The sequence below is a fragment of the Carex rostrata genome, chromosome 3 (assembly GCF_964058835.1).
Source record: "Carex rostrata chromosome 3, lpCarRost1.2, whole genome shotgun sequence".
Lineage (NCBI taxonomy): Eukaryota > Viridiplantae > Streptophyta > Magnoliopsida > Poales > Cyperaceae > Carex > Carex rostrata.
This window is the reverse complement of record NC_135920.1, coordinates 1268678-1339417: the sequence shown is the minus strand read 5'-3', so window position 1 is coordinate 1339417 and position 70740 is coordinate 1268678. Positions and strand designations below refer to the sequence as shown.

The 70740-nt window shown below is 36.1% G+C and overlaps 6 protein-coding genes, 2 long non-coding RNA genes and 1 pseudogene across 11 annotated transcripts in view; 6 read left to right on the top strand and 3 right to left on the bottom strand.

Annotated features, from left to right (window-relative positions):
• The window catches only part of KING1 (SNF1-related protein kinase regulatory subunit gamma 1), a 3082-nt gene extending 896 nt beyond the window's left edge, over positions 1-2186 (top strand). Inside the window, exons 3-6 of the mRNA XM_078300267.1 lie at positions 173-370; positions 631-906; positions 1473-1636; positions 1714-2186. Of these exons, the coding sequence (XP_078156393.1) occupies positions 173-370; positions 631-906; positions 1473-1636; positions 1714-2011 (936 nt within the window). The 3' untranslated portion in view covers positions 2012-2186. The remainder of the gene's footprint in view (positions 1-172; positions 371-630; positions 907-1472; positions 1637-1713) is intronic.
• Positions 2187-14151: 11965 nt separating this feature from the next.
• LOC144552148 (protein TRIGALACTOSYLDIACYLGLYCEROL 1, chloroplastic-like) lies at positions 14152-15658 on the top strand (annotated as a pseudogene). The gene is made up of 2 exons (XR_013510958.1): positions 14152-14722; positions 15054-15658. The product of XR_013510958.1 is annotated as a protein TRIGALACTOSYLDIACYLGLYCEROL 1, chloroplastic-like (transcript).
• Positions 15659-19498: 3840 nt separating this feature from the next.
• Positions 19499-21654, top strand: LOC144552149 (uncharacterized). The gene is made up of 4 exons (XR_013510959.1): positions 19499-19543; positions 19799-20396; positions 20935-21077; positions 21306-21654. It is a non-coding gene; the product is annotated as an uncharacterized LOC144552149 (long non-coding RNA).
• Positions 21655-21933: 279 nt separating this feature from the next.
• LOC144552157 (uncharacterized) lies at positions 21934-23212 on the bottom strand. Its single transcript, XR_013510960.1, has 2 exons — positions 23070-23212; positions 21934-22172 (listed from the first exon to the last, which is right to left on the bottom strand). It is a non-coding gene; the product is annotated as an uncharacterized LOC144552157 (long non-coding RNA).
• Positions 23213-23576: 364 nt separating this feature from the next.
• On the top strand, positions 23577-26683 carry LOC144552147 (SWI/SNF complex component SNF12 homolog). Its single transcript, XM_078300265.1, has 3 exons — positions 23577-25291; positions 26184-26269; positions 26381-26683. Exons 1-2 carry the CDS (start codon positions 23817-23819, stop codon positions 26257-26259), a joined length of 1551 nt encoding a protein of 516 aa, XP_078156391.1. The 5' UTR covers positions 23577-23816; the 3' UTR covers positions 26260-26269; positions 26381-26683.
• Positions 26684-30225: 3542 nt separating this feature from the next.
• On the top strand, positions 30226-31651 carry LOC144551992 (transcription factor BHLH156-like). Its single transcript, XM_078300104.1, has 3 exons — positions 30226-30673; positions 31023-31397; positions 31490-31651. The coding sequence occupies exons 1-3, from the start codon at positions 30344-30346 to the stop codon at positions 31592-31594; spliced, it is 810 nt and encodes a 269-aa protein (XP_078156230.1). The 5' UTR covers positions 30226-30343; the 3' UTR covers positions 31595-31651.
• A 5532-nt stretch (positions 31652-37183) lies between these two features.
• On the bottom strand, positions 37184-41131 carry LOC144552155 (exocyst complex component EXO70B1-like). The gene is made up of 2 exons (XM_078300273.1): positions 40571-41131; positions 37184-39189 (listed from the first exon to the last, which is right to left on the bottom strand). The coding sequence occupies exons 1-2, from the start codon at positions 40947-40949 to the stop codon at positions 37553-37555; spliced, it is 2016 nt and encodes a 671-aa protein (XP_078156399.1). The 5' UTR covers positions 40950-41131; the 3' UTR covers positions 37184-37552.
• A 6808-nt stretch (positions 41132-47939) lies between these two features.
• Positions 47940-51723, bottom strand: EMB1688 (Minichromosome maintenance (MCM2/3/5) family protein). Its single transcript, XM_078300264.1, has 6 exons — positions 51186-51723; positions 50565-50801; positions 50132-50353; positions 49623-49811; positions 48863-49056; positions 47940-48293 (listed from the first exon to the last, which is right to left on the bottom strand). The coding sequence occupies exons 1-6, from the start codon at positions 51609-51611 to the stop codon at positions 48161-48163; spliced, it is 1401 nt and encodes a 466-aa protein (XP_078156390.1). The 5' UTR covers positions 51612-51723; the 3' UTR covers positions 47940-48160.
• Positions 51724-54248: 2525 nt separating this feature from the next.
• LOC144552144 (dynamin-related protein 3A-like) lies at positions 54249-65423 on the top strand. 3 transcript variants are annotated; one of them, XM_078300263.1, is made up of 19 exons: positions 54249-54707; positions 55303-55585; positions 56112-56140; positions 56527-56628; positions 57063-57131; positions 57373-57432; positions 58130-58292; positions 58852-58958; positions 59346-59438; positions 59771-59863; positions 61179-61316; positions 62016-62129; positions 62654-62734; positions 62922-62964; positions 63432-63538; positions 63990-64136; positions 64536-64588; positions 64692-64791; positions 65010-65423. In XM_078300263.1, exons 1-19 carry the CDS (start codon positions 54360-54362, stop codon positions 65208-65210), a joined length of 2331 nt encoding a protein of 776 aa, XP_078156389.1. In that variant the 5' UTR covers positions 54249-54359; the 3' UTR covers positions 65211-65423. The 3 variants fall into 3 exon arrangements, with proteins under 3 accessions (XP_078156389.1, XP_078156387.1, XP_078156388.1); XM_078300261.1 differs by having other exon boundaries at positions 54250-54707; positions 63435-63538; XM_078300262.1 differs by lacking the exon at positions 56527-56628 and having other exon boundaries at positions 54283-54707.
• Positions 65424-70740: the final 5317 nt, after the last annotated feature.

Genomic DNA, 70740 nt, shown 5'->3' with positions numbered 1-70740 from the left:
CAAACTACGAAAAGTTGAGAATTATACAATTGTTTGTTGCACATGACTGACAAAAATAAAAGATATAGAGTTGAGGGTTGAATAAGAGCTACAATGCACGGACTAAAATTCCAATGTGCCATATTAGATGTGTTGTAATCACAATTATTAACATAATAATCATTTATTTCAGTTGCATGTTTCGGCCAATGGAAATGCTGGTTCAACTTTAGCTCGGATGAATTCCTTTACCTATAAAAAGCAAGCAAGTGGAGTTGCTGAAAATGGACATACTTCAGTGACTTCTCAGAACAATGATGATGGGTCCACCTCTGTGACGGGGAGCTTTTTCGAAAACCTTACCTCCTCCGAGTTCTACAAGAATACAAAGGTTCATTTTCTTTTCATTCAATTTTGACTCTGTGCAGTCTTACTCTTACAAGAAGAGGGTAGAACAATGCTGATTGTACTAACCCGTATTAACACAAGATCAAATATTAATTTTCTGTCCATTTATGTCAATCTACAAGGGCAAAGTGTATCAAAAGAAAAAAGGGAAACAAATTGTGATACCAAAATGTTACATTAATAAACAAATGCTTCAGCACTGTTTAATTTGGCTGAAATTGTCTCCCTTTTTCTTTTAAATAGGTGAAGGATATATCAGGCTCATTCAGGTGGGCCCCATTTCTGGCATTGCAGACATCTGATTCATTCTTGACGATGCTGCTGCTACTGTCCAAGTACCGTGTGAAGAGTCTACCAGTGGTCGATTTTGATGATGGCAAATTGGTAAATATAATCACACAGTCATCCGTGGTGCACATGCTTGGTGAGTGTGCTGGCCTCGTCTGGTTTGAGAATTGGGGCACCAAAACACTGGATGAACTCGGTCTGCCCAACACCAAGCCCTTCTATCTTCTCAAGGTGCCTTTTCAGTGTTAATTTATAGTAAATAAACCAGTACTTGAAGCACAGACTTCAATTTGTCACGGTACAGTTTTCAGAAAATGTCTTCGGGGACCAAACTAATACAATCAGAAATTCTAGGGGGGGGCAAACTAGGAAGCAGGAACTATGAAGATTTTAGGGGAAGAAAAGGGAACTAGATAATGGTACTAGGGTGATGCTCTATGGGCTATCCATGCAAGTTACTGTTATTTATACCATCAATCAAGTTTTGTGGTCTGCTTAATGGTAACTGACTAACCGAGATATGCAATTTAGCTGCAAAAGTAACCAATTTTTCCATCAATGCCCAATTATACAATGTGCTTTGAGTTTTAATCAATTATTGCCTCAATTAGCAGATCACAAGTAGGCTAAATTTTGTCTCAAATTAGCTGACCAATTTGGCCTATTGAATACCGAATAATTGGAAGAAAAACAACAAATAGATGTAAATATTATGACGTAAGGTGCTGAAATCTGGCATTGTACTTCGTTTCCTATAGAATATCAGCTCAATTAGTGGTTTAATTTGATTTTACAAGGTGAAAGAAGATGAACCTGTATTGAAAGCATTTCTGCTGATGCGACAAAAAGGGATAGGTGGACTTCCAGTAATAGATGCAAGTGGAAAGTATGCAGTTGGAAATATAAGCATAAGAGACATTCAGTATCTCCTCACAGCCCCTGAAATCTACAAAGATTACAGGTACTAAGATTTATTTTGCTATTAGAAAAATCGTTGAGTATGAACGGGCCGTGATAATGGTTTGTTTTCGTGTGCAGAACTATTACGGTAAGTGACTTCCTCACGGCAGTACGGAAGTATTTAACCAAGCAGGAAGCAGACTCACCATTGCTACATGGGGTGGTCACATGCAAGAGAGGTGACACAATGAAGGAGGTTATTCTAAAGCTCGACTCAAAGAAGATACACCGAATATATGTAATTGACGAAGACGGCCTTCTGGAGGGGGTCATCACGCTCCGGGACATCATCTCCAAGTTAGTGCATGAGCCGAGCAACTATTTCGGTGATTTCTTCGATGGAGTATTGCCCTTGCCGGAAGATAGCCGTGTCTGACATGAGATGTATTTAGAAATGGTAGTTGTAAATACTGTCTTTTTGTTGAGTTATTTTTGTATGTCTTTAGATGGGTGTGCAAAATGTGCTTCTGTGTGTCGCATCTGATGACAAATAAGACATAATAAATATCAATGACACCTCTATCTAGACTCTAATGTGCTTCTATGCGTTGCATTTGATAAGAACCAAATAAATTAAATAATAAATGTTTATGCGTAAAATTATCCACTTATTCTGTTAACTTTGTAAAGAATTATCGTATGTTTTCTCAGATTGTGATGATGCATGTGTAAGATATGTTAGAATATTTTATTGGGTTTAAGATGACCTCAGATTTTTAGATTAGAGTAGCCAGTTATTTATGTGTGGCGATTTGGTCATAAATTCAGCTAGTGCCATAGTGTTAAAGCATCTCCATTTGTGAAATTATAAATTGAACTTATATTTTTGTATCAGCATTTTAATTGTAAGCTGACATTGTATTTAATAATTATAATTTTCTTTTTTGTTGTTGAAAACTTGAAATACATTGTTAGAAAATATTTTTGGAAGCTGTTTCGGTATAAGGTGCCTCCTTGGGCGGCCATTTTTATTAATATCCCTAAAAAAAATTGAAATTTTAAAAATGCCCCGCTCACAATTTTTTTTTAAAAATGCCCTGACCGCCTGGGCCCAGGGCGGCCCAAAATACCCAGTGAAGCGCCCTACACCCTGGCGGCCCATACCACAAGTGAGGCGCCTCATGTGTATTTTTTTTTTTTGAAGAAATCTTAGTATTTTGATTCGAATAATTTTGTGAAAAAAAGTTTAGGGTTTATGTATATGTGTATGTGTATGTCAAAAAATAAAATATTATGTATATGTCTATGTGTATGCCAAAAAATAAAATATTTGATATATTTACGAAGTGATGTCGTAAATTTTTATAACTTTGATTTTTTTTTTTTTTTTTTGGTGAACTATATGTATAATATACACATATACATATATAGTTCTAAAAATAGTTTAACATAGTTCAACAAAAAAAAGTTCAACAGTACAATCAAAAGCGCAATTAAAGTTCATAACATAGTTCAAACCAAATAAATCAATTCGCATAAGCAAAATACTACAACGGCATACAATTTGGGTCTAAGCCTTACGAGCAAACTATTTTAGAACTGCACTTATTTCTAGCATATTAAAAAATAATGCAGCCCATGTTCAACCTAAATACCAGGAATTTAAAATTCATAAAATCCAGATACATTACTAAATAATACAGTACCGTCGAGACCATAGAATAAGGTAACATAAAATTCATACAGCAACAACCAGTTCAAATAGCAATTATACAAACCGTTACAGTTAAAACATAAAATACTACAACAACATACAATTGGGGTCTAAGCCTTACGAGATGAGGAGCTTGCTCCCTTTTTTTCCTCAGCCACGGACGCACGCAGGACACTCCCACGTAGTGAGACGAGCGTCATTCAACAGATTTGCATGCGGGTCCATGCAATTGGGATGAACAGCTTTGCCACATTTATAACAGAAGAACATATCCACCATATCTCCCTTCAACTCACATAAGCAGCACTGTCCCCATCCAGGTGGAGGGACCCTGTCCACCCAGCCTTCCATCAGCATTTTTCTAATTGATGGATTAAGAGTGCTAAGAAATTCTTCATTATTTTTGGGTGAAAACAATCTTTCCAAATTCCTCATCGCGTAGGCTTCAGCCGTCCAAAAATTATTAATGAGTGCTCTTTTTGCTTCGCGTTCGGTTTCAGTTCTTCCTCTATTTTTTCTAACTTTGGGTGCCATTATAACTAGGGTTTCAAGTGACAGCAATTGATTAGGAAGGCTAATTATGTGCGTAATTAAATACTAAATGTACAGTAATCAACGACTAATTAGAAAATAATTAGAAAATATTTAAAAAATAATTGAAATAAATATTTTAAAAATAATTAAAAGAAATATTTAAAAAATAATTACAAAAAATATTTAAAAAATAATTAAAAAAATATTTAAATTACCTGCAGCTGTAGTCGCTCAGAAAATCGCCCGAGTATAATTAGACTGATGTTGGAGTGAGAAGAGAGAGAGAAAAAATGAATAAATAGGCATCCCTAGTGGACCGCCCGTGGCCCAGGCGGTCAAGACCCTAGCAAACCGCCCCTGTCACAGGCGGTCTGCTGGGAGTGTGGGTCGTAAATAATAAAGAAATTGTAATTACTTGAATATAATTTCTTAGTTTGAATGTAATTACTTGAAGTGTACTGTTAAGCTTTTAATTATATTGTTGAACTTTAATTGTATTATTAAACTGTGTTATAATAAAGAAATGAAAAGTGCAAACAACATAATACCAACATGAACATAAAATAAAAAAACACAATGTCAACATAATGCGCGCCAATATAATACAGCAGTCCCATAGTCAAAATACTACAATCAGAAATATATCACAATAAATAAAAACTCTACAATCATCATCTTCGTCTCCTTCCGGATAGAGACAACCTAGGAGCCGCTATGCCCTTGCCATGCCTGTGCGGCTGCACGCGCCTCTGCAGACTCACATCTCGTAACGCCTCCTCTCCCAAATCCTCCTCATCGTCTCCCATATCCTCATCCTCGTCCCCCGTATACATGTGCTGCATACCTGTCCTGGCTGCCCATGGATCAAATCCAGCAGCTGACTCTGCATTGGCGGGCTGTGTATGCAGCTCCCATGGATCTTGCTCCCAGCTTGGAGGATACGTGGAAGGAGGCGGTGCGCCAAATAATGCAGAGACAAAGCCATCTGCAGTCTGAGATGAACTCCCACCAGCCTCAAAGTCATGCTCCATCTCCACTCCATATCGTGGTCTATGGGAGCCATACGCCTCTGCATCTGTATTTGCCGGGTCCAGCTCATTTATGCTAAATATGGGATCGGCATTCCAACGAGGTGCTCCATCCTAGATTAAAATAATGTTAGTTTTGCTACATACAAAGAACTCTGCAACAAATAATGGTATAATTGGCGACTGACCGTGCCAAGCTCTACTGCAACTCCGTATTTATTTTTATAAGCATCCCATCCTTGGGTATTCAACACCCAGTCGTGAAACGCCCAACCTGAGTCATCAACTGCATAATTGGAAGTTAACTGAGTTAGAACGAACAATTCAACGAGGCGGCCTTTTAATATTAACTTGTAATTACCTGCAGGAGCTTGCGGCATATCGTGACCGTAGATGGCCTCTGGTTAGTAGTCCGGATTTCGCGATGCAGACTTTATCTCCCGCTAATTGATGTTCTCCCCAGCATCACGCAGCATGCCAACGAGGCGGCCTTCAAAACCGCCTGTCTCCACGATTGGTGCAGTGTGCTGGAGCATCTGGCATCTATATATCACCAAGCATCCCCCGCCATGCACGCCAAGCTGTGTCCAACTCCTCTCATAGCAGTCAACAACTGCACACAACATGATTATGCCAAATAATGAGTAATTAAAATTTGTAATTTTAAATTAAAGTATGTTTCGGTTGTACTTACCGCGCGAGCATTGATCGGACCCCAAGGCATGTAATTGCTGGATGAATCCATCAGTCTACGTCGAAGGGTCTCGCCATAATGGCCCGTCAGGTAGACTGACGGCATGCCCCATCTCTGGTACCATACGGCATATCTCAGATCCCCGGGACCAGCACCCAACGATGTAGTAGATGGGGGGCTCCATAAGTGCTGCTCCGGATGTCGAGCCCAGTTGTACTACATGACGAAATGCTGGCTCCAGTCGACTTTAGACTTAGTGTGCGCCGTTCTGCAAGTGCAATTAATTAGAAAGTAGAGAAACAGTGGATATATTAAAGTGATAATGAAATTAAGTAGATGGTACTTACTTGTGGAACTTGTCGGTAGCATCCTTGCCCATCAACGGGTGCTCCGGGATGAAAGCATCCAAGCCAAATTGTCGGGATACCCGATCGGGGTAGTGGTACTCCACTATCCAGAAACAGACGATCGGTCCCCGATAATACCATAGATGTGTCTGCTCTAATGTCATCGGGCTCAGCCATCTACGCTGATACCATGCACGATACGAAAACCAATCGATATTCCCATCTCGGAGCATCTGGAGCTGACCCCGGACATAAGAAATCCCTCTGCCCCTCTCTTCATGATCGTGATGACTTCCCCATATGGCGGCGTATGTGGGGCATCTGGCTGGGTCAGGGCCTCCCCAATCGGGATGCAGCAATGGTATGACTGGCTGATTTATGGGCAGATGTGACCACGACCAATGCTGAAGCAGAAGAAGTGGTCCAAAAAGCTGTTTATTCTTGACCTGAAAATTTAACTTAAAATAAAAACTGGGTGCTTCTTATCCAACCTTCAATAACAACGTATATTAATACAGACTTACCAGACAAGCATGACAGATGCCTCTGTATAAGTGGGCGAGGACAGCTCCACCCCAGTTCCATCTCGATTATTTCTCCAGGTCCCTCAGCAGGGAGAGATACATCATCGGAACCGCGTCACCGCTGGAATCCTCGAACATGACAGCACCGCACAAATCCAGCACATATGCTCTAGTATTGTCACACCCCGCGGCCACGGGATGCGACAGTCTCCCGCCGTAAGCATACAACGCCATGTATGCTTACAAGGCTATTCAATTTATACTTAACAATTCAAAATGAAATAATATCAACCAAGTTTATATATACACCAATCAGAGTACACAGTCTGGTCAGAATATAATACAACAAAAAGTATCTCATCCGGATACCAACCACGAGGCCTACCCTAAGACTATACAACAAAATGTACTAAGGTCATGAGATGGTAAGCTACTATGGCCTACTATTCGCGTGCCTCTCCAGAATCAGTCGCACCCGTACCTGTAAAAATAACCGGGAGGGTGGGGGTGAGAATAAATTCTCAGTGCGAATTTGCCACAGTTTGAATTATTGGACTTGCAATCAAACTCCATATTCAAAAATGAAACCCAAACAATAACAAAGCAAACAGATATATATAATAATAAATAACAGAATGCCAATTGTTCGCTTCTCAGAGTGTGCTTACAAAGTTCCAAATACAACTAATTGTACTTGTTTTAAACCTTGAATCCACTCACGTCTAGGATTGCAAGTGTACAATCCTATCCGTGTAGTAAAATAAGGTATCGATCCTCAGGGACGGTTAAACTCAATTCTAGACTTTCACAAATCCAAGTTAGGTACTAGAAGTTTGAAGAATTGGGTTTGATTTGTTTCAATTTCTAAATTTCAAAAGACAATTCAATTAAAGGTAAATGAAAGCGATTAAAAGATTTGGTTTTGAATCAATTATAAAATGTGTTCTTAGGGTTTCAGACTTCATCTCCAAACTTTTCCTTCTCTGGACCTATCATACAACTCGCATCATCTCTGATGCGACCTGTGTGATGCGACTCGCATCATCTCTGATGCGGGTCGCATGGCCCTCGAGCAGAGCTGACATGAGTTCGTATCTAAGTTGATTTCTTGTGCGAGGCTTCGACCTGTGGCTCTCGCCTACTGGTATCTAACCTAAATTGATTGTCTGGTTAACTAGAGGTATCTACAACCTCTCGATAATAGAAATTTCACCTCTCGGCTACTATTGATCTTAGATCTACCTCAAATGCTCAATCACAATTACAAGATACATCAAGGCCAAATTACTAGAAGAGATGCTATAGACATCTAACAGTAGACAATCAAGAATCAATCAAGAAATCACAATCAAGCAAACAATGAATACTCAAACAACAATCACACAAGTTCAACATTAGATCAAAACATCATTCAACTCAAAGAAAAGGTTTGGAGATTACATCTTAACCCTAAGAAACAGGGATCTACTCAAGCATAACAAAAGTAAACATGAAAGAGAGAGAGAATAGGCAGATCATAATGGAGCTCGAAGATCCAAGGTGGATTGGAGAGGATCTTGCAATCTTCTCTTCTTCTCCTCTTCTTCAAGCAAGCTCCAATCTCCTTCTTCTCTCTTGATCTTCGCTCTTTTTGTGTTCTGGAATGTAGAGGGGGAAAAAGCCTCCCGAATTCTGGCATAGGACCTCCTTATATAGGCAACAGAGTTGACTTTGGGCTTGTCAGATTTAATTTGAACTGGGCGGCAACAGTTGATGCGACTCGCATCAGGTGGATGCGACTCGCATCAGATGGTCTTCAGGAGAGAGCAGTGAGGGTCGCATCGCAGGTCGCTTTGGGCTTGGATGCGACTCGCACCAGGTGAATGCGAGTCGCATCAGAGCTTCCTGAAGTCTACCAATTGCCTGATTTTGCCCAATTTCGCCTGATTCCTGCAAAGTAAGAACCAAAACTTAGCAGTACCACATTCTATGGATATTCAATGTAAAAGGTACCCTTTGTTGGTTCAAAATATAGATTTTTCGTATGGAAACAAGTCGAAATGATAGGTCTAATAATGTGATAACACCAATGCTCGACAACAATTAATCAACCTGAAACACAGTTCACGGAACTTCCAAGATGAATTTCAAAACACAACATATATTTGGCTTAACTTAATTCATTAGGGCTTGTAGCAACTACAGATGTTCTTTCGAGCTGGACCGTTATCAAACCCACATCTGTAGGGTTACAGGCGCCTACAGATGGCCAACCAAGCTAGACCCTTTATCTGACACCCATCTGTAGCTGTTTGGCTTAACCATTTCCTAAGGTCTGGTTACAAGTCACCTATACAGGTCAACTTGACACAAATGCAAACACACGGAATCAAAGTCAGCCATACCGCTCAACTTTGCAATTTCATTCAAATAGATTCACAACCAACTATCAGCCTTGCACAATTCATTAAACAGGTCAACGGATAGGTCACCATCACCTTATCCAGCCACCTAAACAGGTCGGTCTGGCAAATTCATAACAGGTCAACGCATAAATCAGCAGCGTCACCTTATCCAGCCACCTAAACAGGTCGGTCTGGCAAATTCGAACAGGTCAATGCATAAGTCAGCAGCGTCACCTTATCCAGCCACCTAAACAGGTCGGTCTGGCAAATTCGAACAGTTCAACGCATAAGTCAGCAGCGTCACCTTATCCAGCCACCTAAACAGGTCGACCTGGCAAATTCATAAACACAGGTCAACGGATAGGTCACCGTTACCTTATCCAGCCACCTAAACAGGTCGGCCTGGCAGATTCATTCACATCAAGAATAATTAATAGAACTAATCAAATAATAACCATACCAACATGCCAAATAATTTTAACCGAACAATTCAAATCATTCTCAGTAATGCAAGAATCAATCTACAGCATGAATTCCAAAATATACAACAATTAATCATTCAACATGACAAACGAATAAACAGTTTAATTCCTGAAAATAAAGTATCAAATAAGTCCAAGAATCCCGCACCTGTTTAAGACGAGCGTACCGCTTAGTTACGGATCGGGCGTCTCGAATTGCCTTGCGATATCTTGCTCGACCGAGCCTACACCTATATTACACGTTTACTTGGTTTAATTCGGGTTCAGTGGTCTATACGTTTACTTAGGGTTTGTATAGTCCTAAATCAATTCTTTTCGGTTCCTTCTTTCTTATTAAAAATCTCATATAACGGTGCACAATTGCATCTAGGCCCTCTAGCCATATATCATTTCACTTTGGTAACAATCAATCACCGTTTCACTACTTTGGTTCTCGGATCAATTCAATTTACCGATTGGTTAAACCCTAATTTGGTCAAAACCTCAAATTAACCGTTAAACGTTCTAAAAATTCACGATCAGGAAGCAACCCTACCGATTACAAGTCTAATTGGTTGGGTTAAACAAATCAAATCACGATTATGCCAACTTTCAGTTTTGGCACGAAACCCTAGAAATCAGAATTCACAAATCGGAAGGAAATCGGGAAAAGATTGGCAAGTAAACAAGCAAGGAGTGTAGAGGAACTAGTCCTCGAGCAATTCGAACACAAATCTCGAGTTTAAAACGAAAATCTGAGAAATCGAGAAAAATCAAGGTTTAGAAAGAGAAAATGAGAGAAAAGAATACCGAATCAGGGAGTTGGGAGAGATTCACGGGCGCTTACTCGGTTCCAGTTTCGATTTCTCGTAACAATCGGGGGTTTGAGATAGACGGGAAACTCTCTCGCTCTTTTTCTTCTCTCTAGGCAAAATCTTACTCAAATATGTGAAAGGAATGAAGTGGGAGAGAGAGAGAGCAAAGGAATTATGCAAATAAGCCCTCAGATTCATCCAGTGCGGATCACTCACCCGCACTGGACCTGAGTGCGGACGCACTCAGCAGTTTGTAGGTCCTTCCAGCACTTTTCAGTGCAAAAATCGGTGTCGGTGCGGGTCCTCCACCCGCAGTGCGGGTCACTTCACCCGCACTCAGCACTTAGCCTGTTTTCAGAAATGAATTTTAACACATAAATCACCCGCAGTGCGGGTGGCTTCACCCGCAGTCAGCACTTAGTCAGTTTTCAGAATGAATTTTAACACAGAAATCACCCGCAGTGCGGGTGGCTTCACCCGCAGTCAGCACTTAGTCAATTTTCAGAATGAATTTTAACACAGAAATCACCCGCAGTGCGGGTGGCTTCACCCGCACTCAGAACACCCGCACTCAGAACTTAGTATATTTTTGACAGAATTTCAGAAAAAGTCCGAGCGTAATGCGGACGCACTGACCCGCAGTGCGGGTGGCCTCACCCGCACTCAGTACTTAGCCAATTTCAGTTCAACACAGAAACTTCATGAGTGCGGTCGCACCCACCCGCAGTGCGGGTGGCCTCACCCGCACTCACAGAAATTTCAAAGGCAATTTAAGGAAAACAGAAGTCAGTGCGGGTCAGTCACCCGCAGTCACCACCAGTGCGGACGCAGTGAGCCTGTAAAGTCTCAAATTCTCGAAATTTCGATGCGGTTTTGATTCACACTTAACTTACTTAATTAGAGGAACCTAAATTAAGGTTTTAACTTCCATTTTGTTAGCACAATTAACTTGATTCTTGCTTTTAATTCATTTGAATTTAATTGTAAAAATTTCGTAACGTAACAAGTATACCTGCAATATAAAATAATCAATGTAAATAATTGAGATTGTTGAGCAACTACTAAGTTAATTTAAAGAGTGTAATAGTACCTCCTGACCGCCTAAATGTCTTCAGTATCAAGATCTATCTGATTCTGGAAGAAGTGAGACCGGAGTGCCCTTAGAGAAATGCAGTACCCGGAATAACGAAACTCCTCCTCCTCCCCCTTCTTCTTCTTATATTTCTTCTGCAGAGTCTTCGGATCACACCCTAACAACTCCGGTATCATCCTCTGCAGCTCTGGATGGTCTGAGATGCCACCTATGGGGTCGCCATGGATACGTAAACCCCATAAGGCGCTCACATCACCAAGGGTGACTGTCATCTCCCCGACCGAGAGATGAAATGTATGAGTCTCAGGTCGCCATCTCTCCGCTAGACCATGCATAAGAGACACATCGATCTTACTCTGCGGCATGGTGGCAAGCTGGTACAACCCGAGGTTCAAGATGTATCGCTGCATTTCTCTATGTGGAACGAATGGAATCTCAGACCTGCGGTGCCTCACCGTAAGCATGACATCATCCTGTATTTATTATCAATTTGTCATACTCAAATCGTGCCATTTTTTTAGTAACTCAACAGAATGCCATTTTTTTAAAGTATAAAAATCACGTACCTCAAAAGATGCCAATGAGACGCGGTGCTTAACATGATGGGTCCATAGAAGAGGACTAAATGTGTCAGGATCATGCACACCATCTGGAAAATCGGCCTGAGACGACGGATCCGCTCCAGTCGGATCCTCAAAACCCCTGCCAGTCGTATCATCATACGACGACGGGCCCTCTCCAGTCGGATCCACCGAGGACGTGCCAGCTCCACTCGGATCCACAGCATCTGCACCCTCTGCAGGCTCAGCTCGTACTCCCCACCGTCTAACTCTAGGCATACTACATTTGCCAAAAAATATTAATCAAAACATACAATTTATATAAATTTTTTTTAATAAGAATTGAATGTATATAATCCCAAAATAATTGCATGTAAATAAATTGCATGTATATGATTTTCAATAAATCTAAAAAAAGTAAACCCATAATTGTATGTAAATTGCATGTATATGCATTTTTTTGTTTAAAAATTAATTTTGTTGAAAATAAATAAACTTTACAAAAAAAAAGCATATACAATTCTGGATTTACTTTTTGGCTGTATATGCAATTTGTTTACAAAATTAATTTCTATTTTTGATGGATTTTAGGCTAAATGTTAGCTCAAGTGTTTTTGAGAGTTACTGCTCTCATTTAGAAAGAGAGGTGAGTTTTGGGAGAGGTTACCAAATCGAGAGGTGCCTCAGAAATTACATGTGCGGTGTAGAGATAGCATCGAAAGAAAGAGAAAGACCAGAATCCAAAAATCAATTAGCCAGAGTGCTTTAAATCTCTGCTATTGTTAGATTGAGATCCTTGATTAATGGCGAATACCAAGAGGAGGAAAGTGAGAGATATCCATTGATGATTGATGATTGAAGAGGAAGACGGTAACACAATTAGATTAAATATATAATACTAAAAAAATAAATTAAAAACTTTTAATTATTTTGTTAAGATTAGGAATTTAAGTTGAACAATAAAGCTAATTTCATAGAAAATTTATAAAGCCGAAGAATAAAAAAGTAGTAATTAATTAGAATCTGTTAATGTGATGTTTTTAGGTTGTGTAATACATGACCGAGTAGAATGATATCTGAGTCGTCAGTTTTAATCTGAAACGAATCTAAAGTAGATCATTATGTGTAAAAGTAACCGCCCCGGGCCGGGTGACAGTATTGTAGTGAGTCCGGTACCAGAGGGGGTAAGGAATAGAATTCGGGAGGATGTGAATTCCATTGTAGTAACTTATCAGGACTACTATAATACCAAGTTAAAATTTTTAGAATTCAAAGCTCTATTCACCCAGATAAAATCTCAACCATCCACTCAGTAGATCTCAGCCACTCATCGAAAATATATTTAAAAGTATATTTAAATAGTTTAAAACTTAAAATATTTCATCTACTGTTTCAGATTTTTTTTTTAATATTTTCTCAAATTAGAAAAAAAAACATTGCGTTTAAATAGTCCATTATCTTTTAGGTCAGTAAATTGTTTTCCCTATCTACAAATAATGTACAAAAAGCTAACAAAATATTTCATTTTTTTTTACCTAGGTACGATAATGATACAAAATTAATTTCATAATCTAACAAATTTTTTAATTTTTAAATATTTAAACTTATATATTTGATTTTAAAAAATAAAACGAAAGTAATTAAATTAAATTGTCACCAAACCAAAATAATCAAAGTAAATTTCAATTTTCATACAAGAAGCGTACTATTGATCACACTAAAAACTAAATTATGGATTTAAACTATATAGAATTTGGTTGGTTCAGTTTTGAAAAATCTAAATCTCAACTATATATAAAAAACTGAAGTAACTCAAAAATTCAACCGAATGAATTCAATTAAATAGAAAAATCAAACTATTTAATTCAAATATTTTCGGTTTGATGGAAAACCAAATAAATCGGATCCATTGAGCACCATATGATTATGACAAAGCATTGAAAGCAATGAACTTATATCTATTATTTAAAAATAAAATTGTTAATTAAAAATAAAATAAGAAAAACTCGAAACGCAGCCTAACAAAGAGAAGAGACATTAATCCGAGCCAAACTCCCACAAGTTCTCAACGGACATCACCCAAAATGGTTACCTTGCGCCTCGTTTCCAACGTCGCTGCTGCGATGTCAGTGCCAGATGTCAATCGGCCGCAGATCCTCTCCATTCCAGGTCGCGTGCGCACGGCACCAACCCTATTGCCTATGCCTAGCCTATCAAGCGCTCCTGTCCGAGTCCGATCCCTTCACGTCGTTTCTCCTTCAACTGACTCTAAAAGGTAAACCAAATAAAATAAACATTAAACCCAATCGTTTCCACAAGGCCCATTAATATTTTGTGACGAGTTGTTCCGAGGCGGCGTTGCCTCCCAGAGTCCCGTTATGCCCATGCCCGCCTCCGGCCACGCGCTCATTTTCCATCTCTAATGGGATCCACCTCTCTACCCCGTCTTCTCTCTCTCTCTCAAATCCGGCCTTCTCTCTCCACCCGAAACCCAATTCCCCTCTTCTCCCCGCCCGTACCCGAATTGCCATTAAACCCAATCGCCATCAACTCATCACCCGACTCTGCCACCCCAATTCAATTATCAACAATTCTCCCACCATCACCTCCAGTCCCCTCCCTTCCTCGTCCCATCCAGTTCTGTTCACCAACTGGACCCCACCTCGCCCATTATGGCGGGGTCTTTAGCTCTAGTACTTGCTGGACAGGTTGCCCACCGTGTGCTGACAGGTCGGGTCCACAGGAGAAACACGCTCCAGCAGCTTGAGCGGGTCGGCCCTGGCTCTACTGGGGTCTCACTACTAACTGCGACTTTTGTTGGCATGGCTTTCACGATTCAGTTTGTCAGAGAATTCACCCGGCTTGGGCTTCACCGTTCGGTTGGTGGTGTACTGGCACTTGCTCTGTCAAGAGAGCTCAGCCCAGTTGTTACTGCAGTGGTGGCAGCAGGCCGAGTCGGGTCGGCATTTGCAGCCGAGCTGGGAACTATGCAGGTGTGTTCAAGGTTCAGTTGACTGTGACAATAGGAAATGCTTATTGATCAGGCCTGATTTAAGATAGTTTATTGAAGTTTAGATATATAGATTTCTAACCTTGTGTAATCACCAATTCAGCACACTAGGCTAACTAAGACCAAGCATGGGGTCCTAGTATGGTACTGCAATTCAACTTAAATCTCAAACTCGGTTAAATTTCATGGTCTTTTTCCTTCAATTGTGGGATGTGATTGCATGAAATTAAGGACTTTCTGTTCCAGTTCAAGTGTTCAGTAATTTTTAAGTTGTCACGGTAAGGTATTCCAATCTTATTGTACTCTCAACACAGGTCTCTGAGCAAACCGACACGTTACGGGTACTTGGCACTCAACCTGTGGACTATCTTGTGACACCACGTGTGCTTGCATGCATTGTTGCACTTCCGATTCTAACTCTCCTGTGCTTTGCTGTGGGGCTTGCATCATCAGCCTTTCTTGCTGATACAATCTTTGGTGTGAGTATCAACATTATACTCGACTCGGCCCGGCGAGCCCTACGTCCCTGGGATGTGATTAGTGCTATGATAAAATCTCAAGTTTTTGGGGCAGTCATTTCTGTGGTTAGTTGCGCATGGGGGGTCACAACCCATGGTGGGGCCAAGGGGGTCGGTGAGTCAACCACCTCAGCTGTTGTCATTTCCCTCGTTGGAATTTTCATTGCTGATTTTGCACTGTCTTATATGTTCTTCCAAGGTGCCGGCGACTCACTCAAGTCCGCCATGGGTTAGAAATCGTTTGGTTTTGTTAATTAACAAGTAAGGTTGGTGTGTGCAAATAAGTTTTATTTCAGTTAAGTGCTTGATGATGAGGAGCAGAGGCTTTTTGTTTCTTTGTTAGGTTCATCCTTGTAAGTTGCAATTTGAGTAAGAAAAAGAAATGCTCTGTTCTTGGTAAACACTGTGTTTCCGGTAACTTCGCTCTCTGATGGCTTTATATGGTGAATTTTGGCAGTGAATACAATATGATTTATGTTTATATTTGGTCTTTCTAGACTCACATCCACTTAAATAAACAGAACTTAAACTCAATTACCAAATCTGCGAACACTATTTTATGTAAGTGGGTACAACTGCTGGTTTGACCCATGTACCAGTTTGACTTGCTCAATATCATGCTTGAGTTGATTAATGCTGAAGTTGTCAGGTGAGGAATGAAATAACTCATTTTTTTTTTTAGATTGTCATGTTAGACCAAGCATCTATGATTGCTCTTCCATAGTTTTAAAATTTGTCAACCTTTATACCTTCGATCTAATTATTGACAGGGAAACATAACCAATTTACTTGAGGAAGAGCAGGCCTGTGTGAATGTTAGTCATAAACAACTATTTAATACTTATTACTATAAGCAAAAGAAAGAACATAACAGAAACATACAAAAGATCCTTGCTTGAATATAAGAAGAATTGTGAACCCACAAACATACCAGGTTATGCAGTGCGAGATCTTCTCTGGCCATGTTTTTATTTTAAATTTGTATACATTTACTTTGTATTATTTTTTAATCAATGACAGGTCTGGCAACATTGCAACTATCACCTAATGCCTGTCCAGAGCCTCAAGCCCGTGGTGACAGGTCTGGCAACAATACACACTTTGCCTTTCTAACCGGCTTTCTCTTATACTGGTATTTTAAATGGCTAAATTTGGATATTCTCAATAACCCATAAAAATAAATAGAGATTTACTACCAACATAACAACTAAAAACAATTAAAACAAATCCGCAACATACTTCATTTACAGAAATGAAGTCCTTATGATTTTCCTAAAATGATAAAGATAAAAGTTTACTTAATATTGTTGTTTAGCCTCCTCCCTTACAATTTGCACTAATATCCAAATTATAACCAGTCATTTAGGACTCTTATTCTAGAGGCGGCTCATTTAGATTGAATAAATACTTTGGTTGCCGCAGAGGTGGTGGTGCTGGTGGTGGGGCCTCTTGTGGCTGTGGCTGCGGTTGTGCTGGCATCTGATTGAGCTGTGCAGCGACAGAATGTGACCTTGCTTCGGCAGCACGCAACCTTGCTTCAGCCTTTCTGTGGCCAGATTTATGGCCCCCTAGAGCATGATAAGATGGAAATTCCATCAGGCATTCGTCGCAGCAGTACACTCGCCTTCTGGTTGCTGTCAGCACCAATGGGACAGTCTTGGAGGCACCACAATGTCTTTTAGCACTTGGTGGGTCATCAGATGTCTCCAATTTGTTGTGTATTGGTTGACTGTAGTCAAATGCGTACCTTCTATCTCGAGACATCCAATAGATAGTGTTTGCAGCAATAACCGCCTCATCCCCAGTTGAGAATGCTGAATTGAAAACTTCAAAGGGGTCGATTTGCCATGGGTTACCCCCAACTCCAGAACTAGACCCTGCAATTGTACTACCCTGATTTGGTTGGTAGGTAGTGGAGGCGGATGTAGGGGTAATGTGGTGTATGAACTCGTGCGAAGCAAGTTCGCCTCGAGTGGCAAATGTGAGTGGGCAAAGATTGCAAGAGAAGATAGACATCATTTTTTTTAATATATGTCTGGAGTTGTGATTGGTGCAGAAACTATGGAGTTGTACTGTTTATATAGAAGAGCATTGCAAAGCGGCGGAGGGTGAAGCGCCCACAAGAAAGAGTGCTGGGAGTCTTATAAAGGAAGAGATAAGTCCGTAGAGGTATCTTTCTTTTACCGTAGGATTAAAATTAGACAAATCTATACCATTATTATCATGTTAAAGCATGGAAAAAAAGAGTATTCATACTTATCACACTTAACTCTGAAGCATATCTTTCACTTTTAAGCAATCACAATGGATGACATCTCCAGATGAGAGCCATCCAATCCAAAGCGATTGGCGCGTGATACAGTAATTAAAGTTAAGAAAAGGTCTACAAAGTTTACTTATTTAAGAAGTGATTCATGAACTAGCAAAATCTCTAGCCTTTTCTCTAGGTAGGTGTGGTCTTCAATTGAAATCATAGACCGTTAATGTAAATTAGTTTAGCCCGATGAAATATTTCTTTTGCTTTTGTGGGAACATTTTTAGTATTGCTAACGCTGTACTCTATATTTTTCAGAGAAGAGGTGTTAATAAACAGATAAGTATGTAATCAGTAAAGAGATAATGATAGTGGGAAATTCGATATAAACAAGGGATGATATGATTTCACGTGGTAAACCCCTTGAACTAGGAAAATAGTTGAGGACACGCACACCAAAAGATACGAGTCTAGCTTTTTTTTTGGCTGTTCTGTCAGTTACCATTGCAAGGCCACCGAAATGTGGTTGCTTGCCAAACTTTCACCCGAAATGTGGTTTCTTGTATGCTAACAATGGACACCTCAAGTTAGCCTATAATGTTATACTAAAGGACTGTAACTAGTGGTTCCATCCTTCTGGGTCTTCTTGAATTGTACTTCTGAATTAATAAGTGAAAAGAAATTAAAAACAAATATTATCTGCCTGAATTATTGTGAGGATATGCCATATTTGATAGTTTTGCAAGTTTATGCATGACAAATCTGTTTTGAAATAGGTGTATTTGATATTTCGAGTTTTGGAAGGTGCACACATGATATTCTTCCTAGATTTTTAGCAGAACTATATAGTAAGAATCATTAATTCATGTTTGGTGTTTTCTATAAAAAGTGAGAACAGATGATGTCTTTCTCTGACGAAACCGGAGAGAATGCGAAGTTACAAAGGGTGCAAGAAAACATCATTGTTAAAGATAAGCAGGTAAGGAATATTATCTAACTATTTTATCTTAAAATTTTCTATTACACTTTCTTTTACATTTATCTATTTTTACTTCTATGTACAAATGACATCATCCTTCTTGTATAGACTTTGACATACTAAATATCATTTAATTTATACAATAATCATTGTATGATTGCACAATCCAAGATGACCCTAGTGAACTGTATCAATTAACCATCTCGAAAACATAAATACATTCACTAATACTCTTTGACCTTTTGACTAAATTAAATTAAATTTAATAACCAACAAGGCGAAGGGGTTACTTGCATGAATCAGTTGCCGGTCTTTTCTCATCTCTGTTTTAGTGCAATGCATAGTTGGATTAAACACATAAGGTAGATAAACAAACCATTGGTCTTTCTTTGAAGAAACTGTAGAAAGAGTTGATCTAAATTGAAGTTCTAGGAACTTAAGTGCCAAAGCTTAGAAAATGAAAAATTTGGTTAAATTCTTACACTTACATATGCTGGTCCTCACGAGCTTTCTAAACCAAAGATAAATAGAGAAGTGCGATAGTAACAATAACTAAAAGATAGTGTTTGAAAAGGGACTGGCATAAAAGTTTAGGGAAAATTGGTTATTTGCCACTCCAAAACTTCTAATTTTGAAAATTGCCACTCTAAACTTTGAAATTATGCCAATGCCACTCTAAACTTGTTTAATTTCTAATTTTGCCCCAAATACTGTATTTTTATACTATTTTTATTAAAAATTAAATGAAAAATTCTGTTTTGGTATACGTATTTATGTATTTCCAATTATACCCTTGATACAACTGTTTTGTCCCTTTCCTGCATCTGTCGCCTCCTTGCTAGTAACCCACACTACGTCGCCTGCTCCTTCTCCCTCTCTCTCGCCGGGTCAGCGGCTCTCTCGCAGGGTCGCAACTTTGTCGTCTCTCTCTCGCACACGCAGTCCCAACGGCTCTCTGTCTCTCTTTGAACAACTCTGCGTTTCTCTCTTGCACCGCGAGACTCATTCGATCCCCATTCCATCAAGCATCTCCTCGATGAAACCGTTACTGAGGTAAATCGATTCGTACTTTCTTTTAACGGCGATAGATCTATTAAATCAATCGAAAAATGGCGAGCAATGTTTGAGATTTTGTTGTTAGATCGGTTCTTGTAAGGAGAATATCTAGTTCAGTGAAGTTACAGTAAAGAATTTGCTCCATTAAGTACCAAAACGATGTTTCTTACCAGTAAGGCTTGATTTTGATAATGAACTAATAGTCAATATTCAATAATTCTAATTGTTGTTGTTATTTATACTTTTGTATAGGCTGTGAAGAGTAAGGGGTACCCAGAAGATGTGAAATTGAGTAATCTTAGGCTTCTAATTTGTACTGTAATAATTGGGATTGCTTTGCTTGCTCAGTTCTACAACAAGAAGTTTCCAGAGAACAGAAATTTTTTCATTGGATGCATCCATCTCATATCCTTTTTTTAGTTCCATTTTTCCTTTTTGTTTTTCGTTTTTAATTGGGGTCATAATTGCACAATGAAGGGGATAATTAATATATTGGTACTGATTTACTGATTGAATTATTACTTGTAAACTGGTAAGCCTTGACAATAATTGCGTTGCCTACCTGTTTTTGTAGAGAGCATGGTATTCAATAATTATATACAGGAACATCATTTCTATATATAATGGTACTGATTTACTGATACTGGTACTAGTACTGATTTTCTGATACTGGTACTAGTATTCAATAATTAATATACTGGTACTGATTTACTGATTGAATTATTACTTGTGAATTGGTAAACCTTGACAACAGCAGTGGTAGCTCACATATATAGCATTTAATGTGTTGTTTCACCTCATAAGCTACACTAAAGAGAAGAATGCCATTCTTTTCACCTACCCTCCAGCTGTAAGTTCCTCTTTCTTATCTCCTTACTGTACCAATACCAGTGCTGGTACAGTTGTAAATGGTACAAAAAAAACGTATCTTGGACCATATTTTGATACCATAAGACAATAATATGGTGACCTCTATATTTTGCTCTCAAGTGACCTCTGTATTTTTGCCCTTAACACTTGTAAAATTTACAACTCCCTCCCAACATTTCTGATATATTTTATTTTTTCAACTGGTAAATTGTTAAATTTGGATTGGTATTGATTATTGCATCTGATGGTAAGCAATTCTCTCTGCGTGTAAATTAAAGTAAAATCAACCAAAGAATTGATTGTTAGATCCCAGCATCTAAGAATTAACTTTTTTGAATAGTTTCAATGACATATATAAAAAAAAGTTATGTCTAACGACTGGTTTTTTAGTTACAAAGTGAGCAATGGTGGTGTTATCAATAGGTTTTGTTTTGCAAAACTATAACATGCCAATGGACTCGAAAAGAAAAGTTAAATTATTTCTGGTGCTGATATTTTGTTTATTTTGCACAAAACAGGATTCTTTCAGCAGCACTGGGCTTATTTTCTCATCCAAGCTACCTCGGTTCGCTGACGTGTATACTCTGATTATAGCAAGTGCTCATCCCAAATCCATCTCTGCTAAGAAGCCTGTGCACTTTACCAAATCTGTCACCAAATGGTACAAGTTATATTGCTGCTAAACCTCTTTTTCTTTTTTATTTGTCGCACAATTATTTTTATTGGACCATGAAAGGATCAAGCACTAAATTTTTTTTATCTAACTGTGAATTTGACATAATTAACTAGATTTTTTTTTCTAATCTTCATCGTCTTTCTTGAGTGTTCGTATATATGCTGATAATTACTGTGTTTTGTACAACTTATGCATTTGCTCCTATTATTGCAGCTATAGGGTTTGCCATCCGTAGAAAGATTCTCATTCGATTTGAGAAAGGTGTCAGGTTCTACATGAATCATGCTATCTTAACTCAAGGGACATTTACAATACTTCACAGATAGTGATTCATTCGACAGTTGAGAGTTTCAATTAGAAACGAGATGGGCGATGTGAACTTTGATGTTATAACTGACTATGTAGTACTATGTTGATGATTGATTTATTTAGCTATTATTTTGGTTAGCATAAATTTGTTGAGGCTATTTTGGGAGTTGGTCATTGTAATTTGTAAAATACGTCTAATGTTATAAATGATCCACTTATTGCATGTTGTTATGTAAGATCCGTTCATTGCAGACATGCTAAATATTTTGTTTTATTATTTTGTTATTCAATTCATGCGTTTCATATACATTTTCATATGCTGGATATCACACTGTGTATGATATTCAATTCATGTACGATTTAGTGCAAAATAAAAATACTATTGTTGAGCACACAAATTTCTTATAGCATAGATATATAATAATCAAGAGTGCATACATGTCCAAATTAGGATGAGAAAGAAACAACTCTCTGAAGAAAGATATGCAAAACGGACTACAGAAGCATACAAGCATAGGTTCACAACAGCATAGATTCACAAAAACTATAATTTATATTGGTACAACACATAATTTAAACATTAGCAACTAAATTATGGCTAGGTACAAACTATGTAAATTAAATTCCGCTTGTTTGTTATATCAATACATTGACCAAACAACTGTTTTTGCACAACTCCGCTAGCATGCATTAGACAACAATTGTTTATGTACTAGTTCGCTATTCTTTGGCAGCACCCTCCAAATTGTGTTCAAATTCTACTAGTTTTCTCTGCAAAACATGACAGAATTAAAAAAGTATTAATTACAATGAACCAGGTTTGTATTTAATTACAATTAAACAAAAATGACTACAACTGCAACAGGTTGTGAAAAATTAAACAAAAATTCTTGAAAATTATAAAAAGTAAAAAGTACCTTGTGTATTCTTCTATTTTACAATGAACCATATTTTTGTACCAGTTGCTTCTTTTTTATGTTTTTACTAGTTTCAATGTATTGTGGTAAGAACTCAAAGAAAAAAGAACGTCATAATATTGCTATTTGCTACAGTATTTAATGATGTTACATGAGTGGTACATGTACCAGTAAGTGATGTTGTCTATCCTTAAGATTCTGAAAATTAGCAAGCAAGCAAAATAATTAAAGAGCTGTGCCAGTGGAAGAGCAGTGTCCATCAAATTCTGATGACATCATTAGGTGCGTGAGAGTGAAAGCACCATATCTGATTGTATGTTTTTCAGATACCTTAATTTGGTTGATGAGCTGTTCCATCTATAAATACTTAAATTATTTTATGGTGACATACATATGCATAGCACAAAATATCAACCGATCAGGAATGATAATTTAGCCCGAATTAGATCCCGGTGATTAAAAACAAGCTCGGTCAGTTTTATTTTCTTCTGTCTCAGCTCTAATATCTATCTGATAGTCAACTCATCTTGAGACAAATTCAGAGAGAACGAATGATCCATTTTGGATTTAAAATCATCTAAAATGTAAGTTAAAGGGAAAAAAAAAAAAAATAGTTCCATTTTCAATAACTCTAGAGGTTGATATAATTTACTAAGAACACAAGGAGCATAGCTCCAATCTAGTGAGAAAAGTACGAGCATAACAAATTAGATAAAAAGTGATATCTTTTCTGTTGAACAAAGTGCAGTACCGTGAAGGATACGAATTTCAATCGCTCTCTGCTGAGGCTGCTGTTTAGGGTTTTGAGGCGGAATTGGCGGAGTGCTGCTGAGGCGGAAGTAGGAGGCGATTGAGGCTAGGGTTGAGAGAGAGAGAAGCACGGGAGATTGAGGCTAGGGTCACGATTTCTGAGGAAGGGCTGAGAGAGAGAGAAGCACGGGATTGAGAGAGAGGCTAGGGTTCTCATTTCTGAGAATGGTATTATTGTCAATATTATTATTATTATTATTATTATTATTATTTTAATAAAGTAATACAGTATTTAGGATAAAATTAGAAATTAAACAAGTTTAGAGTGGCATTAGCATGCTAATTTCAAAATTTAGAGTGATAATTTTTAAAATTAGAGATTTTGAAGTGGTAAATAATTAATTTTTCCTAAAGAGAATTACAAAATATTTTTGCAAACTAAAGCGTTTTATGGGCCTTTTCTTCTCGGCCCATAATATAAATAAAAGCCTTGATATATGCTCCAGCCCTTTCTTTTGCTTTTCCTCCCAGCTGGATCCTAGAAGCTCTCGTCTTCCTCCTCTTCCCATCTCTTTCACATCGACAATTAAGAAAAGAGATCCTCCCACGCCTCCCATCCCCGTCTTCTCAGGTTGAGACTTCTTCACTGGCACTCGAGTCGACTCGACTAACAGGTCTGATCTTCTCTTCTTTCTCTTTGGCTAAAACCACCTAGGGTTTCCCCTGCCCTCGTAATTAGGGTTTACACATGGCATCTAACAACACGCCACAGCAACCCAACCGGTCCGGTCCCACCGCCAGCCCTTCGCACACCCCAGGGCCCCACCTCTCTCACCTCCGTCCCCCTTCCCTCCTCCAGTCCCAATCCCCACCGTTCCCCTCCAGTCTCTTCTCCACCCCGCCGTCTCACCTGGGCCCCAACCCTCAGTCCCACAACCAATCCCCCTTTCAGATCAACATGGGGCTCGCATCAGCACAAAACCCTAAGCGTCCCCCACAAAAGCCCCCTGCTTCGTCTAATCTTCGGCCGAATATGCCGGGTGGGCCTATGGGCAACATGTCAGCCCCCCCTGGTATGTTCAAACCCTCGGCTGATCTCACCCCTGCAGCACGACGCAAGAAGAGGAAGCTCCCAGAGAAGCAAATACCTGATCGGGTTGCGGCTCTTCTACCTGAATCGGCTCTATACACCCAATTACTTGAATTTGAGGCACGTGTAGATTCGGCACTTGCTCGAAAGAAGATTGACATTCAGGAGGCACTAAAAACTCCTCCTTCAATGCAGAAGACCCTTCGTATTTATGTATTCAATACATTTGCAAATCAAACCCGTACTGCACCCACATCCAAGAATGCTGAGCCACCTTCCTGGTCTCTGAAGATCATCGGACGGATCTTGGATGACCCATCTGAAGCCGACCCAGCTGGGGGAATCCCAAAACAGAACCCAATTTACCCGAAGTTTTCGACCTTCTTCAAACGGATATCTATTGCACTTGACCAGAGTCTTTACCCTGATAACCCGATGATAATTTGGGAGAATGCTCGCTCGGCAGCCCCACACGAGGGTTTTGAAGTGAAAAGGAAAGGAGACAAAGAGTTTACAGCAAATATTCGATTCGATATGAATTACATGCCAGAACGGTTCAAACTTTCACCTCCATTAATGGAGGTTTTAGGTATAGAAGTTGACACCCGTGCACGTGTCATAGCAGGTTTGTGGCAATACGTCAAGGCCAAGAAATTGCAAAATCCTAGCGACCCAGCTTTCTTCATATGTGACCCCCCACTGAGACGGATCTTTGGCGAAGAGAAAATGAAGTTTGCGATGGTTTCTCAAAAGATCTCACAGCACTTATCCCAACCAATGCCAATCACAATCGAGCACCGGGTCCGGTTAAACGGTAGTGGGCTTGTTGGAAATACCTGCTATGATATCACAGTAGATGTATCATTCCCCTTACAAAAGGAGATGGCGGCATTTTTAGCTAATATAGAGAAGCACAAGGATATAGAGGCATGTGATGAGGTCATATGCGCAAGCATTAAGAAGATTCATGAGCATAGGAAGAGGCGCGCATTTTTTCTAGGGTTTAGTCAGTCGCCAGTTGAGTTTGTCAACACCTTGATTGCATCACAAAGTAGGGATTTGAAGATTGTGGCCGGAGATGCCAGTCGAAATGCCGAGAAGGAGAGGCGTGCTGATTTCTATAACCAACCATGGTTAGTTTTCTTTTTTCTCTTTTGTGAATTTAACATGTAACATCTTTTCTATAACCAACCAATTAAGATATTTATATGTTCATGGTAATATCTGCTGCAGTTCCTCAACAATGAAAGTGTAAATTTTAATTTCTTAATGTATCTAAGTTGAAGCTAATTAGTGTCGATTTACCATAAGTTCTGCAGTTTGTTAATAAACAAGCTTTGGTAAACAGGGACTGGGTTCTCATATCGGTATTGGTCTAGACTAGGTCATCTGGATACTGTCTAACTAAATGGGTTACAAATTAAAGTTATATTCCTTGGATTGCAGTTTAAGCAACACCTATCCCCCTAAATGGATTTTTAAAAATCAATGTTGAGAGATATGATATTTTAACACCACCTTGGTGTGTATGCATAAAAAAATGGGTTCCTACAATTTTTATAGTTTTGTTAGCCTTATTTGTACCATTTGTTGTCTGCTGACGTAAAATTTGGACTAATTAGATGCTAAATACAAGTGATCTTGATTGATGTAGAATCCGTTTATATGGTATTCGGATGAGCCTTCATTGCAAAGCAGAATTTCAATTGAGACATAAAGACACAATTCGGGGTGCTAGAAGTTAGTTCGGGGTTAATATGTTCAAATTGTCATACCTGTGAATCTGTACTGCTTCAATGTGGATAAGGACTTGTGAAAAGTTGTCCAAATAATCTGGCACTGATTGAAGTTGCAATTCTTAAATTTTGACTTTGAGTGCAGTTAATTTAAGGACATTGCTTCTTAAATTATTTCTATCTAGAAAGGCACGTGGATATGATTTTGTAGTTGATATTAATCATCCATGTGCCAGTAGCTTTTAAGCTTATATTCCTATATAGCAACTGATGAACTGTATCTCTGTAGGGTTGAGGATGCAGTGATAAGATACCTGAATCGCAAGCCTTCAGGCGTCAATGAGGCTCCCAATGCAACCTCTTGAGACATAAGTGGTAATATCTGTTTTCTATTGTTATTTTTTTTTTTTTATATTATCTTTTATATATTTATTCGAAAGTCTTGGTCAATTATTAATATATCAAATTATCTTTGAAACCTTGCAGGTTTAGAGCAACAGGTTCTTGTATTTCAACCATTGCATCTAGGATTGGTAAAGCTCTTTGTTGAATTAAAGAGAAAGGCGGAGTTTAAATCTCAGTTAGTGGCCCTATTTTGTGACTATGTTAACTATATATTAGGAAAATGGTAGCTTTCGATTGTAATAGATTATTTTGTACTGTGCAGTAGCTGCTGTGTATTATTATCATTCTAGGAAGAATTTTCTAGTTCAGATAGTTTCCGTAATTTGTTTCAATTTTAGCTTCGTGGATAAAGTGATGGCCAGTGCGTTTGTGCATTGATTTCATGGATATAATTGATTGATATGGGCGTGATGTCTTGCTATGTAATGTTCCTTTGTTTTTAACATTAGGTCTGGTATCAAATGTTTGGTACCAAGCGTAAAATGTTGATTGCAAATTTGCAATGAAATCAGTGGGTTTCCCCTACTTTTATCAAAAGAAAGAAATGATTGATAGGGGCTAAGCATTGGGTTGCAGATAAGCAATTGGAATTCTAATTCCTTGAGAATTCGAAAGATCCAAATATGAATCCATTTCCAATCATAGGAAGTTTTTTCTTGGCAGGAATTAAAGCTTTAACTCCAAATCCAATCTGGACTTGAATCTTCATCGCTTTTCTATGGAACCTCCTCCGTTAAATTAGAAGTATTTTCTTAGCAAGAATTAAGCTTACAATTCAATCTGGACTTTTATCACACTCACTAGCGAGAATAGCTACTGTTGAGAATAGTAAATTAAAAATAGCAAGAACAGTTATTATTTAAGAATAGCGCTAATTCAAAGCTATTCGGAAGTTGTTTGGATTGAACATTTAGAATAGCTACTGTAGGGATTGAGGCTTTGAGAGAGTTCATTTGCTATTCCATGTTTTTGTAGGAATAGCGAGAACAGCGCTATTCTTGCTGTTCCTGAGTACGTTTGGATGGATGAGAATAGCGCTGTTCTCGCTATTCTCGCTGCATCCAAACATACCGGAAGGTCTCGTCAAGTTTTTTTTTTTTTCTTTTAAAAAAATTTTGAAGGGAAGAACACTGCAAGTTTGCAACCAATATAAGAGAATTATTTTATACCACCGTCCCAAGTCGTAATACAACCAATCAATAATAAATTTTATGAAAGATTTCTGACTCAATAACTAATTAATTGCTTATTACAAGTGACAAATTATTATTGGTCGAATAATTCTAAGTTATCATTTTAGTATACAACATGACAAAAAGAAAAACAGGCATACAACTTGCGGTATATTTGTACTATTTAATTCTGTACTTTTAAAAAAAAAAAATTCAGATGAGTTCTTCCCAAGTATCCAGCTTATTAATTACTAGAAAACAATGGACATTAGATAGTTTATATATGTCATGTTTTTAGATTCCTTTCACTTGTATAAATAATATGGAAAGTCAACTTGCTTTTGTCATAGATCTCTTATATAAGAACCACCAATTAATACCTGAAACCGATCCAAGAAGTTTATATAAGAACCACCAATTAAATTTATTGAAAATCACTGTTTTTGGATGGTCCAGAATTTTCAGATCAAGTGATTTTCTAAATATCTAAAAAATTAGTAAAAAAAAATTCAAAAAATGTAAAATTTGGTCTCCAAAGACATATTAATATGGAGAACAAGATGAACGGTTCGGATCGACCGTTAGGATTTGAAAACTCGAATATAGAGCCGTAGCACGGTGCCAAATCGTAATATGCATAGTACCATAGACTCACTCATTTTTTTTTATATAAATAATATAAACATAATATAGGGTAATGGATGGATTGTAAAGAAATCTTGATCCCAAAGAAGAAAACAAACCTTTTTTTCAGTTTCTTTATGTCAGCATATCGTCCACGTTCCACCTCATGCCACAAAAAATCCTATTCCATTTTCTTTAAGATCGAGCATACCAGTATATCCTATTCCATTTTCTTTAAGATCGAGCATACCAGTACAAATATCAGTACCCACCTCATGCTACATAAAATTATATGCATAAACTTTGAAAAACCGATAGAATCCTACATCTAATTAAACTAAAGAAACCGAAAATTTGTTTTGGTTCCTTTAGAATTGCCTAAATTAACCGATTTTTTTTTTATTAATTCTTTGGGATCAAAATCTTAGGACAATCCATCTATTACCCTATATTATTTTTAAATAATTTCTATAAAAAAAACTCTGAACCAGTCCTTCAGATTAAGATTGTTATATATTTCAAGCATTGTCATTGCCAACTGATACAGAAAAAAATAAATGTTGATTTTGAATTCTATCTGGTATGCATAGTGCAGTTACATGTGTACTAGTTTCATTCACAAATAATGATGCCGAGACAAACTAAAATAAATTAGTTTAATAAAAATAAAAAAATAAATTAAATAAATAATTGGAATTTTGTTACCCGATCGTGAAACATTTTTTATATGTATTTCCTTCTCTTACGTGAAAAATATTTGAAATCACCACTAAAATAATCTAAAATTATCACTTCTTATGACATAGAAAATATGATAGGGAATAATATTTGAGAATGAGAGATCAAGAAAATTATTTGGTTTATATATTATGCAAGAATAATTCTATCATTGGACCATTTTCCGTGGAAGAATGTAATATAAATTGACAATGATCAACGGCTAGCACCCAAAATATTATATAGCTTAATTGCTATAATATTAAAGGAGCAGCGTTCAAAACTTACAGATCATTAGTGTGAAATATTAAAGGGAAACAACAGCTAGCTTAATTAAAAAAATGAATGGAGCATATAGGACAGTTGACTATATTATGAGTTGACCAAGTCTTATTTGAAATAAATTCCATTTAAATTTCCTACAGTAGATGAAATCCAAATAATAATATATGTTAATGATAGGACAATATAGGCCAATATATTTTGAAAAGAAATTTTCTCGGTTTTTCAAAGGATTTTCTCGGTTTTTGCATAGGATTTTCTCGGGTTTTCAAAGTTTATAAATAGGATTTTATGTAGCATGAGGTGGGTACTGGTACTGCTATGCTCAATCTTACAAAAACTGGAATACGATTTTTTTGCTGACATAAAGAAACCAGAAAAAGGTTTGTTTTCTTCTTCGGAATCAAGATTTCCATGCAATCCATCCATTACCCTATATTATTTTTATATTATTTGTATAAAAAAAATTCTGTTGCTGGTTAGCTAACCTTTCTATAGAAGATAGAGAAATTATAAAAATGAAAATGGAGCAAATGAGAACAGCAGAGCCTGTGAATACTCTAGCGCAAGTGCAACAAAAGAGAAAGGTCAGGCCCCAAAACAATGCGAAGCTGAAAGAAGCAATTTGACAGACCAAAACCAAACCATGCATAACACAGAAGTTTCTTGAAGGATCAGATGTTGAGGCATTTTTCTCGGCCATTGGTGTGGTGTAGACTGGCGCGAACGTCTCTGCAAATACAGCTAAGATCATGGCAACCATTCAATAATAATTTATTATTGGGATAAGATCATGATGAATTGTGATCTTAGTTAGATTCAACATCATAAGTCGACCCCTTTTCTTTTATGAAAGATTTCTGACTCAGTACTAATTAATTGCTTATTACAAGTGACAAATTTTCATTGGCCTAATTAATCTAAGTTATCATTTAAGTATACAATATGACAAAAATAAAAACAGGCCTACAACTTGCGGTATATTCGTACTACTTAATGCTATACTTTAAACAAAAAAATTCAGGTGTGTTCTCCCTTCAAGTATCCAACTTATTAATTACTAGAAAACAATGGACATCTAGATATATAGTTTATATATGTCATGTTTTTAGATTCCTTTCACTCGTATAAATAATATAGAAAGTCAACTTGCTTTTGTCATAGATTTCTTATATAAGAACCATCAATTAATACTTGAAACAGAGATCCAAGAAGTTTACAGGCATTTCACTTCTCATTCCCTCACAACATGAGCTCAACCTCGCCTGACTACATAGAAAATGTGGATCAACTTTTCCCAAACTACCCTCAAGACTTTGTTGAATTTTCACTTTTTGACCAGGAATTTCTCGATACCGCTCAGTATGTTTCACAAGGTGAAGAAGGTTCTAATATAAGCTTGTTTGTAGATGAAGTTCCTTTGACAGTACAAGAGAGCACTGACAAGGGTGATTCATGCTCAGCTGTTACAAAGGGGAGAAGAGATCGGTCGAAGACAATTGTCACTGAGAGGAAAAGGAGAGTTCGAATGAAAGAGAGGCTCTATGAGCTAAGGTCTTTGGTTCCAAACATAACTAAGGTAATGCTGACACTATCTCCTGTTATTTTGTAATACGAGCTTGGCTTTTAATTGTGTTTGCTGTTTATCTAATGAGTAATGAGTAATGATTACAGTTTAATCTTATCTAATACTGTTATTGAAGTTACTTTCAAATATTTATTATATAAGTTTGAAAACTTCAACAAATTAAATACAACCAAATATTTTATGCATCTACTTTTTATCAATGTTATCTATGCTCCAAAGATTACATTTAATAACACAAAATTATTTTTTTAGCATAAAATGCAAAGGAAATTCCATTGTACCTTCCATTCCAATAGAAGTTGGCATAATTTAAATAAAAAAAATTGATCATTAACTGTAGATGGACAAGGCATCAATCATTGCTGATGCTGTGGAGTATGTAAGGAACTTGCAATCACATGCGAAGATGCTGGAGGACGAGATTTCTATGCTTGAATTTTCATTCATTGATGAAGACCAAGTACTCCAAAATCTTATAGACAGCACTCAATTTGAAGAGAGCACTAACACAACAGCTCAAAATGGTGCAATGATTTGGCAAATAGATGCCTTTGAAATTGGCAACAGACGGTTCATGGTAACGATCGAGTGTGAGAATAGAAATCAGGCTGCTGTTTCTCTTTACTCGGCTATTGAGTCGCTTGCGTGCTTTCACTTGGACAACTCCAATCTCACTCTCAACTCCAACAAATTTATAGCAACTCTAACTCTAAGTGTAAGGATGAAACACAATTAAGGATTTTCTAAACTAAATTTGGGAAACCATTTTACTGATAGCTTTTCTTTCTATTTTTCCCTTATATTCAGATCAAAGAATACGAGGGAGCGATGAACGCATCGACACTGTATCTAGAATTGGTCGCTGCACTTCTTGAGAAGGGATTCCAGCTTGCGCAGCCACAGTTTTCATGAATTTATGTTACATCGTTTTTCTAATTGCATTTGATAAGTTCTGGTTTCCTTCATTGTGCTTGGTAATTCATAATAGTGTTTGTTTGTATTGTCTTTTCCAATTTTGGGTTACAAGAAGAGAAGTTGACCTCTTCTTTTGTCTTTACTTCGTCATAAGGACCTATTCCTTGTATTTATCAGAGCTCAATCCAATATACCAGTGTTTTTTTAGTTGACATATAACATACTGTTTACGTACTGGTATAAACTTATCATGGGAGTTCAATATACGCTGTAATTTAATAACAATTCGACTCCTTTTCATGTCGAACATCATCGCATACATTATCGCACAAATTTATTAAACTGCGCATGGTTTCATCTATTGCCCGTCATGACAGGGACTTGCTTCAACACCAGTACAGCATGCATTTGGAAGAAGAATATTTTTCATAATTAAAAAAACAAACCCATCTGCTTTGTTATCTGATTCTGACATGTATCATGTATGTATATATAGATATATATGTTGTGCATGCCTAGTTTCTAGAACACTTGCTGATATCAAGTTCTTTTTTGACGAGCATGAACAAAAGTCTTGCTTATAATGAAATTGGGTAATTTTTGTGCTGGTCACATCAGTAACCACTAAATAGCAATCATGAGTTCCAGTTGTATGCCACGTGTAGCTTTTAACATATTCTATTGACAGCTTGCTTATTCAATTTGTATGATTAGGTTTAATTAGTCATAAGTTTTGTGTAAGCAAGCTGTAACCAAAGCCTGCAGTGTGCTTCAACGAGGGCAGATGGGGGTAAAGATTTTAACAGAGTTATTTCCGCTTCATGCAGCGCACGGACTATATAATCAAAACAGCGCTGCACATGATTGGTGCGCTGCATGAAGCTAAAACTACTCTGTTAAAATATTTACCCGCAGATGCATGTTTAAGTTGCTCCGTTAATTGCAAAGAGCAGGAATAGAAATAGAGGATTGTTTATGGCTGGACTGACGAGTCCAACTATGTTGCCAGAAATTATGCAACTCAGGCTGCTGCACACTATTCAGCCTAAAATCTGTGCATTCGTCTCTCTTTGTAATGTAATTTGGGCTATTACATGACTTGTATTGTCATCTACTGGCTTGATCATTAAAGAGAATCTAAAGTCAAGGCAGGGGTGCTTAGCTGAATTTAGTTATTTGTATTGAACTTTAATTGAATCATTTTTTTTTTAATTTTATATAGTTCAATCTCTTCAGAAAATGCTAAATGCATGTATTTGTAGCTCAGTGGTTAGAATTTTGCTTTTGTAGTTATGGAGACTTTAATTCAAATATAAGTTGTCACATATTATCCATTTTATGTTTTAGTCCAATGTAAATTTTTAGTTTCGCCTTGTATATATAATATACCTGTATGTCCTTAATCCCGTGTAAAATGCATTGAAACATAAAATAGGAAAACTCAAAATTTATTTTCAAAATATATTTGCTTATATTTCCCTTTTGATTAACATATATTTTATATTTTTATTTCATCTAAAATATAAAATTTAAATGGAATTTATTCCAAATAAGACTTGGTCAACTCATAATATACGGCCATTTTTATTAATATCCCTAAAACAAATGTAAATTTTAAAAATGCCCCTGTCTCCCATTTTTTTTTAAATATGCCCTGACCGCCAGAATTACAGGCGGCCCATTCCTCTAGTGAGGCGCCAGCCCCTGGGGCGCCCCACTAGGCCTGTGAGGCGCCACCCCCCCCCCCCCCCCCCCCCAGGCGCCCCATGGTATTTTTTTTTTTTTTTTTTAATTTTTATTTATTTAGATATTAGTATTTTGATTTGAATAATTTTGTGAAATTTTTTTTTCTTATTTAGAGTGTATGCCAAAAAATAAAATATTTGATATATTTACGAAGTGATGTCGTAAATATTTGATATACTAAGATCTCTATAAATATGCGGCCATGCAGTCCTTTCATGCGGTTTTGATAATTTGATTGTATTTTAATTAAAATTTATGTGAAAAAGGACTAATCTGGACCGTACATCTTGATGGGTAACTTGACTAATCTGGGCTGTTGGTTAAAAGGATTTACATGCAATTTACTTCTCAGAAATAATTTTCTCCGGGCTGAACAGAGCGGTGCTTCGTAACCTCAGACATCGCTCGCAGGGGGCTGCCGCCCCCCTGCCACCCCCCTGCCACCCCCCGCATACTCCTAAAATCAGGCCCACATACATAAGCATTGTAAAACACATATACACATATACAAAACCGCATTTTAAAACACTGCATACACATATACACATATACACATATAGATACAATTATACATACACATATACATACACATACACATATACATATACATACACATATACTTATCCTAAAATTACTTGAGGTTCTAGAAGTGAGAGAAATTGGTTTGGTTTAATTCTAACAATTCTACTGATTTATGACAAGTTCAAAAGACAATAAAAAGAATTAAAGTTGTTTTCAATTAATAAAAAGGCGTTTCCAGGGTTCAGATTTCATTTCTGTTCAGCCCGAGGCATACGGCCCGTATGGATTCCCATACGGCTCGTAGGGTACCCCAAGTTAATGCTGCAGCTACTGTTTTCTGTGTTGGTGCTAATGTTTAGGGTTTCTATCAACCAGATCTAGATACCTAACCTCAACTTTCGCATTTTGGCTTAGTACCCGATTACCGGACTCAAACACTAAGGATCGTATCAGAATAAATGGTTTGGGTCTAAATCTTTTAAACCATAAAGTCAGGTAACGTTTGGGACCTATCTTTAGAACCACTAAGTCTAGTAACATTTGGTTTCTTAACTTTACAATTTATAGGCTGGTAACACGGAAATATACTATAACATGTATCTATCGTGTTAGGACTTATACCATTCTAACTATTCTGACATATTGTTAACAGAACCAATACGGAAACAATATTATAATACTGTCATTATCGGAAAGAAAATCAATGATAAGACAATTATCACAGTTCATTAGTTTCACAATCACAATTCACAATATTAGTTAGGAGTATGCGGGGGGTGGCAGGGGGGCGGCAGCCCCCTGCGAGCGATGTCTGAGGTTACGAAGCACCGCTCTGTTCAGCCCGGAGAAAATTATTTCTGAGAAGTAAATTGCATGTAAATCCTTTTAACCAACGGCCCAGATTAGTCAAGTTACCCATCAAGATGTACGGTCCAGATTAGTCCTTTTTCACATAAATTTTAATTAAAATACAATCAAATTATCAAAACCGCATGAAAGGACTGCATGGCCGCATATTTATAGAGATCTTAGTATATCAAATATTTACGACATCACTTCGTAAATATATCAAATATTTTATTTTTTGGCATACACTCTAAATAAGAAAAAAAAATTTTCACAAAATTATTCAAATCAAAATACTAAGATCTAAAAAAAAAAAAAAAATACCATGGGGCGCCTGGGGGGGTGGCGCCTCACTAGAGGAATGGGCCGCCCGTAATTCTGGCAGTCAGGACATATTTAAAAAAAAATGGGAGACAGAGACATTTTTAAAATTTACATTTGTTTTAGGGATATTAATAAAAATGGCGGCATAATATAGTCAACTGTTCTATATGCTCCATTCAATTTTTTTTTATTAAGCTGTCCTTGCCGGCATTTAATATTTAACACCAATGCTCCGTCAGTTTTAAACCGTTGACCATTGTATCAATTTATATTACATACTTCCACAGAAAATGATCTATTAATAATAGAGTTATTCTTGCATATATAATATATAAACCAAATAATTCATCATGTCTCATTCTTAAATATTATTCCTGCATGTCATATTTTCCGTGTCATAAGCAGTGTTGTAAAAAACTTTCGTTTATGCTGATTAATCGACCGATTAGTTGTTGGTTGTAACTAAACTGTTACGGATTTTTTTGATTAATCGGCCAATAATTTCTGATTATGTTTGATTATTCCCGATTATTTTCTATTAATTACTTGGCGGTACCTGTCCGTCCGATAACCACATACCGTTATTTACAACACTGGTCATAAGTAGTGATAATTGTAGATTATTTTAGTGGTGATTCAAAACCCTAAACCCTAAAAAATGCTTCACAATTGGATTACAAAATTCCAATTATTTATTTACTCTCTTTTTTAAAAAATTTATTATACAAATTATTTAAGGTTTGTCTCGGCATAATTGTGATTGAAACTTAGTTAGCAACTCCCTACACAAATACTGCACTGTGCATGCCAGAGAGAACTCAAAATCAATATATATATTTTCTGCATCAGCTTGGCAATGACAATGCTTGAAATAACAATGTATCTTAGTCAGAAGGAATATAGTCAACTAGAATATTGCCATAGCTTTTGACCACATACTAGGGGGAAAACAAATGGATATTATACATCTGTATCCAGCTCCGTATTCGAATTTTTAGGGATACGGATATGAATATGTGAATACGGATACAGTTTCAAAAGTAGATACGAATACGAATAATAAGTTGTATTTGTATTTTCTAAATATTTTTGGATATCAATTTTTTCTGATAAGAGTACAAATATGGATAATTGTCCGTATCCGTATTATTTATTTTTCGGGTATCCATTTGTTTTAAAATTATATATGCTTAGAGATAAAAATATTATTTTGTTAGTAGCTTTTGATTAAAAATATGGTTATATTGGTGATTAATTTTTATTAACGAGATATATATTTTGTAATAACATAACAAGTTTAACATAGAAAAATTATTTTATTCACCATAATTATCGAATATCCAAATTATATCCTTATTTTATGTCATTTTTATTTTTTAGTGAGTAAAATAATTTATAGAACAATATGGTAATTTTGTTACAATATTAAAATTGGAGATCATAATTATATTTGTATTTGTTTAATATCCAATTCGTATACGGGTCCATTTAAGATCCAATTTGTATATGTATCAATTAAGCATCCGATCCATATTTGTACCTGTTTAAATCCGACCCGGATCCATACCCATTTAATATTCAAATTATATATGTATTTTATGTTCTAACAAGAAAAACAATTTATTGAACAATATGTTAATTTTGTTACAATATTTAATAGAGATCTGAATTATATCCGTATTGATTTAATATTCTATTCGTATCCATTTAATATCTAATATATTTCCCTACATGTTTCGTATCCATATCCAAAATATAAAAACGTATGGATGTAGTTTTGTGACTATTCTATCCATATTTGATCCGTTTGCAAGTTACCTTTTTTTGCAAAGTTACTGAAAGTACGCATACCACGAAGAAATCAATATTTGAAACAATATTGGTGCAAAACAGTGGAATTTATGCATAAACGTGACAAAGGCATAAAATTTCTGCAGAGAGAAGCACATCATTTATAAGAGCACGATGCAAAGCTGAAGTATATTCGTTATAGTGTCGGGAAAGTTTCAAAATTAAGCCAGAGAGACTTGCTAACTGCATGGCAATATCACATGTTAACCAATAATCTATGATGCATTTCATGTTGTAAAACATGTAAAGATCGTTATTTCTACTTTAATAAAGTAAATTACCTTACAAGCGTCCATGTTTCAGTTCGTGCTACTTAGATCTCAATAACACAAGGAAAAAAAAAAAAATAGCATCCAATTACAGACCAAACAAGCCCTGAACCCTTTAACCATCTTATTTACAAAAAAAACGAGGAAAATATAAAATACAAGGACAAGCCAATATGATAAAAATGCCTTCACAACCATAGAAATATGCACTAAAAAGATATTTGACATGTACATTATTATCGCATAGTAAGACCACCATCCTATCTCTTACAGCACTCCATCAACCCCGCCATCTCATTTCTTATGGCAATTTAAGTCCCAACTGACACCATGCAGTATGCAATAAACCAAATAAATAAAATCACGGAGCGTCTAAAACCATACAATTTAACAAACTCTAAGCCCTTCTCCTCTGGTGATTCGCAACACCTGAGAACCCCTCAAACAGGTCAGAAACATGGCTCTCAAGATCCTCTGGGGTGTACCTTATGTACCTATTTGAGTGGCGACCGCCATCTATCTGGGCCCCATAGCGTCCCACAAAGGCACGGTATGCTGGGATAACTTGCTCTGAAATGGAGATCTTTATCTCCTCCCTCATCTGTGGGTCCGGAACCTTCCACGTGGTCTGAACCCGGTATAGTTCCTCAAATGCAAGATTAAAATTTTTGAACTTATCTTTTAAAGCCGTTTTGGAAGAATGGCCCGAGCTACCACTGCTACTGCCACTGCTGCCACCACTCAAGTCATCTCTTAAACAAGACAACACTTTGGTCCATGAAACCCTAAGGTAAGTTTTTGAATATTGACGAATCTTGCCGCGGCGCCGGCGCAACCAGTGGTCACCCAGAATACGACCCAACTCAGAGTCTTTGGTCTTGTTGTATATGTACAATATGTTATTCATAAGAAATATGCACCGCAACCCACCATCTTCATAATGGTTTGATTTTTCTTCTAAGTTGGCTTCTAGGTAGGATATGAGGGCATATAGCCGGTGGCCATAACGGGTCATGGAGCCCAAACTCTCTGCATCGTCATCTGTGTTAATGTTATCTAGGGTAAAACCCTCATCATCACTCAACAGACCTTCTAATGTTTCACCATAGACCACCAGGAGTCGCATATAGTTCATGACATAACGGGTTAGCGGGTGTATCTCCCCTGCTGACGGCCTCCTTGTATTCTCTTTCTGGACCTGGATCCCAAAATCAAACAGGATACCCTTTACTGCATCACCTAACCTCTTTAAAATAACATCAGCCTCTGCATAAATGGAACCACCCAATTCACCAGGATACATAATGCGTAACTCCGGCAAAACCTCATTTTTCACCACTTCATACATATCAAGAATCCTAAAAAGCTTCTCTGCTGACCTCTGGATAATTGCAACTGCATCCCCAAAGTTCAACAATTGTAAAACACACCCTTTTGTGATCTCAACAAAACACTCCTCCTCAATCTCCTCAGACGAGGCGAATATGCTATCGCATAGATGCCTCTCACGAGAAAGAAGACCGCGAATAACAACTTTCACCCCCTGGATCCACTTCTTCATCTTCTCATCCAAAAGCCGCCACTCCATGTGTTGCACCTCATCAATGCTAAGCCTCTCAACCCCAAGGATAGAGAGACACTCATCTAATACATCTTTACGAATCGAGCAATAAACTTGAACAAGTTCCTTGGCATAGCCAGCGCGGATCATGCGATCAGCAAGGTCTCGCAAATCAGAGACAGCCTCAGGACGGATGAGGTTCAGAGAAGGATCTTCTAGAAGGGGGTGATGGGGCGTGGTTGGGGCGAGGGAAGAGGTGGGGGTGGCAGTGTCAGCAGTGTCAAACTCAGAGGAGGTATCAAAATCAGCCTCAGAGGAGGGGAAGGAAAGAGAGAGGCGGCGAAGGGAGCAGGAGAGACCAGTCGCGTCTAGCGGCACCGTGTTGCGAATCAAAAGCGGGTGGAGTTCTTCCTCTAGCCGGGACATGGCAAGTTGGAGCACATTTTCTGCCCGGAGACGTATATCAACACCACCTGAATAATGGGAGCTAATCAGTAACAAGGATCACAGTCTTCAATTTATGTTCCTGTAACCATATAGATTTCATTTTTGGTACCAACTTGGTCTTTTACCTTTTCATTGTTAGTCACTTCAAACTAGCCAATATGTTAAACACTACCTGATTCAACAATCTACATGCGCTGCCACACCGCCGCGGGGGGGGGGGGGGGGGGGGGGGGAGGGGCCTTAAAAGCTCATCTGAATTGTTCATTGCTGTACTTTGATAATAAATAAATAGCTAGAGTACAACCTCTCTTTCTATACATATTCTATTTCTACACAAATTTGGAATGGTTAATAGATCTATCCTAAGAGAATGACTAATAAAAACATAACAATTTAAAATAAAACGTCAAAATTGATCATCCTTCGGAAAAGAAAAAGATCTCTCTTTAAATCAAAACACATGTAATGCATAGAAATATGACAGCTTATTGTTATTTGTATTAAACTGCACTGGCTAGACCTACTGAAATAATGTCGTATTTTTTAATTTATGACCCACACAAAACCCCACAACCTACTATGTTATCAAGGAGCATTACATTTATTACTATTACGCACAAGGCTTTTATCGTGAAACAGATAGACGAAATGAAACCATGTACACTTCAGGTAACAATTAAACAGGCAATTGCTAACAAAGTTAAAGGTAAACAACAAAGTGCAATCTGACAAACTAATGGCTAACAATAATTATTCTCTCTTTTATCCTTAGTAATAAATAGGAAGTACACAGTTGCTGTCCATTTCACAATAGGTTACTTTTATCTCCAAAAATCAGGAATAGAACATAAAACAGAAGTAAATCCACTTCTTTCTATCTTCTATTTTTCTTTTATTATTTCTCCAAGAGGAGATGTAATCTAGCTGACCGTAACTTAAATTAAGTTATATGAATAGCTAAATCTAGGTTTTCAGTGTGATTAGTGCAGCTAACTCCACATTAAAAATTCTCTCCTGGATAGCTAATTCTGGGTTAAATTAACAGAGACACTGAAATGCATACTACCAGTATGCACCTCCCAAGTATACCTAATTTTAAGCTTCCTTTATATTTAGACAATATAAGAAAACTAAATTCCAACACAGAAAGGACTCGTATTCTTATTACAACGAATCCCCTATTTTTTTTTATCTTTATTCCAAGTAGCAACTAAATAAGATAATTGGGATACTTCACATTGTATAGAATCTGGACACAGAATACTACTTTATTGTGTAAAATAAAGACTTCCATTTTGCACATTTCCCGTTTACCATATTCTAATTTAATTCGTTTCAAACCAAAGATTACTTTATTCTTCTTCAGTAATTAAAAATCAAAATCCTCATCTGAAATTTGAAACACACCTTCAGCTGACAAAGAAGAAGAAGAAATAGCAATCAGATCATCCACTGCAGAGAGATACAATGAGATCACATCACCGGACGACTCAAACAGCAATGAATCGGACGAATCCCACCGCATCACCACCTTCTCAGCCGCCTCCAATTGTACCAAAATAGCCTTAAAAGTGTCAGACGGTGATAATGAAGTGGAAGATGAAATCGTGTCGGGATTAGTAGAATCATCAGGGTAGAGAGAGGATAAGCGATGGTCGAACCCAGATAAGATCCGAATCATGTCGTCCGCTGCGTTTTTCGAGTTGGCGAGGCTCTTCACGATGTGCTGAGCGGCCGCGATCACTTTCTCCTGCCCATCCGGTTTGGGCGTCGGAGAAGCTGACATCGGTGCCGTATCTAGGGTTCCGGCGAGCTCGAGTTTGTGTAGGGTTAGGTTTCAACAGTCGGAATAATATCTCCTTTATCAATTTTGTAATAAAATTTGCTTTTAGCCGGATCTGAGAGTGATGGCTAGCTCATGATCTTTTTCGTCTTCAAGTGAGAAAAGAGGAAAGGTTTACACCGAACCATGAACCAAAATCCTTTTAGTGGGACCCGTAATTCTGTGATAGAATGGACTTGATGACGAGTAGACCCAGTTCAGCATGTAAATTCCTTTCGATATATGAGCACGAATCTTATAGGACCCCTGCCTTACAGGCAAGGGCTGGATTGATCCGGGTTCTGATCGGACGATCCATATTTAAAATCAAACGGTGAGGTAATGCAGAGGATTCATGAGATGTGGGACCCTTGGTTCTTTGACAATGGGATCAAAATCAGAATTGTTGATTGATATCCAGTTCGCACAAAAACAAAAAAAAACAAAAAAAATAAGAATTGTTGATATTCCGCTTGTGTGGATTCGCTTTTTGTTTGGTCGATTTGAAGAAGCAACCCAGTCAAGATGTGCTTTAGTCGTCCACTAATGAACGTGCAGGGTGTTCTAATCATCAATTATTATTCTGATAAGTATGATGTATTCATTAATATACAAAGATAAATTGTACAGAGAGCAATAACTTTGCCACTAAACTAAAGACTGATTCTCGCATGATGCATTATTTGACGAACAACCTCAGATTAAGACAATCCTTGAATGATTATTAGCAGAACGATATATTTTATATTACAGTTTTTGTAGAAAGAGATACAAAAAGGTGAGAGATGCTTTGTACTCCTTTCTCTCTATCTACTTCTGCCATTGATGGATGATAATTTGCTGTAGAATTTGAAGAGAAGTGAAAAACAATATTTTTTTTTTCAAATCTAAACTGTTAAAAAATATTTAAACAGTCGAAATGAAAAAAAATATATTCATACTTTTGAGAAAGAAGAGTCGCATATTTGATTCCCGCCAAAAATTCAATGAACTCTTCAAAATTTGTGTCAAATTAAAATAAATATTCAGAATTTCATTCCACCGGATCAGATAACCGACTGGATCCGATTCTCATAAAAACAGTAATAACCAATGACACTTTTTTAACGACAATGCACGTGAACAAATTAACACTTTTTTTTTTTTTTTTTTTTTTTTTAAGACTCGCTCACGGGCTAATCGGATAATTGGACTTTACCGTTAATTATTTTTAAAAATGTTAAAAATGGGGTCTCCATCGCCAATTTGCAACTTCTGGTTTTTGTTCTAAAATTTGTATTCCACAATTTTTCATTTCTAAACATTCCACGCTGTTTATTGCAGAATTACAAACATGTTCAGTGCAAGGTTTATTGCAGAGCTCTCCTTTTATTAGTAGTTGCCACTTGCTAAGTTCTCACCGAATTTTTTATTAATAGAAATAAAGAGTCCGGCTAAATTGTTGCTGGCAGCAGTTCTACCCATGTGTTGCTGGGGTTATATTTAGCCGTGTGATGTCCAAACAACAAATCCAAACCGTTAGATGTTTAATTTATATTATAATCTACTTGGAGACCAAATTTTACATTTTTTGGAATTTTTTTTACTATTTATTAAGCTGGTTTGAAAACCGCTGTTTTCAGTAAATTTCTGCAGCATTGAAAACAACGGTTTTCAAACCAGCTTAATAAATAGTAAAAAAAAATCCAAAAAATGTAAAATTTGGTCTCCAAGTAGATTATAATATAGATTAAACATCTAACGGTTTGGATTTGTTGTTTGGACATCACACGGCTAAATATAGCCCCGGCAGCACTTGGGCAGAACTGCTGCCAGCAGCAATTTAGCCGAACTCTAAAAATAAAATAAAAAATTATTGAAAAAGGAGATTACTGTTGATTTTTTTCAAAATATAGGTATGACGGGTTGTGAAAACCCGTCCACCGGACGGGTCTAATTATCCCGTCCGGATTATCCGTTTGTCCCCTCCATTTAATCACTCGTTTAATCACTTCGACGTAAAAAAAAAAAAAAGAGAAACCCGGATGGGTTTAGAGGGCCCGTCCCGAAAAAAAAAAAAAAAAGGCAAACGAGTTAAGGCGTCCCATTCAGACGCAAAAAAAAAAAAAAAAACTGGCCGGGTTAATACAACCCGTCCCCACCCGAATTAACCTTTCCAAATACTTATCCAAATACTCGCACTGATCCTTTAACATCTCATTTGGCATGTACGCCACATCCCTTCCTCTATGCCAAGACTATGATCCATTAAAGTCGCACAGCCAAAATCATCAAGTTTGTAGGTACCGCTTTTGGCATATATGTTTTCAGGTTTAATATCCAGATGAGCTATGCCTCGTTCATGCATGAAATTCAGTGCCTTGGCTATCTGAAACATGTATGGAATTTTTTAATGAGCTATGGTTTGTTCACCACAAAGAAGCATTAGTGACAATTATCAAAACCCTATTTTAGAGGAACACTCAAAGAAAGCACAGTATATAACAAATTAAATGATATACCAGAGTCAGAGAGGTGTATTACATAAATACATGTATATTATCAACGGCACAAATATACAAAACAGGCACATTCATCGTTTTTATGGAATGTATCATACCAATTTTTAATTGTTGACAATGACTCATACCAGAAAAACCCTGGCCAATGCAAGTAGCAGAACCATATAAAACCAATGTTTCCTATTTACAATCAATCAAGTCTCTATCAAATGCTAAGTTTTCCTCAAGCACCAATAATAATGCAACTATATTAAAATGAAACCCAATCTATATGCAATTCACCATGAATCATGCAATGTTTGAAAAACAATCAAAGTTGCAGTCACTCAAATAGCACTTGTTATTAACTAGTTGCACAATTTACAGAAACATAACAAAGGAGAGAGATGATTTGGACCTGATAGAGCATCTCAAGGACTTCACTGCATTTTGGAGCCTGATTTTTAGTTATTGTCAAGCTGTGATCGCAAAGTTCCATCTGAATGAATAGTTGCTCATTCTCAAACCAGGAGGTGTAATATGCAACTATGTTCTCATGAAACCCTGGATGGTGCAACAAATTTATATTATTTCAAAAATATATTTTATTAACATAAGTTATGGTCCATAAAGTTTAAATACATTAAATTGGTCCCTGAAGTTGGCCACAGTATGCTAATCTAGAATTTAACAGAAGAACAAAAGGAGACAGATAGTTAATTAAAAAACCGACCTTACAATTTCAGGGACAAAATTGGAAATCAAGTGAACTTAAAGGTTCACTAGTCACTGCAAAATGTCAAAGGATTAAAGTACCTAGTGCAGCCAAAGCTTGAACTTCGGGTGGGGACGGGTTGTATTAACCCGGCTAGTTTTTTTTTTTTTTTTTTGCGTCTGGAAGGGACGCCTTAACCCGTTCGCCTTTTTTTTTTTCGGGACGGGCCCTCTAAACCCGTCCGGATTTCTCTTTTTTTTTTTTACATCGAAGTGATTAAACGGAGGGGATTAACGGATAATTAGACTCGTCCGGTGGACGGATTTTCACAACCCGTCATACCTATATTTCGAAAAAAACCAACAATAATCTCCTTTTTCGATAATTTTTTTATTTTATTTCTATTAATAAAAAATTCGGTAAGTTCTCACGCCAAAACATTCTTCATATTCCCTGCCAAACTTTTCGTTGCTTATTGTATTGTTATGAGGATATTTTATTGTTACTACGTACTAGGGTATCCAATGTTGGAATAATAATGTTTACCGTTAATTAAATATGACTTGATTATTTTGGTTAATTTATTATTTTAAATTGAAACCATTATAGAATTTTTGCATACATATTTGTGGGTTATACGCATATTGATTGTAATTTTGATTGAACTCTCTAAAATATATTTTTATTATCAGTTTATATTTAATCCATTAATAATACTAGTATCATGTCCGTGCGTTGCAACGAAAACATATTATAAGATTGAATAGAATATGAAGAGACTTTTTTTGTTTGATATTCACACAAAATTAAGAAAAAATATATTTAAATGAAAATAAAAGGCACAAATGAAAAAAAAAATGAAAATCCAATTAATAAATAATAATAAAAAAACAACAACAAATGAAAAAAAGAAGATCAAATATAACAAGAAAAAATATTCTTTAAGTATCATTGCGATTTAATATCTAATTTTCTCCATAAGCAAAACATGTCATTAAACGATTTTCTCTACATATATATTTTTTGATGAGAATTATTTGAACAATGAAAATTTTTCTACATATCATTTGTCTACATTAAAATTTTAGATATTCTTCATTTTCTCTCCAGATCGGAAATATATGATTGTTTCCACTTTCATTGTTGAAATTACAGAGGAAGTGGAGAAATAAAACGAAGAAATAAGGAAATAATTTAATTGCATAAATTGGAGATAGTTGTAAAGAGAAATAAGGAAACAGATCGCTAGGGATTCATTCAATTTTAATTGTGACAAACCATGTAGCAGTCTATGTGGCGAGTGTGTTTTTAACTAAATTTAGATTTCTAATATAAAATATATATATTTAATTAAAAGAAGACAAATTATGTGATTGGAGGGCTGATATTCAATTTGAAAATTCATCTTTCAAACTCAGTCGTTGGCGAATCAGAACAACTACATGCATAATATAAGAATGGAGATTATAACTAAAATAGATAAACTTTACTAGAGATAGCACAAAGATAATCAAACATTAAAAATAATTAAAAATAGAAGTTCATTCATCTATACATATTTACCAGGGTTATAAATAGCTATCTATATAGCTTTTTTGAACCATAAAGGCTAAGTTATATGATAAAAGTGCGCTAATTCAGCTACGACTACTATAGCTGTAATAGCTTATCGCTATTGCGAAACTGCTATGCTACATGAGTATTTTTTTTTAAATTACATGGACTTCTGTGCTTCTGTTCCTATTTGTCATGTTACATGGTCCGCTATGCTAGGTATGTGATGACTCAAATTGAGACTACTAACTTTTAAATATTTATAAACCTTAATTTCAACTTACGTTCAGATGACAAGTCATGATCCTACCTATAGTATAATTGGAGTGTCGATCGACATGGATAGTCTATTAAGTTTTAAACATTTTTTTGCTAGTATAGGTTATTCGGTTTTTTAAAAGGTTTGGTAGTGACAAATGCAATCAAGGTATTATAGCTAAAATAAGGTTAAACAGTAGATAGAGAGCATCTAGGGTTCAGGTTTCTTGTCCTTCTGAATCATGCAAAATATAAGTTTTGACATTTATCTATGCTGCATGCGATACTGTCACATGGGTATAGAGTGTCCCTGAGTACCCTGTGCATGGCACTGTCATGGTGAACTGGGTGTTTGTTTATGCAATTTGAAAGGTTTTCTAATCTTTCGATAAACTTTTGGACTACCAAGACTAAAGTATTTCAGTATGAAAGTATATTTTTCCCCATACTACCCCCTAGTTCAAATATTTCAAAGACCCCACTAAAAATAGTGTTTCCTAGTGTTGTTCTAACTAAATCTGGTCTGTTTGTAGAGGAATTAAATATAGTTTAAGTACAATTTATATAATTCTACCAATGAGCTTTTTGGGTTCTAACTCTAGTCTTTGAATCGCTGTCAAACCTCGTTAACCTCAATCTCACCACTAATTCCTCACACAAATTCTCTGATAATACGGAACATTTGATAACTTTTAGGATAGAGAAAGTTTGTAATTGCTTTCATTACATTTACTGTTGTTTCTTTCGTTTCTTTATATATCACATAAAAGAAAAGAAAATCTTACCTTACAGCCAGGATTGCACAAGTGCTCCCATCAAGACAAGTACTCGACTCCGCCTTGGTAGGGAGGTGGTGGAGCCCTGTGCTCTGTGCTCTGGCTTCCAAATTTATATCACCACCTCAATGTTTGAGTTTGAATCCAGTACAGTTCGTGACACAAATCTTAAAGAGACCCCATGCATTACAGGTTTAGATCAAATTGGTCGGGATTTAAATCGGATGGTCTATATATATTCAACTCATACATTGAGATCTACATAAAGAAAGATTATTGATTTGGGGGAAATTCGGATGTCAAGTGCATACACATAAAGAAAAAATATGAAACAAAAATTTATCCCAGCACAATATATGTCTACGCCTGATAGCAGTGATTTATACTGTTACGGTAATAAATGGTGTATGATATAATTTTTATATATCGTGCGAGGATTCATTGACAACAAATTAGTTTGGTAACCTTAAAACCATACAAGATAATTTATAATTTTGAAATTCGACAAATAAAATATAATTAACACTTCAAACATAACAAAAATGAAAAATGATGAAATTGTTGCAAGTCATGAAATTAAAAAGGGTTTATATTTGACGATATTTATGGAATATCAAATGTTATTTAAATAGTATCAAAATTGATACTGTGATTAAGGAAAACAACATGTTAATATATTTTTTTTATTATTATAATTTTTTGACATAATTTGAGAAAGTGTTATCAATATTGTTAAGACAAGTCGCTGGGAAGTAATCATAACCATTCCTTTTCTAAAAGGCCGAAATATGCCTGAAAGCAATTATACGATGCAAAGGTTAAAATTAATAAATTGTACGTGCAACTTCATAACAGCTGCAAAAAATTGATTTTTTTGGTTACCTTTATTCATTTAAAATTTTCAAATTTTTCTCTCAATAAGTCTAAGTTGGGCTCATGAGCCAGCAACAAAAATAGGTTCCGATTTTAATTCGAACCCTGAATTTTCCCAAGCGCATTAATTTAGCCCTTCAAGCGTAATGTATCTAGGCTGGTTAACTTCTCAATGCAGATATTTTCTTCATAACCATATAAGGTGAAAATTCTTTTAAAAAAAAGAAAAATGTCCATGATTCCGGCATAATTATTTGATGTGAATTTATGAATTTAAATTAATTAGAAAAACCACATAATAACGAATTCACAGCTTCTTTAAATAAAAATAATGACTACACAGTGACTGAAACATGGGACTCAATAACAGAATGAGCCAGAGGAAACTAAAGAAACTATCAGCAAAGTTTAACATAAAATCCCTTTTTTTTCTCTTTGACATATATATATACAAAGTAGCAGAGTAGGTTCAAACTATATAAATAGATCAAAGCGAGTCAACATTCTCAACAAACATATCTAAGGATCAAAGATATCATCTTCAATGTCATCTGCAATGGATTGATTGATCCGCTTCCTAGAAATCCTTCTGTGTTTTTTCCTGTCCAGTTTTGGCTCTGCTTGCTTGATCCCCCCGCTTCTTGTCTTGTACCTGAAGAACAGAAAGCAAAACGAGGTGCAATGTTAATCCACGATCAAAGTAAAATATTTTGTTAGGTCCAAATGTTAGCCTTTATAATCCTTAAACTCCTTTATAGTCCACAATGTTTTTTATACAAGTGGTTTTTGAGATACCACCACCTGAAATTTCAAAGTTCAACACACTCCTACTTAGCAGCTATTTCCAACTTAACCCAAACTAACCCACAATTAAGCTCTAAGACCCTGATCAAGCTTTAATAAAATCAAACCTTCAATTATGCATATGACTCAGTTAGCCTTACCTGGTCTGATTTGGCCTAAAAAAAGAGAGGGAAAAAAAAACCATCTGCATTCCTCCCGAATTTTACTCTCATAAAGTACCACTAGATAATGAGGGTACCTTCCAAATTCGACCCATTAGTCTATGCAACAACACTCGCCATATATTGAAACCTTAAGCATGCCTTTATTATGGCTCAGCTTAGCCTCCACTCAGGTAACTCAGTCTCAACATCCTCCTATTGGATAGGAAAATAAAATAGAAAAAAGAGAGAGGAAAAAAAAATAGTGGAAATACACCTGAATTCACCCTCTCTCTTGGTTCCAAATGTGCGTATTTGGAACTCCTCTCGGACTTTGATCTCATCAAGTAACTGGAGATAATAAGGATACCTCTCCCAATCACCCTTTACAACACAACCCGGTTCGCCAAGGTGTAAACAGTCATTGAATGAACATCTACTGGGCGCACTCTCTTGCATCATCCGTCTTATCTGAAAACAAGATCATCAAATCATATGTAGGTTAAAAGGATAAGCCACAAGTCCAAGGTGCGTGTATCTAGTAATAAATTATTTTCCTATCAGAATCATTGGACTGTACATCTGATAAATAATGGTAAAAAAAAATTACGGCAATTTAGTTTCGCCTCAATGTGGCAATACACAAAACAAGTCAATAATATAACAAAAATCAAAAGCTGGTTGCTGAACCAATACCAGAATGTTGTAGAGGAAATCAGCAATCACCAAGATCAAACTGAAAATCAAGTAATTACCAACCTACAACAACATGTAGGGTTTCTCAACAGTTCTATGGGCAGGCTTGGCCCACCATTTCAAGTTGTTTTTAAAAAAGAATTTCATGGTTCTGTATCTTCCCAGGCTTCACTCTGGTAAATATCCCAAGGTTAGAAGTTTGAAAAGAGTTGCTCTGATTTAACATCGATAAATTGGCTTGATTAAAGAGCCTAATTTAGTTTTTTTGTACTTTCTCTAAATAGATAACAGAAATGGGTCATTTGAGAAGCAAATAAATGCGATAAAATAAAGCATGGAACCTCAGGAAAAGTATGTGCCAAATTGCGCTTGGTGACTTTGATAAGGCTTGGCTGGTTAAAGCCGGGTGTATCGGCAAGAAAACCGCCACCTGCTAAGGGGAGAAGAGAGACATGCCGAGTTGTGTGCTTCCCCTTGCCACTTTTTGTAGATACTGTACCTACTCTTTGCTCCCCAAACCACTTGCTATTCTGTTAAAAGTTCCAAACAAATGAAAGAGATGGTTTCCTATAAAAATTTAGCAATATTGACTCACAATAGCCCACAGTAACAAGTTGGTTATACTTCTTGGTAAAAAAAAACAGATAACAGGATTGTAGCCGTCTGGTCTGACAGTAACTGTAGGCAGTTAATACTAACGAACCGACCCTGGTTTCCTGTTATTTCTTCATCCCGTGCTTGATCTTTAGTTGCTTAGTCAAGACTTAAACACAAATGTACTGACTAAAGAAACTTTTAAAGGAAATGATAATCGGATCTGTGTAAGTAAAATGAGCCAGGGATGAAATACTTGTTCAAGGAGTTTGTTCATAATGTCCTCATCAGCATCATTCTGGCCGCCTCTCAACGCATTTATGAGGCTTGATTTGCCGACACCACTTGGCCCCATAAGGACAGTTGTTTTTCCTTTCAATTTCTCTCCAATAGCTGACAGTCCCACTTTCTTATCCACACTACAAAATAAGGGCTGATAGCCCCAGCTCTGGAGCCTCTCTTTCCAATCAAACAATGTCTGTAAACATGATAACCAAAAATAACAATAGTAAATAAGTGCATGTTATTAGATACTTCAATTCACTAGTTCAGGGAGACTTGAGTATATTTTAAATCATTGAACCTTTTGGCCAATAATTAAAATTCATTGGGTGCTATATTTAGCAAATGTGTAGAACTGTAGATTAAAAATTGTGACGGCACATAAAATTAAAAAACAGAATTCAAACCTCTTCAGGTATAAGCTCTGTCTTGTTCAGAACAAGATTGAGTGGAATGCCAGTGGACTCAGCCTCAACCAAGAATCTAGTGAGATTAAAGGGCTCCAGTTTGGGCTGATCAAGTGCGAAAAAAACCAAAAGGTGATCCACATTGGCCACTGGGGGGTCGATCACTTCAGTTACCCTTTCAAAAACATCCTCTATCATCCCCCTTTTATCTTTCCAATCGACTGACCCCACTATTACCTAGCATGGATTAAACTAAAATTAGTCTCAATTTAGTTATATCATACCATTATCCTCGATTACAGTTGCATCTGGTCGAGAATTATTTTGCACAATTCAGCACAAAAGGTCAAAAAATATATATTTTTTTAAAAAAACATGTGATTATGCATAACACTAGCTGACATCAACTGACACCAACTAATAAACCTTGGGTTTGTAGATTAATATAGAGTAAGAGGTTTATATTTGAATTTGGAGTTAACTAAGTATTTTTTAAATGTCCTAGCATACCATTTTCAGTTGGTATACCATAATTAGTAAAAAAAAAATGCACCAAATAAAGAACCAATGACTTCACATTTATTTATGGAACAATGCACTCGCTCTCACATCATCATTTACCTTATCCCCAACCAAAACCCTTCTCTTGATCTTCTTCAGCAAGTCGCGCACCACGCACAACAAATCAGTTCCGATTCTTGGATCCAACAGGTTGCTACCATCTGAGTTGGAGTTTTGCGGGTCAGGTCCAGGCTTCTCAACAATAACATGCATGAAGTTGGCTTGAGACGAAGCAACAAAACCAATGGCCTGATTAGGGAGGAGAGAGGTCTGATGGTTGGTCGAGAGAGCGGGTCCCGTAAGTGGGGAGGAGCGGATAAGATGGGAAGAATCGTTGAGGAGCGAAGTCTTGGCGCGCAAAGGATTGTTATCTGGGTGGGAGGTGGGGTTAGAAAGGGAGGAAATGGAGAGGCGGCGGAGGGCGAAGGTGAGAGGTGGATGGAGGCGGAGGAGGAGGAGATTGGAGGCAGCGGCGAGGGGTGGCATCGGGAGTTGTAATTACGCTTAGCGTTAGCGTTTGTGGAGTTGGTTTGCTGGGTGACACTGACAAAGTGACAGGGTGAGTCGTCTCTGGAAAGATGGAGATGAGCGCTAGCGACTAACGAGTGCTGACTGCTGACTGCTGAGTAAAAATTAATTTGCAATTGCCTGCGGAGGATACGGTTGGTCATAACATCAGGGATGTACAGAATCAGAAAGCTCGATCGGTAACGAGACACCTCGTTCTTAACAACTCGACAACTCGAGTTTAAGTTTGAATTGGATTCAGCTCGCTCGTTATAATTCGAACTCAGTTGATTATCAGTGTTCTATATCTCGATTTGACTTAGACTCAAGTTCCACTATAGCTGAGGTGAACAGTAAATAGTTGTCGAAATAACAAAATGTTCTCATTTTTTTTTCGACCGTTCAACAAATACACATTCTCATGACATATATAAATAGTTCAAGTGTTCAACACCTTAAAATTCAAATTGCTAGACTACTAGTAGATAATTAATGATCATGAGCCAACTCAAGTTACGAACAAGTTGAGTTCGAGTCAACAAACCAGCTCGGCTCAGTCATCTCAACTCGAGTCAACTCGACTCAAATATTTCCAAGTTAAATTTGAGTTACCCATAACTCGAGCTAACTTAGCTCATTAGCAACCCTAATTCATATTAATATTTTCAGTTGAAATTTGATCAAGGCTTAAATATTATGTTATTTATCATCATCATTATAATTAGATAAATATTATTAATTTTAATATTTTATAATAAATATTCAATCCAATCAAAATATATGAAGTTATAATAAATTTTGCAAGCATATGTTATTGTTTGTATTAACTTGACCATCGTTTGAAGTTATAAATTATAGAATTCCACAGACTTTCTTCAAGTACTATCCGTTAAAAAAAATATTCGTGTCAGTTCAGAACGACACATCCAAACGAGATATTGTTTGAAGTTAACGTTCGGATTTAAAAAAGAAATAATCTTATTTTCATAATAGCATCATTATTATATATTCACCTGCAATTCGAACATTTTTTTAATAAAAGTCGAAGGCAATTTAAATATCGAGTGAGTCTATAGTATCATGTATATCATGGGTTGGTCTGTAATATGGATCAATATTTTTATTTTCAAAATCCTAACGATTGATTGGAACCGTTCAATATAATCTCCATATGAATATGTACTTGCAGACCGAATTTTATATTTTTTTATTTTTTTTAACTATTTTTTAAGAAAGAAAATTATTTGATCTGAAAATTTGAGACCATCCAAAAACAATGATTTTCTACCAATCTCAAAAGATGTAATTTTTTTTTTTGAAATATAAAATTTGATCTGCAAGTACATATTAATACGGAGATCATGCTAAACAGTTCGGATCGATCGTTAAGATTTTGAAAAAAAAAATATTGATCGGTATTACAGATTAAATCGTGCTATGCATAGTACCATATACTCACTCTTTAATATGTAATATTTACAAAAAATGTTTTATTTGAGTTTCGCCAATTCTGAAATTAGATGAAATTGGAACATTAATTCAAAGATAGTGAACAGTCATATCTGTTGATTCAATCTTTTACTGTAATAGCACATGGTTAACAATACAATTTTAACACTGCTTTATTCGTTGTGTCCAACATAATTTTAATAAAACAATCCAAATAAGCTTTAAATAATAAAAATTAATATTTCTCAACATTATTCGAAATAGGATCCTTATTGTTATTTCTCAATATTAATATTTTTCAACATTGTGTTCTAGAATTAGAGGTAAAACTTCGTTAATGGAAGGGGAGAGGAAGAAGATCGGGTGAGTTTTTTTCCGATGCATAGTGATCTTACACTCCAATTTGGAGGTGAAAGATTTCGTCAAAAATCTACGAGATTCTCACCTCATCTCCTCTCCGCACAGTAACCGTTTCCCTTAGTTCCCTCTCTGATTCTTCTTTTCTGCAGGTAAAGTCGCATTTGACCAAACAGGCTGACATTTCCCGTCCGCACAATAATTTCTTTCTTTCCCTCCTTCCTGTACCCTTTGCTGACCCTAAGGGCGTGCTTCAATTAAAGGTACGCAGAGGGAAGGGAGAAGGAAAACACTGTGCGGAGGGGAAGAGATTGTCAAACTGTATCTGATCGACGGTCCTCCCCTACTCTAGAAAGAGATTTGAAGAGGTAGCGGAGGGTAGGCGGTACTGTGCGGAGGGGAAGAGAGGAGACTACTGTGCTTTGTTTTGGCCATATTTGTACCTCCGATTTGGGATGTAAAAAACACTTTTCTGAAGATAGACTACCTCTCCGTTGCCCCTTCCTTCCCTTCCCTTTAATGAGGCGTTACCCTCTGCGTTCTGGAGCACAGCCTAAATAGCACTATTATTACAAAGCATCGTTGATGATTACATAATCAATTCATAATTTATGCCTAAACCTGAGATTGCTTTAATCTAAATTCTAACGGTAAGTAACAAAGGTTGAAATTTCAACGGAAACATGTATGTATAATTTTGACAAGCATGAATCCAAATATCGAATCTAGCAACAATTTCCTTTCTTTTCATAGAAACCAGCATAGCATGCTTTCAATAATTCAAACCCATTGTCAACCGTCTCTCACTTCATTTTTGAAAAAGGAATAAAAACAACACTCGTCTCGTCTCCTCCCTCCCTCGCTTCATTCCAAAACCCTTCTAGTTCTAGGGTTTCTCTCTCAAATCCCATTCACACCAAAATGTCATCTCCATCAGCGCCCCCAGCCCCATCCCCAGCTCCGCAACCTTCTCTCGGCCACTCCATTATTCCAGCCTTAACGAAACTCCAAGAAATCCTATCCCAACTAGGGGAAGACAACTTCAGCATAGATCTACCCCAGGTGGTGGCCATCGGCTCTCAGGGAAGTGGGAAATCTAGCGTCGTCGAATCGCTGGTCGGGAGGGACTTCTTGCCACGTGGCGTCAAGACACGCCGCCCTGTTGTGATCCAGCTCGTCCGCAAAATTGCGGAGGAGGAGTGGGGCGAGTTTGATCACGTCATTGGGAAGAAATTTTACCATTTTGAAGATGTCAAGAAGGAGATTCAGGTGAGATTGATATTATCCTTGCTACTTCTTTGTCTTGTTTTGGTCCCTAAGTATACTTCATTTTCAGTAATCCCAAGTGTGCAAATCTATGCCCTTAAAGTACATAACTCTTCTAAGAACAAGTATAGTGATTGCCCTGATAGATGATATATATTTTTTAAACTGTATCCAGTCAATAAAATACATGCCATTCCTGCAAATTTATCTCCTAGATTGATTGTGAATGGTCAGGCCATCTTATAATTTGGCTCAGAGATCTTTTAATATGGTTCATAATAGTTTTTTTTGGGTATATGCTGAGGACATCAGCAGTAGCATTCCATCACCACTCAAGAGGTTGGAATGGTGATTCTGACCTTCATGTTTAGTTGTTTTAGCCAGAGTTGCTGATCTGCTGACCTCCAAAAACTATTTCAGTTGCAGCATTCCTTATATGCATGGACCCGTTCTGTTAAATTACTGAACGATGCATGCTTCTGGTCCTGTACACAACAATGGGTGCATGACCCTTTGTGGGTTCTATTAAAATTTTTTTCTTGGGTGCCCAGTGCTAAGTGACGGTAAAAATTCTAATGTTTTTTGAATATCTCTGTAGCTAGAAACAGATAGAGATGTGGGAGGCTACAACTACATATCTGAAAAAGAGATCCATTTGAAAATCTTCTCTCCAAATGTACCAGATATCACACTAGTTGACTTACCAGGTGTGAGTAAGGTACCAGTTGGAGATCAGCCGGGTGACATCCAATTGAAAACAAGGGACCTGATATTTTCTTATATCAAACAACCGAGATGTATTATCCTAGCTATATCTCCTGCAAATGAAGATCTGACGAATTCTGATGCACTGCAGTTGTCACGACTCGTGGACCCTGAAGGTTTGTTTTTGTCTTTCCTCGTGTATTGGTTGGTATTGCTACCACATTCAAATGGTTTACATCAAATTAGATTCTGTAGAGCAGATATTTTATTTTTTTGGTGTTTAGAAGCCAGGAGGCCCAGGACCCTGATCGAACACTGAAAAGACAATAAAGATCAGATATATACAGATTGATCAAACACATATTGCATTTCCTTTTGACACCACTCATAGATGAGTAGCATCAATTATCCCTGTCTTTGTTTTTTGTTTAATAAAAGTGGGATGAATCCCACTGATTTCATTTATCTCGGTCTTTGTTGTTTTTCAAGAACTTCTGAGTACACAGTTATTGATATCTCAATTGGATCATGGTTTAGTTCACAATGCAAACACTATATGGTATCCAAGGAAGGGAGGTGCAATATACTGTGTGAAAGTTTGCAATGTTTCCTTTTCTTTGTAATGTTCCATTAAATCTAACTTTGTCGGAAGGGAGAAAAGAGGGTTAACATATCATAACTATATCTGGTTTTCTGTGACAGGATCCAGGACCATCGGTGTGATCACAAAGGTATTGCTATTGCACATGAATTTTTTTTTTTATTAATTTTAATTGTAGTTTCATGTAAGGGAAGGGATATATTGACTATCATTTTTATATGACAACCACGGCAATCAACGAAACAGTTATCAAAACCAAAAAAGTAAAATGTTTGAAACATTCTCTATTGTTCGTGGAGAATGTGTTACTTTGTATTAGTTTGAAGAATGTTAGTGTGGAAGGACATATTCAAAAAACTTATTATGTTTTTAGAGTGCAAGGAATCAATTTCCTCTTCAAGAGTTACAAATTGAATATTTTGATATTTTATTATGCTGCATGTGAAAACTTACCTGTTTTAAAGTTGTCATATATAACCGAGTTCTATTTTGATGTGCTTCTCTCAAAAAATCTAGTTAGATATAATGGATAGAGGTACTGATGCCCGGAATTTCTTGCTTGGAAAAGTAGTACCACTTAAGCTCGGCTATTTTGGCGTGGTCAATCGAAGCCAGGAGGTTTGTTCTCATCTCAAGCTGGTGAAAGTGACCTTTATTATGCCAGATTAACCATAGCCATTCAGTGTAATTAAGCCATCTGTTGTTCAAGGAAGGCTCAATTTAGTTCAATTGAGCTTCATTCGATCCTCGCTCACAATTAAGCTTTAGTCATTCTCAAATATTGTCATTTGGACAAGTAGTATTAAACAAGTCAAGGAATGAAAAGAAAGACCTGGGGGATGAAACAAAGGAAGAAGATACTTGGTGAAAACTGTTTTGGTGCCATACAGTCAATGGCACACAGTGTTTATTGTTGGTCCCAAACCTGACCCGAGTTGTTCTTAATTACAAGAATGTAATCCATGTTAGTGACATAATTTCTCACTTAATTAATTTCAATTGTGACTGCTTAAAATTGTTAATTGTTTATTCTATTATGTGACATTTGGCAGGATCTGAAGTTTAATCGGAGTGTTAAAGATGCACTAGCCTTTGAACAGTCATTCTTCTCTACTATTCAGGTACAGATTGTTTGCATTGGCTGTTGTATGAATCAACTTGTCGATACATGTACTTGGCTAACTCCCAAACTGCAAGCGCACCCACCTACACGTATAATAAAATATATGGCCCAAACTGTTGGGTGAGAACGATGCCAATTAATTTGAAGTTAACTGCTGGTCATGAGTTGTAAACTGTGATGTTGATCTTTTATTGGCACAAAAAAAGGATAATCAAGCTATTGTTTAATACTACTAACAGGCATATAATGGACTGTCTCATTGCTGTGGAGTGCCCCAGTTGGCAAATAAGTTGAACCAGGTATGTGACAGTCTTGTCCTTTTAAACTGTGTCTAGACACAAGAGGCCACCCAAAGAGAACAACAAAAATGATTTTCAAACCAATAGGGTTCCAAAATTAATGTCCAACTACTGAATCTGTAACGGCACACAAATGATACATGAGTTAATTACGAATTGTACACCAACATAAAAATAACCACTCACAAGTACATCTAAATAAGATTGTGAAACTCCTGTAATATTATATTGATTTCATGCAGCATATAGTTTACAAATATCTCAATATCTCATATACTTGTTGATTAATTACTCTCTCAAGTTTCTCATTTATGCCCAACCTTTTAGGGTTTATTTGCAAATAGCAGACAGGAAGCAGAAAATAATTAAGTGCCCTTGGTTTAGATTTAGATTCACAAAGGATTCATAAGGGTTATTGCAAACCTGTAAATATAATCTAAGCCTATTTTTATTTCAATTTTGAGTTAAATGCAAACAACTCTAATTAAGGATAAGAGAGATTCTCAACTGATGCAGATGCCTAATATGTCAATATTCTTTTAATGAATGGGCTTTTGCCCACAAATGGAATTTCTGGCAAGCAAATATGTGGGATAGTGGGTACTACTTGCAGATGTTAAGACATTGAATGGTTTGACACCATTTGCAAAAGTGCCTTTATATTTGTATTTTAAGTCATGTCCTTACTATATCCCAGATTTTGGTGCAACATATAAAGGCTATTCTTCCAGCTCTGAAGTCCCGTGTAAATATGCAACTAGTATCTGTAGCCAAGGAACATGCTTCCTTTGGTGACACGGAAGATTCAAAGGATGGTCTTGCTGTGAAATTACTAAACATTCTGGCCCAATATTCTGAAGGTGATACCTTCACTTTCTTCTCCAACTTGTACTATTGTTCTTCTCATACTAATATACTATTAAAGGTTATTAATTTATGAAGTATAGAATAAGTTGCCTTTTTTGTTGCTCGCACCTTGCCATTCAGTTGTGTACTGGTAATTCAGGTGGTTAAACTACACAATATTAAAGACATCAGATGCAATCCTCTAAGATTATTTGACAATTTTGCCAATGTTTCTCAAATAAAAAAGGCATGAGATAGAAAAAAGAAAGTCTATAGATCATAGATGGCCTTTTTATCGAGTTCGGGTAACTGAACATTGTTTGATAATGCATCAAGGGTTGTAAATTTAGAACCTTGAAAATTTTAAATCATTCGATGAATGGTAAAACATTTACGAAATTTCTTCATTTTTTTCTATATATGATATATGTCCTGGTATTTGCTAGTTTGACAGGTTGGATTTGGTACTGATATTAGTAATTGATTGTCAAGTACTGTTTGGTGCTCTTGTAACAAGCTATTGCTTGCTGTTCTACAGTGTTGTATCTGACATAGGGTTCTTTTCTGTTCCAGCCTTTTGTTCTATGGTGGAAGGAAAAAATAGAGTATCCACCGATGAGCTTTCTGGAGGAGCACGAGTTCACTATATTTTCCAGTCTATTTTTGTTAAGAGATTAGAGGTCTGCACGATCACCCAATCTCCTTGAAATTTATTCTTGTAATGCACTTTGTTATCTCTTTCTTAGAGGTTTAGACCATAAGATTTTCTACTTTTTTCTTCTTTGGAAGTTCCGCCAGTATACTATGGTATATTATTTCTTTCAGCAGTCCTTTAGCATTTAGTCAATCACGAGGAAACCAACTGTGATTATGAGAGGAAAAATAAATACTGCCGTGCCAAACCACTATATATATCCTCTTCCCGTGGTATTTATAATATTCAAAGAGTTTTTTTTTTTCTTTCCATTTTTCTAAGTTCAACGTGCAATATTTTTTTTTTATTATTTATCATTATCATTATCATTAGTATTTGTATTATTATTAGTGTTATTTTTTTATTTGTATAGGAAGTTGATCCATGCGGTGACATAAGTGATCAAGACATTCGTATTGCCATACAAAATGCTGCAGGGCCTAGAACTGCCTTGTTTTTACCTGAGGTACTATTCCTAATCTAAACCTTGTGTTCTTCTAATTCATGAATCTTGTTAGTTTTAGTAAGAGGTACGTACTGTGACCCGCATCGCAGTCTAATAAGGTGCTATTGTTGCCAAGTCAGCACTAAACCTTGATTAACAGATTGATGGAGAACCTGATTTTATTCGCTTACAGCCTTGCACCAACATTCAGTCATGCACTTTTTTTTTCTCTAAATTCTACACGTTCCAGGATCAGTTTGACCTCCGGTGTGCCAATAAAGCAAAGCCAACCCATCCTAGAGTAAATACGAGATAAACTTAAGCATATCAAATGATGAACAAACTCTTGGCAGGCACCATTTGAAATTCTTGTCAGAAGGCAGATAAGATATTTGCTTGATCCAAGCCTACAATGTGCAAGATTTGTCTATGAAGAGCTGGTCAAGGTAAATTTACCCTTGTCTTGTAATCTTCTAGCCTTTTCTTTTCTTTTCTTTTCTTTTTCTGAGAAGAGGATCAACTTACAACTTTCTTGTGTGACATGCCATGAAAAAACACTTTTTATTGCATTGCTAATTTGATTTTCAAATTCTTAAAAGCAAACCCGAACCATTGAACTTATTCTCTGTGATGAGTATATGTTCATTTGGTAGATGAATTGATGACATTATCAAGTCACATAATAGCCAGCTGTTAACTTTTTGACGTGTTATCTTGTACTGAATGTACTCTAAATTGGACAATGCTTTTGATATAGAATAAGATTGATGGTTCCCTTTTGTCATTTGAATTTTTAAAAAAAAAAATTTTGATGCAAGTGTTTTCATGACGCATGACAAAAAGTTGTAAGTGCGTGCCTCCTCTTTTTTTTTTTCTACAAATACAGATTTACTCCTTTCATAATATCAAGCATTAGAAATACTCGACAGTTAATGTAGGAACCAAATATTAGTAGATGTTTTGAATGTACGTTATTAAGTTAACATTCACTTAAGTCATATGTTGAATGTCCTGAACGTTGAAAGTCCTCATGATTGTCGGTCACTTGTGGCTAGAAGGCCTAGGTTGAGATCAATTTCTTTTCTCGATTACTGATAGATACACAAGAGCAAAGCTAGGTTGTGATGTACTCACCAAGAGGGGTTGGTGAGCACAACTTCAAAAGTTTATCGGATTGTCTTCAAACGACGAATCCAAACCATTGAAATCCATCTACTTCATGAGTGATGCATGTACATGAATTTTTTTTGAAGTTTTGAATTCATTTAGTACAAGGTCAAGCGGTAAAAACAATGAACCTTTTATAAGTTGTTTTATGTATTCATTTTTCATCATTTTTTTGACCGCTTGACCTTATACGAAATGAATTCGGAACTTTCAAAATTTTGCATGTACATGCATCACTCATGAAGTAGATGGATTTGAACCGTTTGGATTCGTCGTTTGAAACCAATCCGATAGACTTTTGGAGTCGTGCTCACCAACTCCTAGCTTTGCTCGATACACAATATTTTTTTATTTAGGTCAGGGTTTACTCCTTAGTTTGCAATAAGAGGAATAAATAAACCAATCCGATAGACTTGGTGAGCACATTACACCCTAGCTTTGCTCGATACACAATATTTCTTATTTAGGTCAGGGTTTACTCCTTATTGTGCAATAAGAAGAATAAATAAATTCCCAATTGATCTGGTCTATTGTTTGGGACTAAAGGCTTGGTTGTTGTTGTATCTGGTCTATTGATCCTGGCTGTTGGTATAGATGAGCAATAGATGCTTAACAGAAGAATTGACTAAGTACCCAGCTCTGAGACGGCGCATGGATGAGGTAATTGGGAACTTTTTGAGAGAGCGCCTTAGTCCAGCTGAGAAGATGATAACACATATAATTGATATGCAGGTACTTACAATTTAACATGCTTTCAAAAAATGACTGAAAGGCTGATGTGTTCCTGATCTGATTTGCTACTTTGTCCGAATATTGTAATGTGTTAATTGTATTTAAGTTGAGTATACGTGGAAATGTTTTAACTTGTGTAAGGTTTGTGCCTCAACTGAAAAAAACAGTACACCTGGAGCTGGATGACACACTTGATCTATGTTGTTATGGGGATAAATCATAATTTTTGTTTTCTATTTATTCGTGTTTATTTAACAGTCTTTTGCTGAATGAACTCCTAGGAGAGTTGATGTTTGTTCAAATTCTTTAATTTGGTCTGTCAATTTAGATAATATGTTTATGTGGATCTGGCTCCATGTGCTATTTGGTATTCAATATGATTATTCCTTTTTGAAAAAACAGTTTGATCCCTTATTTCCAGAGTTGAATATTGCCTCAAGGTACCCTATATTGTGGAATTCAGCTTGTAAGACTTATTCTAGCACATATTCTAAACAAGGGAAAGGAAGCCCAAAAAAAAAGTAATTGAAATGATGTCAAAGAAATAAAGCATGATCGGCTTGTACTGGGCCTAAACTAAGTTCACTGGTACTAAATTTTGTGTGGTAATCCTGCATCCCAATTTAGTAAGCACTGGTTTCTCAGTTTCAAAGGTACAATTATCATTTTCTGATGCAAATTAAAATTTATCTGATGCAGATCGACTATATCAATACCTCACACCCATGTTTCGTGGGTGGCAATAAGGCCACTGAACTCGCAAAGCAGTGCTCTACTGGACCCAGTGTCTCTACACCAATGCCTGTCTCCAAGGTCCATTTTTTGTTTAAATTTGAATTTGGACCATCTTTTTCATGTCTAAAATCAAACCAAAAATTAGCAAAAGGGTTACTATTGAAGCAATGAGCAATAATCAAAGCCAAACAGTACCTGAATTACCAGCCTGTATACTAGCACAGACTGTCAATGGTTCAAGATAGCAAATTTCAATAGGGAAGTTGGTGAAAAACAGCATAAAAGAGGACATTAGCTGATATGTAACTTGGATAATTTAAATAAACACAGTGAAGAAACAAATAAGTTATGTTTCCTTGGTTAGTAAAAGAATTTTAGGTGTTTCTAGTAAAGTACTGCTGTCATCCATAACCAACACTATGCTGTATCTAGTCGACATTAAGTTTCTCTCTACTTGTCATCATCTGGTACTCTACACTTGATTCTTTGGGAAGTTCCTAAAAGCTATGTTATTTGTGCTGGAATTTGTAGTTTGAATTTCTCCATCATATTGATAGCCTCTTATTTGGTTAATCTTGTAAATTTGTTTTCTCAACTTGAAGGATGCTGTGAACTCTGAGAAGCTTCCTGAAACAGTAAAGGGTGTAAAACCACGTGCTATTTTCCCCAAAGGAGCTGATCAGGTTCTCAAATTTTTCTTGAAATATACCACTATCCCATCTGCTTATGTTTTTGCAGCACCATTTTAAAAATTGGTATAACCAAACAATAAAAAAATTAAATGTGGTTGCTATTGCACTTTTATTTGCGATGACTACATTTGTAAGTGCAAATTAGGTGTGCTAAGGAAACTTCTAATGTTTGCTATAGGGAATTAAACTACAAGGAGAATCTGACAGGACTGCAGCTCATGGTATGATTACTATTTCTTTCTACCTCTTGATATTTCAATTGATCTTGTCATCGCACCTATGCATGACCTAGTTAGTGGATGACCTATACCAACTTTTATGGCACAACTTCCCAGTTGTATAATTAATCCAAAATTGACTCCACCAGTACTATTCTTTAGTTTAAGCTTCAATGGTGCACTTGAGCCTCAATTCAGCTAAAATCATCCTTGCAAATGACTAGATTGCCATTAGTCTACTAAAGTTAAGCCTTGAATTACCTTAAGCCGCATGGTTGAATATCTAGCTAGCCATGGGAAAAGAAATTAAAAACCTTATTTGGTCTAATAATAATCTGATTATCACTTGCCACCTAACTGGCTGCTCCATGCGGATTAAACCGGTATCGGACAATATGAATGAAATAGGGTAGGTCATCCATTGATGTGCAAATTTAAGAAATTGAAATTCACCAGAATTTATTGAAAAGCAGGTGCTGCCAGTGGGCACTTTTCAGAAAAAGGGAGTTCGTTGCTAAAGACCTATTTGTCAGTTGATGGTTTGGACAGTCCGTACCCATTTTTCCAGCTAATCGAGGTGAATATAAGATATTACAAGCAAAATTTTGATGCATGATTTCATGTTTATTGTTATATATTTTTCGAGACATGCTGATAACATCTGAAGTATTAAAAACTTAACATTTTTGGAGAAATCTTCTTATTGGCCTGTCCATAGTTGCAACTTATGTTGCCAGCACCACCAATTTTGCTTCCTGAGTTATTTTCAAGATAATTCACTATTTATGATCCGAAATTATTGGTTGGGTCCTCAAAAGTCTATAACTTCAATCAGATGAGGACAAAAAGAACAAAGCCTGTGATCTGCTACCAACTCCTAGTAACTGGAACCTTTTCTGGTATATCCAGATACAAATTTGGTTAGGTTTTTAATCTACTGAGTTAACTTTGTGGATTTATAAATTTGCAAAGAAGACCTTGACTGTGTATTGTACTAACTTCTGATTGTGATGTTTTTATGACCCCAGCCTCCTATAGTCTTGAAGCCTTCAGAGAAACAGGCAGAGATTGAAACAGTGGCAATAGAAACCATGAAGCTTCTTCTAATATCATATTATAACATTGTCAGAAAGAGCGTACAGGATGCTATTCCGAAGGCCATCATGCACTTTTTGGTAATTATTATTATTATTTTTTTTTAATGATTTTCTTGCATAATATCTACTGCCAGTTCAACTGCCTTTGTACTGTACTGATTAGGCATTGTTTGTAGATTTGCTGCTAGTTATTGAAGTTACATTTGTGGATGAATTAAAGTAAATTAAGATGTGTCCAAAGTGGACCAATGCATTTCTTTTTGTGTGATTTACTTGTTTGATCTCATATTTATTATACATTCTATTTTAGTGTTCAAGGTTGGTGGTGCTTGTTTGGTGCCTCTAACCTGACTTCATTTTTCAGTTTAATTTGTGTTTATGTGGGCTTTGGTATCTTATTGGGTAGTTTTTTAATTGTAATTTTGAAAAATTATCTGATTGAGTCTAATTTTAGTCCTTTGGTTATATTGAATAAAGGTGAATCATACAAAGCGAGAGATTCACAACGTTTTGATAAGGAAGCTGTACAGGTAATTTCTAATTCATCATTGAAACAGTATTATTTTTGTTAAATTGTAATAATTTTACCATTTGTATTTATGGTGGTATCACTTCTCTTGGGGGAATGCGCAGAGATAACCTTCTAGAAGAGATGCTGAGAGAACCTAACGATATAGCGCTAAAAAAGAAGCATATTAGTGAAACACTGAGTGTCCTAGAACGAGCTCAAAGGGTAATATTCTTCTAGACTTTACAATTGATCATCTTTCATTATTTTGTTCATGTCAACCACTTTCAAACGTTTGATTTCTTCTAAATTTAATCCTGTGGTTCTGTGATTTAGATGCACAGATGAGTATATATAGTTACATGCTTACAATTTGCAACCCTGTTCATGTTAACTGTCAGCCTGTACGTTTATTGGCTTAACTGGGTCGGTACCTTTTTCAGGTGTTAGAGGAGTTGCACCTGGAATCAGATACAACTGAAAAAGATCGAAGATCAGCAAAGGATGCAGCTGGGCTTCCTAAAACTCGTGGCAGCCTTTCGTCGACATATTTTGCAACTGGAAATGAAAGCAATTTTGTTTCCAGTTTGAAGGCCTCACCGAAAACCAAGCACAAGCACAAAAAATCTACCCACTCTGAGTAAACCAACATACATGAAAGTTATCAAGCCATCAATTAATACAGTTTTTTTTGTTATGCTATTTGCAAGAACATGTATAGTTAATTCTTTCAATACAGCGAGAATATGCGGGAGAATGAGTCTCCGCCTGAATGATAAATTTTGCAGCTGGTTTAAATATACTCCGCTTCCATATTAAATAATTCAAATCAGATATGCCATCTATTTTTGGTGATTTTATTTTGTTTTCCCCCTTTCAGCCAAGCAGTTAGTGCTGAACATGACGATTCCTGTAAATTTGGGTTTCGAAGCCTTTTTTATTGTACTGTTGTTTATAATATGTTTTCCGGGATTTGTTTTTAGGCTGGTGTATATTTCTTGTAACATAAATAGTTATTGTGAGTTTGTCAGTTATGCTGCGGTGCTTGATTTTTTTAATGGAAAGAGTGGAAGGGGCTTCTACTAATAAAACAAGTTTATTTGGTTGCGTATCAAAAGTCATATAATTTAATTGTTATTTGACATTCTATCATGTCATGAAATTTAGAACATAAAATTTCATTATTTTTATAGATATACTTATATTTAAATATCTGATTTAAAGTGGAAGTTTTAATTATTGTGAAGATTCTCAAATCAGTCCATTATATTTGATACCAATTCAAAAAATTGTACTATTGAATTTGTACATGATTAACAATTTTGAAAATTTCCTATGGAGACCTAGAGGTTATGGACTTATGGTCGATGAATATCAAATTATTAATTGAAGGAAAACAAAAGAAAGGTGGTACTTGGTAGTAGGACTGCAAACGAATCAATCTAAATCGAACTTAAATTCAGTTCCAGCTTGAGTTTGAACCAATTTCAAACTGAGTTGGTTTGATTCGAATTTGGGTTTCAAACTGAAAAGAAGAGTTCGAATTTGATTTGAATCTATTCGAATCAGTTTCAAACCGAACTGGTTCAAAATTGAAGTAGGTTTTAAACTGAAAAGAAGAGTTTCGAATTGAAAAGAAGAGTTTCGAATTGAACTTAACCCAATTCGAGTTCAAATTAGAACCAATTTCAAACCGAACTGGTTTGATTCGTTTCAAAATGAACTAATTTCCAACCGAGTTAGTTACGAAAACTTTTTCGAATCGAACTCAATCGAATCACGAGTTATGAGCTTTTTGTGCAGTCCTGCTTGGTAGTGACTTCGAGCAAATCAAGAAAACTAAAAATGCGCTGTGTTGTGTACCATGTGTTATCTTTCACTCCAAATCACAGTGGAGACAAGGTAAAATGGCTGGGTTCTCTTTCCTTTACTTTTCATTAATTTCACTTTCTCTTGTTTTTATGGAGCACCGCCTTAATATTTTACTATTTAAAGTTTTAAACTAAAAATTAAACTTGCAGATACATAGAACAACTTAGTTAACATACAAATTAAATTGGCTAAGTTAACATACACAGTGTGTCGGTATAAAAATCGTATATGTTATAAATTTCAAATGCTCAAGTTAATGATATTGCATACATGCATAATTTCCTTACCAAATTATATTTTTGGCAGGGAATCATTCACTAAATAATTAATGGATGCCACTCCTTTACTTATTTATTATGACCAGAAAGCTCATATTTTCCAAACCCTCTCTTCTCATTTAAGAGACTTTGTATTTTTCAACAAGATTTTTATATAGTTAGTTGTGTTGTTTCTTATTATATAGAGTTTTAGAGTTTTGAAAAAAAAAAATAGAATGAAGTCCGATGGACAATCCTAATATCAATGAATCTCACTGAAAAGAAATCACATCCGGTGAAATTCCAAACCGGATTTCAGAACCTGCAATCCCATTCTCTGTCTATCTCTCTTCTCTCTCTCCTCTTTCTCTCTCAAATATTTGACGAAAGAAAAAGAGGAGGATGGGATTGTCGAGTCTCTGAAATTCGGCTTGGAATTTCAGCAGATTCGGACACCACTGAAAATTAGTGATCATAGTTTCACACATGATGCAAATAAGAACTCCAACTTATTTAGTCATATAATTTAAGTGATGAAATGTATTATGTAAACGTTAAATACATAATTTAACAAATAAAAATTGTGCTGAAAATATCATGTCGAAGGATTTATGTTAGACACTTTTGTTATGCTTTGGCAAAAATTATGGTCAAGCAAAATAATATGACTAAATACTTTTACAAAAGATTAATAAAAAAAAGTGATTTGGAACACATACAACTCGTATATTGCGTGAAGTTAAAACAACGTTATCAATATCTTTATTTGAATCTTATCTGAAGAGAGTGCTTCAAACGATTAAATATCTATCAGCTTCAATTAATATTTAGTAGGATTGATTTTTTTATTGGGTATTTTCCGGTGCTTCTCAATTCTCATTGTTTCTCATTTCAAGCTATGCCTTACATTTTTAGAAAGGAGAAAATTACTTTCTAATTGAACATTCTATTGGTTAGTATCCTTTTGGGGCCCAAAATTGATTGGTCTGAAATTATAGAGAAGAATCAACATAAATTTGAATGATGTGAAATTGTGAATTGTAGTTGTTTCTCTCTTCGGTGTTTATAAGATTCTGATATTAAAAGAAGAGGAAGAATATCAAATTGCAACATTTATTGAGAAAGAGCGAGCAAGCTTAGAAGTACCTAATTTCTTTCACCTCTTTTATGCAATCTCCTTCGAATCTGTTTAAATTAGGATTATTTGTTTTTCGAAAAAGAAAAATAGATGGGGTCATATAATGGTATTGATGCAGTTTCACACACCAAGTGCATGTTTTTGGGACCACATCAATGGTGTAGTTTCAGTGGGATTGGTGTGGTTCTAGTATTTTTGAGATGTTAAATCTCGTTTTAATCACATATTTGTCTGAAAGCTGTTGGAATCGAACCATTTGTGCGGTTTATCAGATTGTTATTATGTTTTTCAAAGAAAAAAAATCAATTATTTTACAAAAAATATTCTTTTTGATTTCTTTTTAAATTATAATTTTAAATTTCTTTTTAGAGACATAACTTGTATCACTGTACTAAGTTCGTAATTTTAGATTCAGTAAAATACTTGACCTGATAGAATAAGAACTGAACCGTTTAGTTCAATCTAGCAGAAACCTCAAAAACACTTTTTCCTCCTCCATATATGTAAGACAATTCCGAAATAAAATTGCTCGGTTGAAATTTGATCTCAGAAATTGCAAATTGGAGTCCAAATTTAATGAAAAAAATTTGGGCGTAGATTTTAACAGTGAAATTTTGGCTCAAAGCAGTGAAGAGGTGAGAGAAACTTTTGAAAATGATCACTTATTCCTTTAATAGATACTTCATTGATTGAGTATAATCAATTGATATATAATTCTTTCTTTAATTAGCAGCCAATTCTTGTTGCTTTTTTGGGCGGAACAAAAAAGGTTGATGTGAGAAAACAAATTGCTGCTTTGAGTTGTGCAATATTTCTCTCTTCTTCGACCATGCACTTGCTATTCAATTCTCAAATCAAAGGTAATTTAATATACTTATCAATTTTATTTTAAAGGGGACATAACAAATTAAGATCAGTTTATTATCTCAATGTGACGGAACTTTTATTTTAAGAGGCCATCTGATATTTTACTTTATTTATTTACATATTATTTTATTTAATATATGGATATTGATGAGTCGGCAATTTATTTGAACAAGGGACCGAAAAACTTGAAGTACTCGGTTTCAAGTATGAAACTCACAAAGATCTACTCAATGATGTTAGAGCATTTTATTCGGCTGAAGGTTACGCATTATCTATTTGTGATTCAAAACTGAAAATTATGTGGTTTTACAATGTAATAGATGTGGTAAATATTGTGATGCACAGTGTATGCCTTTCGATGAAAGAGAAAAGACAACAAGACTTGTCGGATCAATTATCCTTTTAAAATTTGAAATTGCGGAAGCATCGAAAAAACTTAATGCACTAACAATGAAGCCCCTCACAACACCACTCCTTCCTCAAAGAACTTTCACAGCTGGTACCCGTATTCATAGATTCAATAGGTGTGTCGACCATCACGTAGGAAATTAAATGGAAATGGACGGCATCGGGCCAGTTCACATGCTCTTCGGCATATCACTTCCTGCATGACACGGGACAAAGCTCATCGTACCATAGAATACTGTGGAAAATAAAAATATCTATGAAGGTAAAAAATTTCTTATGGTTAATGATTGCGAATAAAATTCTAACACAGGAGACACTGGCAGCTAGGGGCTGTGTGGTAACACAGGGATGTGCAATGTGTAGCAATAGTAGCATAGAAACAAGAGATCATATAATGTGGACATGTGAATACGCCTCCCGATTCTAGAGAGGTCTAGGAGCGCAACTAAACCTACCAAGGATGGTTGGCAATAATCCGACTGAGGTGTGGTGGGAGGCGCAACAACTCATGTCAGGAAGAGAGAAGCAACATTGGGATGTGGCTTGGGCAGCGGGCACATGGGCACTATGGAAGGAACGAAATAGGAGAACATTCTCTCAAAAGAGGATGCCAGAGTATATGTTAATAAATGCATCGGCAATGGATGTACACAACTAGACCCTATTTGGTTAGAGTAAGAAAGATTAGAAGCTTAGACAGTATAGAAACCTCTCTGGTTTTACTAAGGGATCTCATTTCAATTTAATATGATGTAAATAGTAATTGTATATATAGATAGGAGACCATCATAGCAGAAGTCCAATTGGACTATGCCATGACACTGTAAACTTTTTTAATCATTAATATATTTCTTAGTGGGTAACCTACTAACAATAAAAAAAAAAAAACAATGAAGCCCCTCAAGCCAATGAAGATCTTAATATGATATGAGAATAATGTTACTAATATGCTTAATTTAAATTAATTTTTTATTATTTTAAGTTTTTAGTTTTATTGTTAGTATAATAATAATGTCTTGATCGGAAACTCTATTCAAATTTTGTGCTAGTATGGTATATTTTTTTAAGCTTTTAGTTTGTTTTTTAAAGTTTTTTTAAGTTTTTAGGAATAATTGATTGTTATTTTTATGTACTACGTTATATGTATAGATTATAACGATTTAAAAACTTTATGTGGTATGTTGGTGGATCTATTATTAAACTGACATTAAAATAAAATAAAATAAAATTGAAATGCTAACTCGTTTGGTAGAACTGATTCTTAAAGAGAATATATAGTTCCATCTAGAGAAAGTATAAGACATGCAATAGTAAATATTATTTTTAAAATCCACTTATTTGCTTTATGATGTTGTACTGTTCACAAAATCGAAAGGAAAAAAAAAATTGTACCGTTCAAAATTTTAAATTGTACAAAAACAAAAATAAAAATAGTACTTGTTGTTATATGATGTTGACAAACAACAACTATAAAAAAAAAAAATTAAACTCAATATTTAATAGAAATGAACGGGTCGTCATTTTTAGCAAAAATAATGTTTGAATTTTTAACATTAAAATGTAATACAACATTCCAAATTTCATCGTGTATATCTTTAAATTTATTCGAAGAAAATTTCTATTACAGATGTG

What these genes read in the sequence shown, in the direction of transcription:
- LOC144552147 (XM_078300265.1), top strand. Translation starts at nt 23,817, where the DNA reads ATGGCATCTAACAACACGCCACAGCAACCCAACCGGTCCGGTCCCACC. An exon ending in GATTTCTATAACCAACCATG is followed by an intron (nt 25,292 to 26,183) that starts GTTAGTTTTCTT and finishes GTATCTCTGTAG; the next exon opens with GGTTGAGGATGCAGTGATAA.
- LOC144551992 (XM_078300104.1), top strand. Translation starts at nt 30,344, where the DNA reads ATGAGCTCAACCTCGCCTGACTACATAGAAAATGTGGATCAACTTTTC. An exon ending in TGGTTCCAAACATAACTAAG is followed by an intron (nt 30,674 to 31,022) that starts GTAATGCTGACA and finishes CATTAACTGTAG; the next exon opens with ATGGACAAGGCATCAATCAT. An exon ending in TAGCAACTCTAACTCTAAGT is followed by an intron (nt 31,398 to 31,489) that starts GTAAGGATGAAA and finishes CCTTATATTCAG; the next exon opens with ATCAAAGAATACGAGGGAGC.
- LOC144552155 (XM_078300273.1), bottom strand. Translation starts at nt 40,949, where the DNA reads ATGTCAGCTTCTCCGACGCCCAAACCGGATGGGCAGGAGAAAGTGATC. An exon ending in TTCTTCTTTGTCAGCTGAAG is followed by an intron (nt 39,190 to 40,570) that starts GTGTGTTTCAAA and finishes CCCATTATTCAG; the next exon opens with GTGGTGTTGATATACGTCTC.
- EMB1688 (XM_078300264.1), bottom strand. Translation starts at nt 51,611, where the DNA reads ATGCCACCCCTCGCCGCTGCCTCCAATCTCCTCCTCCTCCGCCTCCAT. An exon ending in GGGTTTTGGTTGGGGATAAG is followed by an intron (nt 50,802 to 51,185) that starts GTAAATGATGAT and finishes AATCCATGCTAG; the next exon opens with GTAATAGTGGGGTCAGTCGA. An exon ending in TGAACAAACTCCTTGAACAA is followed by an intron (nt 49,812 to 50,131) that starts GTATTTCATCCC and finishes AACTTTTAACAG; the next exon opens with AATAGCAAGTGGTTTGGGGA.
- LOC144552144 (XM_078300263.1), top strand. Translation starts at nt 54,360, where the DNA reads ATGTCATCTCCATCAGCGCCCCCAGCCCCATCCCCAGCTCCGCAACCT. An exon ending in ACGACTCGTGGACCCTGAAG is followed by an intron (nt 55,586 to 56,111) that starts GTTTGTTTTTGT and finishes TTTCTGTGACAG; the next exon opens with GATCCAGGACCATCGGTGTG. An exon ending in TCCTAGAACGAGCTCAAAGG is followed by an intron (nt 64,792 to 65,009) that starts GTAATATTCTTC and finishes TACCTTTTTCAG; the next exon opens with GTGTTAGAGGAGTTGCACCT.